The sequence below is a fragment of the Urtica dioica genome, chromosome 12 (genome assembly GCF_054948205.1).
Source record: "Urtica dioica subsp. dioica isolate 48M chromosome 12, U.dioica_male_clone48M_v1_H2, whole genome shotgun sequence".
Taxonomy (NCBI): Eukaryota; Viridiplantae; Streptophyta; class Magnoliopsida; order Rosales; family Urticaceae; genus Urtica; species Urtica dioica.
Genome location: NC_142767.1, coordinates 9854830 through 9926722, shown reverse-complemented (window position 1 = coordinate 9926722; position 71893 = coordinate 9854830). Strand labels below are relative to the sequence as shown.

The 71893-nt window shown below is 34.7% G+C and overlaps 6 protein-coding genes across 7 annotated transcripts in view; 4 read left to right on the top strand and 2 right to left on the bottom strand.

Moving 5' to 3' along the window:
* The window catches only part of LOC149379013 (bark storage protein A-like), a 17016-nt gene extending 15949 nt beyond the window's left edge, over positions 1 to 1067 (top strand). For both annotated transcript variants that reach the window (XM_089602284.1, XM_089602283.1), the window contains exon 6: positions 665 to 1067. In XM_089602284.1, the coding sequence (XP_089458410.1) occupies positions 665 to 841 (177 nt within the window). In that variant the 3' untranslated portion in view covers positions 842 to 1067. The remainder of the gene's footprint in view (positions 1 to 664) is intronic.
* Positions 1068 to 7469: 6402 nt separating this feature from the next.
* LOC149379012 (uncharacterized) lies at positions 7470 to 8638 on the top strand. Its single transcript, XM_089603821.1, has 2 exons — positions 7470 to 8145; positions 8377 to 8638. Exons 1-2 carry the CDS (start codon positions 7516 to 7518, stop codon positions 8440 to 8442), a joined length of 696 nt encoding a protein of 231 aa, XP_089459947.1. The 5' UTR covers positions 7470 to 7515; the 3' UTR covers positions 8443 to 8638.
* Positions 8639 to 37828: 29190 nt separating this feature from the next.
* LTA3 (Dihydrolipoamide acetyltransferase, long form protein) lies at positions 37829 to 45565 on the top strand. Its single transcript, XM_089603376.1, has 23 exons — positions 37829 to 38045; positions 39304 to 39351; positions 39871 to 39925; positions 40004 to 40037; positions 40218 to 40261; positions 40359 to 40403; positions 40530 to 40603; positions 40789 to 40858; positions 41027 to 41218; positions 41435 to 41479; positions 41581 to 41654; positions 41928 to 41997; positions 42287 to 42685; positions 42940 to 43000; positions 43186 to 43230; positions 43316 to 43399; positions 43690 to 43766; positions 43848 to 43910; positions 44134 to 44204; positions 44299 to 44359; positions 44482 to 44542; positions 44673 to 44753; positions 45202 to 45565. The coding sequence occupies exons 1-23, from the start codon at positions 37954 to 37956 to the stop codon at positions 45258 to 45260; spliced, it is 1905 nt and encodes a 634-aa protein (XP_089459502.1). The 5' UTR covers positions 37829 to 37953; the 3' UTR covers positions 45261 to 45565.
* A 2508-nt stretch (positions 45566 to 48073) lies between these two features.
* LOC149379010 (3-oxoacyl-acyl-carrier synthase-like protein (Protein of unknown function DUF455)) lies at positions 48074 to 49729 on the bottom strand. Its single transcript, XM_089602412.1, has 4 exons — positions 49416 to 49729; positions 49200 to 49319; positions 48731 to 48961; positions 48074 to 48645 (listed from the first exon to the last, which is right to left on the bottom strand). The coding sequence occupies exons 1-4, from the start codon at positions 49602 to 49604 to the stop codon at positions 48307 to 48309; spliced, it is 879 nt and encodes a 292-aa protein (XP_089458538.1). The 5' UTR covers positions 49605 to 49729; the 3' UTR covers positions 48074 to 48306.
* Positions 49730 to 54759: 5030 nt separating this feature from the next.
* Positions 54760 to 57702, top strand: LOC149379009 (S-adenosyl-L-methionine-dependent methyltransferases superfamily protein). Its single transcript, XM_089602457.1, has 11 exons — positions 54760 to 55008; positions 55091 to 55169; positions 55288 to 55382; positions 55738 to 55809; positions 55914 to 56023; positions 56303 to 56425; positions 56502 to 56594; positions 56885 to 56953; positions 57049 to 57137; positions 57220 to 57317; positions 57381 to 57702. Exons 1-11 carry the CDS (start codon positions 54904 to 54906, stop codon positions 57555 to 57557), a joined length of 1110 nt encoding a protein of 369 aa, XP_089458583.1. The 5' UTR covers positions 54760 to 54903; the 3' UTR covers positions 57558 to 57702.
* Positions 57703 to 57787: 85 nt separating this feature from the next.
* LOC149379008 (pyruvate kinase 1, cytosolic-like) lies at positions 57788 to 63613 on the bottom strand. The gene is made up of 16 exons (XM_089602455.1): positions 63370 to 63613; positions 62757 to 62853; positions 62405 to 62502; positions 62036 to 62191; positions 61346 to 61423; positions 60712 to 60843; positions 60375 to 60455; positions 60139 to 60210; positions 59868 to 59957; positions 59488 to 59632; positions 59313 to 59401; positions 58929 to 59024; positions 58722 to 58789; positions 58485 to 58584; positions 58248 to 58307; positions 57788 to 58165 (listed from the first exon to the last, which is right to left on the bottom strand). The coding sequence occupies exons 1-16, from the start codon at positions 63436 to 63438 to the stop codon at positions 58013 to 58015; spliced, it is 1584 nt and encodes a 527-aa protein (XP_089458581.1). The 5' UTR covers positions 63439 to 63613; the 3' UTR covers positions 57788 to 58012.
* Positions 63614 to 71893: the final 8280 nt, after the last annotated feature.

Below are 71893 nucleotides of genomic sequence, written 5' to 3'. Positions count from 1 at the left end.
GCTTGGTAGTTAACTCAAAAAGTTTTTTGTTTTCTGTTTTCTAATTTTTGTAGTTGTATTGAAAAACTGTTTTGTAGTTGTTTTCAAAAAGTTGTTGGGTACAGTTTTCATTTTTGTTTTTGAGAAAGTGAAAAAACTGAAAAAAGTGTTTGGTATAGTTTTCATTTTTGTTTTTGAAAGAATGAAAAGATAAGATGAGGAGAAAGAGGAGAGAAGAGAAGAAATTTTTTTTCAAAAACACATTTTATTTGTTTTCAGTTTTTTTTACTTTTTTCCAAAACAACTTCAAAAATTTTTGAAATTTTTTTCCGAAAACACTTTACCAAACATGTTTTCAATTTTTGTTTTCAATTTTTTCAACTCAAAAACTAAAAAACAGTTTTTGAGTTGCTTACCAAACATGCCTAAGCGAGTGACTATCTACAACAAATTCTTCAAATATTATTTGGGGCCGGCCTTTTCTAAGGTTTAACTCTTTAAGACTTTAGCCCGCAATACATTGTGTAGCACTTTCTTTAGTAAAATTAAATGACAATTTTAATTTTTTTTTTTGAAAAGTGAGTACATTATTTCAATTTATTTTTTCTTGAATAAGCTCCTTGTTATTTTATTCTTAATTAGACATATTATCTCATAACATTATTTATTATTTTTAATAAACCAGACATGCTTATCAAACGGGTACCCAGTTATAGTAATCAGAGGTTTATCAGATATCGCCGGAAAGCAAGACGGAGTTAACGTCATCGACATTTATGGAAGCCTCGCGGCCGCCAATACCGTTGATTCTGTTATTCGATTCTTGACGGAATTGCCAGATTTAAATAATCATTATTTGTAATGTTTAAATACAAAAAAAAAAAAAAAAAAAAAAAAAAAAAAAAAAAAGTAAGTTTGGCATTGCGCCCTATCAATTCCAATGTAATCTTTTAATAAAGGTTCATTGTTGAGCTCGGCTATTGTTTTCATTCCATGAAAATGAAATGTATTGAAGCTCTTATAATCTTCTTTATGAAAGAAGTATGTAATCAAGGGAATTACTATGAAATAATATTCTTTTATTATGAAATTAGCTTGTTTCTTTAATGAATCATTTATCACGATGATGAGATGACCCACTCCACACCAAAAAAAAAAAAAAAAAAAAAAAAAAAAAAAAAAAACTGATCTTAACAAGCAATAAACAAGCTAAATGCGAAAATGGAAAAGACGGTTCGCCAAATTTATCTTGGTTTCGTCTTGAATGATGATATACTATAGCCTCTTGAGTTCTCTTTCACTATCACTGACACAAGCTCCGATAAGACCATCTCCAACTTACACTACATTAATGTGGGAAGTGACATTTTTAGTGAAGGTGTGCTCCAACCCACACCAATTTTTACAACAAATTTGGTGTGACGAATAGTCTGACACGATAACTTGCTACTAAAGTTATCATAGATGATCCAACGGACTTATCTAGTTTTTGGCAGATTTCTGATTGAGGCCTTTGATGATTAGATCAAATTCCGACAAAATGAAGAATAAAAATGTTAGTCGTTTGGATGAGATATGATTTGATTATACGAAATTCCAGCAACCAACCGATGAGAAGGCCACCGTAATTTTAGAAGAAAAAAAAATTAAAATGTTAATTTGAATGTTTAATCGAAATTTTATCAGTCATTTATGTAAACTTTACTTTTGAAAAATAAAAAAATTAAATCCTCAGAATATTCTTGTTTAACCAAAGTTACTCAATATCTGTGACAAAACTTTAACGAAGAGAAATAAACCAATTTGATGCGTAGGAATTCCCGCCGACAAGCAAGCTAAATGAGAGCGTGTACGGTGACCAAAGCAGGAAGATCACGACCACATCGAGAAGGAACTAGAAGGGAAGAACTTTCCCGAGGCTCTGGACGGCAGCAAGCTGTTCATACTGGACCACTCACGACTCGCTGATGCCATATCTGAGCGGATCAACAACTTGACGGACTCGAAGATCTATGCTGTTAACCTGAAAAATTGGTTACACCTATCTCACGAAGTGATCTGAGTTTCGAGTACGTAGCCTCGGAGGTTCTCGGGTTCTAGGCGAGACTTTCTCTAAATAAAGACGAATCTAATACAAGAGAGCAATGTAAATGAGAGTGTTCTACGAAGATATAACTAGTTCCTCTTTTTCCCGTGTCGACCATCTGCCTCTTGGTCTTGTCGATGTCTCTATTTATAGAAGTCTGGGAGCCTTAGCATTTGTTAATGGATGCCGTGAGAGAGTGATATGGATCGTGGGGTAATCAGTCTCACGTCCTATGGCAGTTATTTGATCCCCACTCTCTTTTATGAAGAGCGGGTGGTTATATGTGCTATCCTCGGTGTTAACCATTGAGGTGAGCATTTTGATTATTTGTTACACGTGTTTTATTGTCCGACTAGTCTTTTAAACCTATTGTATTCTCTTCTCTTCGAAGTTCTGAGTAATAGGGTCCGTTCTTTGTTAATATGAACGTTCGCTCCTTAACATTCATGAGTTCTCGGACCTGTGGGTACGAACCCTATGCTGGATATCTCTATTCTCGGAATACCGACTAGATCGTTTGATCTTAGCGAATTCTATGAGTAACATATGCCACCAGAATAACCATAATGTTCCTTATAGACAATGGAGCTCTCAAGCCCATGGCCATCGAGCTTAGCCTCGCACATCTTGATGATGACCGACTCAGTGACGGGAGTGAAGTCTACACCCCGGCCGAGGAATACCCTGTGGCAACGATATGGCAGCTGGCAAAAGCCTACATGACGGTCAACGATTCTAAGGTCCACCAACTCGCAAGTCATTGGTTGAATACCCAGGCCGTTCTGGAGCCATTTCCAACAGGCAGCTGAGTGGCAGCGGAGGACTTGTCAGCCTGGTGATAGAGGACTACCCTTACGCTGTGGACATGCTCGAGATTTGGTTGGCCATCGAATCTTGTGTCTTAAACGACACTGAGCTCCAAGCATGGTGGAAGAGGGTTCGAGAAGGATACCCCATGGTGGCAGAAGATCTAGACCCACAAGATCACCACCATCATTTGGATCGCACCAGATTCGTCCCAAACCGATCCACTGTGAGCTGGAGGTTCAGGCCAAAGCAGGGAATGCCTGAGTAGGGCGGACCTAATACATTACGAGGCCTTAGGCGAAAATAAAAAAATTAGGCCCTTGAAAACTATCAAAGAAACGATGATATATTTTGAAAAAATAATATAATCAAAATTAAAAATTAACACAAAAAAATCCAACTAATCCAAGGTCTCTAAGAAAAATTTCTTGCAAAAATCAAACCATCTAACAAAAATAAGGAAAGAAAGAATCGGATTTTTTTTGTTTTCCCAAATTTGCGATGGTCCCAAAATCGTAGCTCTATTTTCTTTTACAAACAAAGTTTTTTCCAATTCGAACTTCGTACTCTTTCTTTCTTTTCCTCAGAATCAGAACTAAAACAACTATGACGCTGATCATGCAACTTTTTTTTGTTATATATTTACACACACACACGGCGCAACTCTTTTTTTCTTTTTATCATTTCCTAACGTTTCCACTTCAAAATTGGGCTTTGTATTTCTTGTAAAAAAAAAAAAAGCCCAATGTTATGTTTAAAAGTAGGGGTGTTCATGAGAACCGACACACCAAACAACCCGATCACCAAAACCAAACCGCACTCTTTTCTAACCCGTCCCATTGCAACCCGAAAATTTTTGGGTTGAAACCAACCCAACCCGCAAGTGTTTCGGGTTGGTTTGGTTTTTGATCGTCATGAGATTGGGTTGAACCAAACCAACCCGATCCCGTTAAAATAAAATAAAAATTTCTAAAAAAATGAAAAATGTTATCAAGGTAAAATAAAAAATACACCATATGCTTTATGGTTTCAAAATAAAAATATAAATGCATTTTTAAATTAATTAATTATTTTGTAGATGTATCTTTATGTTCACGACAGTTGACGAATAAATAATATAAGTAGACTCAATATGATCATGAAGACTTATTTATATTAGTTTCAACAACTCATTTTTTTTTTTTATTTTACAAATTTTTCACGAGGTCTAGATTTTTATGAAGTGTGAAATTTGAGATGAGACATAATTTAGTTATTCCTAGTATTTGCATGGTTTTTTTTATGAATTTGATTCAACGATTCTATTTTGTACCTTTGTTGTGACAAATTAACCTGAACAACCCGACTTAAACCACCCAAATAAATAAAACCAAACCAACCCGATTAATATCGGTTCGGGTTGGTTTGGTTTCAATACCATAAGCGGTTTGGGTTGGGTTATAAAAATGACAAACCGAAGATTTCGAGTCGGGTTCATGAAATATACAAACCCGAATAACCCAACCCGATGTACAGGGCTATTTAAAAGTAATCAATCATTAATAGAATCACCAAATTTGGGCCTTCAAAAGTTAACATTGATTTTGAATATTAATGTTTTTAGGCTTTTTAACCCTAAAAAATTTATGGGGCCCCTGGCAATTGCGTAAGTTGCGTTATGGTTGGCCCAGGCCTGCGCCCGAGTACGTGGAGCTCGAGTCTGACACCGAGCTCTATGCTCAGACCAACTAGTGACCCAGGCTTCACTGCCAAGGGCATCCCAAACAGCATCAACTTTCTCTTGATTTCTTCATGAAATGTGAATTTTTAATTAGAACGTGTTTGTGGAATAGAAATCCACTTCTCATTTTTTTTCTTATATAAATTTTTTAATTTCTTTTGCGCTATTCTTGTAATCTAAGCCTTTGAATTTTATCATTTATTATTTTGAGGAGCCTTTTATAAAAAAAAATAACATTTAAATGTTTATCTTTTGAAATTTGATCGCGGTGCTTTTTAATTTACCCCCGTTTTAATTCAAAATTCACTACAATTAGAAAAGAAAAAAAAACCTGCTCACACACTAAACAATTTCACCTATCTTACGAATCTCTCTATTGTAAACTAAATTTATTATTCTAATAATAATAATTTACATAGATTTTTTTTGGTAAATCCTAAAATAAACTACGAGAACGAGAAGACGAAATCATGAAAACGAAATCTTCAATGAAAAAAAACATGCAAAATAATTTTTTAAATTTCAATCATCGACCATATATATTAAATAGAGAAAAAAAAAACACTTTGAGTGGTAAATCAAAGTTATTATTCTAGTAATTATAATCTATAAAAAAAGGAATTTTTTAAAACTAAATGATGAGAATCGGAATGTCAATCCGTGAGAATCCATGACAAAATGATTTAAATTGATCATCATATGAAATTAGAAAAGGAAAATTTCATTTAAACAATGTAAATCAAAAGATTCAAAGATTATGATAATAAAACCTAAAAAAAAATAATTAACATTTCTAGATGAAAATTCAGGAACCAGAAGTCAAAGCAGAGAGAGAGAGAGAGAGAGAGAGAGAGAGAGAGAGAGAGAGAGAGAGAGAGAGAGAGGATATCTCAAAAGAAATTATGCAAAAAAAAAAAAAAATCTTATTTAAATACAATCCTCAACAATATAAATTAGAGGAAAAAAAATAAGAAATATTTGAACGATAAATTAAATTTACTATCTTGTAGTTTTAATTTGCAAAATTAGAATATATAATTGAATTGTTCGAATTGATGATGAAATAAAGTTCCAAAAGAATTATGTCATCAACAAATGTAAATAAACAAATCAAGGAGTTTGATACTAAAACCCAACAAATAAGGAAAACAAGAACAAAATCAAAAGGACAAGGAATTCAAAAATGAAAATATTAGAAAGCTTATCTTGAATCGCAGTGGGATAAGCTATTTATAAAGAAGCCAAGGAGGCATGAGGGTAAAATTGACATTTGATATGCCTCGAGGAAGTAATTGCTCACGTCTAAGAGTTTTTGGCCGAAGTCTAGATCTAGAGTTGGTCGAGGCTTAGCTGGCTTGGGACTATTTCATAATATTTAATATTATTATAAATTTAATTATTAAACTAATTTATTTGACATAATATTATGTGGTGTTATTTTAGAGTTTAATTGGGCAAACTATTTCAGCCTTTTACAGAACACTAATATTTTGTTTGGTAATCAATTCAAAAAGTGTTTTTTAGTTAAAAAAATAGGAAATTTTAGTTAAAAAAATAGGAAACAAAAAGTGAAAATTGTGTTTGGTAAAATTTTTGGAAAATTTTGTTAAAAAATTTTGAAGTTGTTTTGTAAAATAGTAAAGAAAACTGAAAATAAATAAAAAGTGTTTTTGGAAAAAAAAAAAAAAAAAAAAAAAAAAATTTCTTCTCTTCTCTCCTCCTTCTCCTCATCTTCTCTTTACATTTTTTCAAAAACAAAAATGAAAACTATACCAAACACTTTTTTCAGTTTTTTCAATTTTCCAAAAACAAAAATGAAAACTGTAGCAAACAGCTTTTTGAAAACAACTGCAAAATAATTTTTCAGTACAACTACAAAAATTAAAAAATAAAAAATAAAAATTTGTGAGTTAACTGGCAAACAACGAGTTTATGAAAACTGTAGCGTACATGGAGATGCAAATGCGTATATTATATTGAAAATAATTTGGCCCACAAAAATGTATAAGCTAATATATATATTCAGTCACGTCAACCCTGTAAGCGCATATCCGCTTACGAAAATCAATTCGCTTTTAAATGGTTGTTTGCAGAGTATGTGCTGCATCACATACCGGTCAGTGACCCTTGGGAAAAATATTAAAAGAAAACTCTTCCTCTTCTCCCATCAAATTCTTTAGGGCATGTTTGGTAAGCAACTCAAAAACTATTTTTTAGTTTTTGAGTTGAAAAAATTGAAAACAAAAATTGAAAACATGTTTGGTAAAGTGTTTTCGGAAAAAATTTTCAAAAAATTTTGAAGTTGTTTTGGAAAAAAGTAAAGAAAACTGAAAACAAATAAAAGGTGTTTTTGAAAAAAAATTTCTTCTCTTCTCTCCTCTTTCTCCTCATCTTCTCTTTTCATTCTTTCAAAAACAAAAATGAAAACTATACCAAACACTTTTTTCAGTTTTTTCACTTTCTCAAAAACAAAAATGAAAACTGTACCAAACAACTTTTTGAAAACAACTACAAAACAGTTTTTCAATACAACTACAAAAATTAAAAAACAGAAAACAAAAAACTTTTTGAGTTAACTACCAAACACAACCTTAGCTGTTCACACTTGTTTTCTATTTTCTTCAAATGAGACTGCAAAGAATTCAACGACTCTTCACTTCCCACCAGCTACGTCAGAAAAATCTTTGACATCAAGTGTCGGAAATCGCCTGACCAATTTTCGTGGCTCATGGAAGACGATACTTCCATCTGGCACACGTGATGTCTGACAAAAGCTATCAAAAGCTTAAAATTCGACTCTTAAAATTCCAACCAAAACTCGTCCACTTTGTAGCCAGTATAAATAACACTTCAATGTTTTATACGCAGGAACATTTTAACGACATACTAGCTAGTGTCCCTAAAAGAGAAAAAAAAAAAAAAAATGAGCCAACCAAGCGCTGAGAAAAAGATGATGAGTATCAAACTGATGATACACCCGAAGAGCAAGAGAGTAGTTTTCGCTGAAGTAGGCAAGGACTTCGCCGACTTCCTCTTCACTCTTTTGTCTCTTCCTGTCGGAACTGTCGTCAGGCTGTTGTCAAGCAACGGCATGGTGGGTACCATAGGAGCACTGTACGACAGCTTCAGAGACCTGAACGACACGTACATTCAGCCACAAGTGTGTAAGGACACTCTCTTGAGACCCGCGTCGTCGGTCACGGCATCGCCGACGATCTTGTCGCTCACAAACGCAGACGCGACGTCGGATGGTTCCAAGAAGCTTTATCTGTGTCAAAACTGTCGCAATTATGGGTCCGATGAGTATCCAGCGACATGCCCTAGATGCCTCTGTGTGATGAGCACGAAAGTGAACTATGTGGCGGTACCGAAAGCCAAAGTAGGGTGGTCCACAGAAGGCGGATTTGTGAAGGATGTGGTGACTTACATGGTGATGAATAATCTGGAAGTGAAACCACTGTCAACTTTGTCGGTCATAAATGTACTCGCTCAGTTTAATGTTAAGGATGTTGGCTGTCTTCTGGAGAAGACTGTTTCTGTTGGCATGGAAGAGGTACGAGACTGCTTCTGGAAACATTAAGATCGGGACTTCTTATTTTTATTTTTATTTTTTATTTTTTTGTATGCATGTTGATTGGTAGTTAGAGTTTCGTTTCACATTCCATCTTGCATTTAATAGTAATGAATGCTTCTCTGTTGATTTCACCTTAAAGTTTAGGATCAATTGACATTTCATCTTCACGGTTATTTTAGTAAATTTAAGCATTTTATTGTCTATATGCAGGGATTGAAGTTGTTGAAGTCGTCGTTGGAGACCGACTCGGTTCTTACAGACGTGTTCTTGGCGTAGCATTGATTTACGAATTTATAATATGTACTTATTTTGAGTGTTTGAATGTTTTGCTTTTGCCACTTTGATTAAAACTTTAGTAAGTATAAGTGCTGTCCTTGTATCGCAAACTGTGCTCGTATGTCATGGGGATATTACATATGTTTGCTCTATTTGCCCATCCGCTTTTTGTTCTGCATTATTTACTGTGTTATTTAGAGGAAGATGAACCAACAGCAAGACATAGCGTCTCTGTCTCCTCATATATAATACAAGTACTTGAAAACTCAGCTTGTCTATGTAATTATTAGCAGATATATGAGTCCGTAGCGTTGGCTGATTTTGCGTAAATTAACATTATCCCTGTATTCTCACCCGTTCGTTTTACAAATTCAGATCATTCTTTATAGAGGCGGAAAGGTCAATAAATAACCTAGGGTTACGTTTTCTTCAATATACTATATACAAATTGTTATTAGGAGAAAATCTAGATAACATCGAATATATTAAGATGTACATGGAGCTTCCATGCGAGATACCAACCAGAAAAAAACCTGTGAACCACACCAAACGAAAAACAACACGACCATACGTGTTTAACGATATACACCACCTCACACAATACACACACACACACACACACACACACACACATATATATATATATACAGGGCCCCAGCCCGAACTCATCCGAGGTCCTAGGCGAATAAACATTTTGGGGTCTTTTGATAACAATACAAAATTAAATATAAACCAAAAAATTATAATCAAGTTTTTCATTTATCAAAACATAACACCTCTAGCACTTTTAGATGCAAAAGTACTAATCAAATTCGTATAATCAAGTTTCTCGACCATATCTTTTTCAATAGACAGAGTAGCTAAACCGCTCATTAAATTAACTCCTAAAAACAATACATTTAAAAATAACTATATAAGACATTCAAAAGCATAAGGAAATACAAATTATAATTATAACTACAACATACTATAAGTACCCCAAAAGTATCCACAGTTAAAATTAAATACATTTTTTTCAAAAAAAATAAAATAAAATACCTTTAAATCTGCTCAATGAATTCTATAGCAACTCAAAAGTACAATCTGTGTAATTTTTAACCTATATAACACACCTAGAAAGCAAAAAAAAAAAAAAAAATTAAAATTGAAAAATACAATAGTCAATGTCGTTGGAAAATACAATATCCTATTGACACAATGATTATGTATTAAATTATATAGAAAAAAAATCAATGGCTACCAGGGATATGTCTTTATCAGTCAGTGAAGAAACCAATCACATATAAAGCAATCAGACTGACAGACTCCATAAAAAAAAATAGCAATCAGAGAAGCAGGAAAGCTAAATAATAAGAAAAAAGTGTACAAAAACAAACCTTCTCTTCTCCTTTCTATGGTCTCTTCCTCGGGATTAATTATTTGGCATTATTCTTATTTTTTAGAAGAAGTGAGGCGGAAGAATAGTCGAAGGTGATGAATCTTTTGGATTTTTTTTTATTAATAAAAAAGTCTGAATTATATTTAACTGGATTATTTCAAATTTGGGGCCCAATCCTATTGGGGCCCTAGGCACAGGCCTTATTCGCCTATACCAAAGGCCGGCCCTGTATATATATATATGTATATATATATATATATATATATATGTATATATATATATATATATATATATAAAAGAAGACGTAAGGTTTATTATTTATCTAAAAACAATTCACAACTCACCTTCGGGTATAATTATAAATTTGTCTTTTAGATTTTTAAATAATTATATTATACCATCGGGAAAATTAAACATATATATTAAAAATTAGAGTGTTGTCACTGGATTTATCTAAATCTTTCCAAAAATATTTTGTGTTGAATAACATATTTTTATAATTTATATATTTTTGAATTTTTTATTTATTTTATTGCATATCTAAACTTTCCCAAACAACAATAAAGTTCCCTTGTTATTTCGGAGCATAGTGCTTGTTAAACAATAAAGTTGCCATATTCACTTTGTATCAATTACTTCCTAAGATCCTGCTACAATTATTTCCTTTTATTATGTTATGTTATTATACAGTCACATTATACAGCCATGTACGCCTATATATAACAGGCATTGTCGATAGAATAAATCATCAATTTCCCAATTTATTATTTTATTACGGTATCAGAGTAGTAAAGTCACATCTCTCTCATATTGCGTTTTTTTTAAGTGACTTAGCGAAATAGTCAATTTAAAATTATGAATTTACAAATTAGCTAAAATTTATTTTAATTTAGTGAAATACGCAAAATGTGCAGTAATCTGGTTTTCATAATTTTTTTTATCCAAGATTAATTTTTTTGAAAATGATAAATTATTTATAATAATCGTCAAAAATTTTAATCTTAGTTGTCAAAAAAATTTTGAAACCGTAATTTTGGCTATTTTGCTGAAAAGTTGAAACTTTGACTATTTTGCTAATCAATAAATTTCAAATGATTAATTTGTACAACTTTTCCTTTTTTTTATGTGATATTTTGCAATGTTCTTCTCTCTTCCTGCATATATTGACTTGCGTTTTCTAATATTTTTTCCCCCTCTTCTTTTCTTAGATTTTCCTCATATTTTGTTTCCCATTTTTTTTTCGTCCCACAGTCTGGTCTCTCAATCTTTCAAGCGAAATCAAATCAATAGAAATCAATGTCTTGCAAAAACAAAGCCGCTCGACCATCTCAAGACCACTCTAATCCATACGCTACCGACCACTACAATCAACTCCGTCTATCACTCTTGGCAAAAGACTCATCCAACGATACTTCATTGCATTTAACAGGAACGGCTCTTTGTTGTCCATTCTCTAATTGGATTATTGACTTTGGAGCGTCTAATCACATCCGTACGTCTTTGTCATTATTTTTTTTTTCTCACTTTCCAATATATGTGCAATTCTCTTGGCGGTTCTTATGCATCGGTGACCCACTCTCGAGAATGTTTTCTATATCTCATCCTATCTATCTCACAGTTTAACAACGATTGGTCGGGGCAATCTTCAACGATGGCTCTTGGACTTGGACCTCGCGAATTTAAATTGTGTCTTTTTATTTTAACATTCCAATGATTTTTATCTTTGGCATTCACGTCTAGGTCATCATCGTAATTCTCGTCTTCATTTCATCGTTAATAATTTTCCTAATATTATTGCCAACAAAAATTTTGTTTGTAATATTTTCCCTCAAGCAAAACAATCACCCATTCATTTCCATTGAGTATCACTCGCTCTTCAAAATGTTTTTAATAGTCCATGTCAATATTTGGGGGCCATTTTTTGTCCCTTCCATATATGGATCATGATTCTTCCTTACCATTGTCAATGATTATTCACGTTATACATGGATTTACTTATAAAAAAATAAGTCACAAACTTTCGACATGTTCACTCACTTTGTAAATCAAATACAACGTCAATTTCAATCCTCTATTTCACAACTAAATACAGGCAATGAAGGCATTTTTATTCCACAAATCCAAACAATCCGGTCAGACAATGGTACCTAATTCCTCTCCAATAAATTTCAAACCTGGTTTCACAACCAAGGAACCAATCATCAACAAAGTTGTATCTCTACCCCTCAACAAAATGGGATGGTGGAGCCCAAACATCGTCACCTGCTCGAGGTCACACGAGCCTTACGATTCCAAGCACGCCTCCCTTTTACTTTTTGGGGAGAGTGTGTTCTCATACCGGCCTACCTCATAAAAAATTCCCACTCCACTGCTCGATTATAAAATTCCACATGAGCTTCTAATCGGGACAACCCCATCTTAATCATCGCTTTGTGTTTTTGGCTGCTTGCGCTTTGCCAAAAACATGCATATTCAGCATAAGTTTGATGCTCGTGCAAAGCCATATATCTTCATCGACTATCCCTACGGCCAAAAAGGGTATCTCACATACGACCATTCTAGTCATGGCATCCATGTCTCACAAGATGTCATCTTCCACGCATCCATGTCTCACGAGATGTCATCTTCCAAGAATCCACATTTCCACACCGAGACATCTCGAATATACCTCATTCTATTGATCTAACAATTGCACATATCGATGTAAACGATGATACACTACTATTTTCTAATTCCTCGGAGACCATTCACATCTTGTCCATCAGCACCAGTGCTGATCCACTAGTCGCCAACTCCCCGACTCGGATATCAATCTCTCATATCAATGAATCAATGATACACTACCGTTTTCTAATTCCTCGGAAACCACTCCCATCTCATCCATCAGCACCAAGGCTGATCAATCGATCACTAACTCCCCGACTCGGGATTCCCAATTACCACTTCAATCTGACCGTCCTCGGCATCCTCGTCAACCTCTACCGGACCTACGTGACTATGTATGTAACGTAACTAGCACATCGCCTACTCCATTATCTCTTCATCGTTATATGTCATTTGGTCACCCCACTCTTCTCATCGTGCTTTTCTCACGAATATTCTCGATCTCACTAAACCTCACACGTACTCTCAAATGGCCAAAACTATTGCATGGCGTGATGCCATGACCACTGAACTTCGCGTTCTCCATCTCAACAACACGTGGACACGCTGGATGTAAATGAGTTTTTAACTCAACCTCAAACCTGATGGATCCATCGAGCGCCACAAAGCATGTTTATGTGCTAAGGGATATTCTCAAATTGAAGGTGTCGACTATCACAACACTTTTTCTCCTGTCGCAGAATTAGTCACCGTTCATGTCCTCATTGGTATCGCCTATATCCGAAACTAGCCCATTCACTAGCTTCATGTGAATAAAGCATTTTACAAGGAGATTTGGATGAAGAAGTCTTCATGAAATTATCACCTGGCCTTTCCCATCTAGGTGGCACTCGAGTCTGTAAACTATACATATCTCCTTACGGCCTCAAATAAGCTCATCGCTAATGTCTCCAAACTATCATCTACCTTTACCTCTCGAGGATTTCACCAGTCTATCTCTGACCATTTAAAAATCAATGGCCTTGCAGCGTCATTTAGTACAATGCATAAACATAATGCCTCGAGCTTTGGGATGCACTAGTAGGCCTAAACTTGGAGCGGGTGTAAAAAGCTGAGGAGATTCACCTTCAACTTAAACGTCAATTTGCTCTTCGCTTTCATCACGAATGCAATTATACTCGCCATGAGTAATCCCACACAACATATTCCTAAGGAAAGTCGTGAAATGTGTCAGGGTCATCAACCATATTTATGTTCGACATAGTGATCATTTCCCTAGCCAGGAAATGGCGAAAGAAAGATTCCTTGAATAATTTTAATTGGCATGTCATCATTAAAACCTTCCACGTTACCGTGAAATTGAAATTATACTGACCGATTGACTCATCGGGAACAAACCGCCGACAACAGTACTAAACATATAAAAAAAACACTAATTTAGTTGCATGTTACTAGTTTGGAGTGACAAAGATGTAACTAATACTTCAAAGGTTTCAGTTTTAGTGACAATTTTGAGGAATATTACACACTGAAGATAATAAAATAAACATGAATGATTATTGAATTTAATAAGAAGTTTACTTTATGAGCATTATTGATTAATGAGTTGTTTTCTAGTTAAAATCAATAACAACTTGGTCGTATTAAACTTAATTAATGTTGGGCATCTAAGTTCGGGCGATGAACTAAAACTTGGTCGATGATTGATACATGCCTGGATATATAGCTGTATCTAAAATCATATATGTGGAACGCAAGTGAAGGTTGATCACTTGGTGGGAGCATTCTACACTTTTGGTAAGTGTATGACCTGGACAGACTTTGGTTGTTGATGTGTCATTTAAGTACCGTTAAGTCACACTAACCAGGGTCGTTATGATGGTCTCAGTGAGACTGCTGGTGATTATTGCACCTTAAATAACCAATTAAATGCTTAAAAGAATAATTACGCTAACAAAAGCTAATTATTAACATGGTTATTAAACAAGATCTAGATTACTTAATTAATTAATCATAAGAAACTTCATCAAGCACCATATCAGATAAAAGACGAGTTTAAGAAAACTTACAGTTTTTGGCTCACGAACCGAAAGCTTTCGCAATCCGTCTTCGTCTTGAACGTACAAGCCTCCACACGGTCAGATCTGGAACAACTCCTTCAAGGACTCGATGTGATGACACCAAAGTTTTCCGAAACGTAATCTTCGAGGAAGATAAGACAAAAGAGTGGGCTTCGTTATATCTCACTAGATCTGGAAACGGGGTTTCCGATCCTTCTCTCTTACTTCTAAGAATGGAATTGAAGCAATTCCAAGTGGAATGAGTAGATGAATTAGGTCGGCACACTCAAGGAAGAGGGGCCACAAAATTCCTTGGCAATTAGGTTAAATTTTGATTCACATCAGCCCTCTATTTATAGCAGTTTAAAAGGTATCTTTATAGAATATTCTAAAAGATATTATTTCCTTTTATTGTGTTCACACTAGTGGATTAAATCTCAGCCATTGGATCTCAACAAGTGAATCCTATTTTTTCTCTCATCCGTCAGATCAGTATCTAAGATTTTATTTTATACAACAGTATAAAATATTTACTGTTGAGAAAATCTAGGAAAATATATTCTCATAGATTTTCTCCTAAATATCCTCCTAATATTTAGCCTAAATATTAGGATAGAATATAGGAAAATATATCTCCTATTTATTCTCCTATATTTTAAGAACAGAAAAATACTGGTTACCACACCAGTGCAAAAAAGTCCAACACCATAGGGGGGTAGGCGAGTTTTTGCTTTTTCAAGGCCCAATAGATTTAAGCCTATTAAACACTTATTTACTTGTTCAACAATAAAAAAAAAAAGTTTATTTGCTTGATCTGTCAATAAATAAACAGTTTTACTATAAATATTTATTTAATTCCCAAAATACCATTTTTGGAATTAATGATGTCAATCACAATTACAGCAAATGATATTATAATAATAATGCATACTATTATATTAACGTTCTTATCCGTCTTTATCAAAACCGAATCGGGGACGATGGACCTAGTAGTAGAAGCTTAACAATCTCGATAAAAGACAATATATTCCCTTTTCTTTTCTAATCGAATTGTCTAGTCCCTTACAATACTCCACTGTGTAATCCAGGACTGAACCCAACTTTGATACTAGAATTATATTTACTCATCGTAACGAGTGTCCACTAATTTAGTCAGTACGTGATCATGACCCTCCAGGTTCTGCCCGTATCGAGATAAGTCAATTTGTTCGGTTATACCTTTCTCGTTACGTATAAGCTCTAAGCATCACTGCTTCCCCAGCGAAAGATTCAACCGAATGTAAGCCAACTTCGGAAGTGTGCACAATCAATCGGTTCTGGAATCAACCCTTAGGTGAGATAACATTAACGTTCTTTCAGGAAGGCTGGATTCCATATCTGTAAAACATTTTCTTCTACAATCATGTCCCGACTTCCTATGACACCTATTTCATCAGCGTATAACTAGCCTTTAACGTGGTGAGTCAAAGAAGCCGGTAACATGATCTAGAAATCCATGATTACTTTTGGATATTAGATCAAGCGTCATTGTGACCATCATAAGTGGTCTCGGCTAGTGCATCGTAACGGTTCTTATACGACGCATCTATCCAAACCAAAGCATGTCAAGGTTGTACACCTTCTGCAAGTGTATAATGCTCCCACTGAGTTATCAACCCTCACTCATGTTCCACATATATGACTTTAGATAAGACTTTCCAGGCGCATATCAGTCATCGACCAAGTTTTAGTTCACCGCCTGATCTCGGATGCCCAGCATGCGATTCCGTTTGATACAGAGACTATGGATGATAGTTGTTATTGACTCTGAATGTTATCAGACCTGAACCCACTAATCATATGATGCTAATAAAGTAACTTCTTATCTTATTTAGTAATCATCATCTTCTAGTGGGCAATATTCCTAACAGAGACTTAGTCTAAATCCTGAAGTGGTCATTGACTTATGGGTTGTATTACCTGTTTTTTTTACTCATTCGTTAATGGCTACTTGAAGATGCCAGAACACTTATGTCTTAGGAATTCGGGATACGATTTTAGCGGAAAGCAATTCATAGATATGGAATCCAACCTTCCGGAAAGAAGTCAATGTTCACTCATTTAAGGGTTGATTCTAGAACCGATTGATTGTGCACACTTTTGTACTATGTACATACGAAAGAATATTTCGTTGGGGAAGCTTGATGCTTAGGGATAATATGTATCAAGAAAGGTATAATAGAATAATTAACCTTTCTCGGTGCGAGTTGAACCTGGAGGATTAAGCTCGTGAACTAAATATATCAATGGACACTCTTACGATGAGTAAAATATAATTCTAGTAATAAGAATAGTGCGGTCTTGGCTCGTTTTATTGAGTTTCACCAACATTGACGAATCGATTAAATAAGAGAAATGACTTTTTCGTCTATTTTTAATCAGATTTGTAGGAGTTTCTGTTACTAAGTCCATAATCCCCGAGTCAGCTCTGATATAAATGAATAAGAACTCTCAAGTAATAATAAGGTTTATCATTTACAATCTCACAACTGTAAATTGTCTTAGCAGCATTCATTCATAAATTTGTCTATTTGCCGGATTAAATACTTATTGTGGAATTAATTATTTATTGTTGGGACAAGTATTTAATTAATTGAATTTTAAGTTGGGCCTCATGGACACTGTAATTCAAAAATTCCTAGGCCCAGTACACCTATGTTGGCCACCTACTATAGGGTTTAAATACCCAATATTCTTTCTCTGATTAGTTGCTAGATTTATGAAAAGAAATTAGGTAACTAAATAATTAACAGAGAGAATATCAATAGTTGAGGTATTTTCTCTCCATTAAATAAGGAAATAAGATATTGTCTTTAATTCCCTCTCATAATTAATTACATAATACCTAGGAGAGAATAATGGTTGAGATATTCTCTCTCCATCAAATAAGTGAATAAGATATTGTCTTTTATCTTCTCTCATGAATAAGTTCCTAATATTTAGGAGAATAATAATAGTTGAGATATTCTCTCAATTTAATAAGGAAATAAAATATTGTCTTTAACATCTCTCATAATTAATTTCCTAATATATATGAGAGAATAATGATTGAGATATTCTCTCTGTTTAATAAGGAAATATATTGCCATTTATTCTCTCTCATGGATAAGTTCCTAATATTTTGGAGAATAATAATGGTTGAGATATTATCTCCATTAAATAAGGAAATAAGATATTGTCATTATTATTCTCAAATTTCTAGATTCTTTAAGTATAGGAGAAAATATGGAAATATAATATCCTAGATTCTGATCTGATAGATGAGATAAAAATTAGGATTTGTAGTCAAGATCCAATGGTTCACGCTTAACTACAAAATAGGAAAGAATATATGAGAATAAGGAAACCCTAATGCCTTCCTAAAATATTTGCATCCTACCACTATAAATATGAGTCATGGAGAACACAAAAAAGACACACGTGTGTTACATGATAAGCAAGAGGAAAAATTCGACCACTCTCTCTCTGTGGTGGCCGAATTTTCTATCTCTCCCTCTCCCTTGGAATTCGTGATTCCAATCCCAAAAACACGACATGAAATCGGTAGTCGTTGTGAGATAACGAGAGAGTTCACACTTTATTCTTGTTCATTCGGAGATTATAGCTTGGAAGATTACGATATCATCCATTGGAGATCCAAACGACGAGAGTCCAATCGTCGTTCCCAAATATTCAAGACCGGAGACCAAAGCTTGAAGATCGAGTAACTGGAGCTCAGAATTGGATCTTGAAGAACTCGATTGAAAGTTTTTGTAACTAAACCCAAATCCGTAAGTGTTATGATATTCCCTTCATCTCTTATAAACTGATTGCTTGGATTGCTCTCTAATGTTTACTACTCATTTAAACAAATCTAGATCATATAATCGTATAATTAATTAGCTAGATAGCGTAATTATTTATATTTCGCATGGTTATAGGGATATGTATTCCCAATAAAGGTATTTCACTAACAATTTGGTGTCGGAGCGATTTTTCATGACCGATACCAACATGTTTAATCCCCAAGAACAATAGTGTTACTAAATATTCAAGTGTTTTCAGTTTTAGTGACAACATTGTCACTAAAGCTATGATAACAGTGTAACTAAATCTTTGAAAGTTGGATATTTAGTTACAGAAGTGTAACTAAAACATGCAAATATATGAAGATTTAGAGTTTAAAGTATTACTAAACTTTGCAAACCTATAAACATTTATAACCAGCCTATAACTAAATTTAAATACAATCGCAACATACGTTTTATCACATCAGAATCATCACAAACATTTCATTTATTCTAACCCAACACATCATAAATTCATAGCCAACACATCAAAATTACGAGTGAACATTTCCTGTCTTCTAAACCCAAACTAGAATTTCATAACCAAATCCAAAATGCAAACTACACAACACATAGGATACCAAACAATCATAACCCAAGTATTTCTGAAAGTAACAATCATAACCTAAGCATTTAAAAAACGAAAAGTATAATCTAAATAAATAATCATAAAGCCAAAAATACCTTATCGAGGCTGGAGCTTGATTCGTCTACGTTGGTGGGTTTAGAACGTTTCCCAGGGGACCCTTCAAGGCTGGAGCCTTCCGCTTGGATCTAGTCATTTTTAACTTTCCAACCTTCTTTGGCACAGAAGCCTTGTTCACAAGAGTAGGCGCGTCGCGCCATGTGATAGGCGAAGCGTGCCACGTCGATCGCACATCGTGTGCGCCTCTTCTTGTGAGGCGCATGCGGAGGTTCTCATGAGGCGCGCGCGAGAGGCAAGACTCATCGCGCCAGTGCGGCGCGCCCCTCGTTATGCGCGGCTATGACGCGTGTGAACGAGCGAGGGCTTGGTTTGGACCCGTTTTGGATGGGTTTTGACTCCTCTGAATCTTGATGAGCTTTTTTGCGACCCGGCCCATCAGGCTTTGTTGGTTCGGAATTCGTCGCAAATCATGACGAATTTAATTTTTCGGAGTAAATATTAAAATCAATTATATTTGCTTAAAATTTTTGAAAATTTCTTCTAATTTAATTTATAGAGAGATACAAAGTAAATATTATGACTTAAAAATAAACATATGTAAGGTATTACGACATTATTTAAAAACCATTAAATTAATTATATATACCACAATATTAAAATAAAAATGTAGTTAAAACTATATCACTACATTTTCAAAACGGACATTTTAGTAAAGTAGCCATATTGAAACTTCGTAATTCAATATGACCAACGTTTTTAAAGCAATAGTCAATGCGATGACGTGTCAATAGTTATTGCATATCGAAATTTTGTTTTCGTCTTTCATTTAAATACACATTTTTTTCAAAATTTGTAACCAATTATATACATTAAATTCAAAGAATCAGTCTTGTTTCTTGCAATTAGAACTAATGATTCACTTTGAATTTAATATGCAATTTTTATTTTCCGCATGAAAACCACTCTCTCTCTCTCTCTCTCTACATTTTCGCCACATTAGTAATCATGAAAAGAGGTCAAATAGTCGGTAATAATTGTTAATAATTAACGATAATTACTAATTATTAATTGTGCAGAACTCAAAAACCTTAAAATCCAGTAAGTTATTAACTTATTAATTGGGCCTAAAACTAGAAACCTGGAACCTCAGTAAATTATTAATAATTAGCAACTTAATACGATACATAAGAGAAAAACCAAAAAATATTAATATAAAGACAAATTTTGCACACCTTTCAGACAGTTACGTTCATAATTGAAAGTGGCTTGGCCCTGTGTAAAATCGTTCACATAAAATGTGGACATTATGTTATAAATGTCATTAATTTTGCCTGGAGAAAATTCATTTTTGTTGTAGTAACCAAGGTTTGAAATTCCGGGGAAATCGGACGGAAACCGGTCCGGAAACCGTTTTTTTCAAAGTCCCGGTATCGGAATGTACAAAACCGTTCACTTTCCGTTTTTTTCTTGGATTCCGGGAAAACCGTTCCGGTTTCAGGGAAACCGTTCACTTACCGACGGTCTTTAGGCAATTTTTACGCATACCGACGGAAACTTACCGGTAACCGGTCAAATACCGACAATTCTTAAAATCTGATGATATTTAGTGTTCTTCACGAAATTTATCGTTAGTTTTTGATGATTTAGTTCAAATTATTTATTTTATGTTGAATTTGAACTATGGTATTTAGTGGATTGTGTTGAACTTTATCATTTTGGTTTGTACTATTGAACTTTGTCATTTTGGTTTGTACTATTAAACTTTGTGTTTGTAATTTGGTAATGTATTGAAATATTGTACACTATTTTTAATTTTATGAATTTTATCTTACGTACTATGTATGTTTTTTTGTATATTTTTTCTGGATTCCTCTCGGTAAATACGGTATTTGACGGTATTCCTCAACGGTAACGGTAAGTTCAACGGTACCGGTTTCCTTTTTTTTCCTGCTTCCCCCGGTATTCCTTTACGGTACCAGCGGTTACCAGTAAATTTTAAACCTCGGAACGGTAACGGTAACGGTATTTAAATCCTTGGTAGTAACATAACACACATAATTTTTTTTATTACAGAAACAATTCTTGAATAGCATGTCCAAACAATGTTTTCTTCTCTAGGATGGAAAATGCAGTTATTTTTTGGGCAGTGTAGATTTATAGCCAAAATGAAACTATAGATTTTATTTTTAGCCTATGTTTCATATTTTTTTAGGGAAATAGTCAATAGACTTAGGTCATCTCCAACCGATCACTCTATTTCTCACTCTATTTTTCAGTAAACAGTGATTTCTCTCCAACTGAACTCTGTTTCTCACTCTATTTTTCACTTTATTTTTATCCCCCTTAATCTCTTATTTATACTTATATCCCTATATTTTTTTTTATTATTACTAATTAAATAACTTAGAAGAATTATGATAATGAGTAAAATATTATTCTATAAATTAATTATAATTATAAATATAAATACACATTAAATAAAATATCATTGTTGTATTTTAAAATATTGTTGTCTTTTAAGTTATGCAAAATAATAAATTTTATATAAATAAAATAATTTTAGGGGTAAATATTAAATAATTATATAAAATCTGGGCATTTGAGTAAATTATAAAACTTATAAAGCAATGAACAGTGCAGCGCTACAAATAACGCTGCACTGTTCAAAATTTGCATCTCACGCTATAATAGCGTGGGATATAGAGATCCACTGGAGCATCCCACGCTATATAGCTGGGATATAGCGCTCCAGTGGAGATGCTCTTAGGTGACAATATTTATTAGACTAATTTACCCTTTTATTTATACAAACGGAAATAATGAAATATAAGGAAATTATAAAAAATTGCATATTTTATTTAATTAATTAATTTTCATAAATTCAAAAATGAAACATGATAATTAGAATTTGTCAATTTTGGAAACTTCCTCCCTAATACATGTATATTAATTTTCGAAAAAAATGATATTGAAAATATACGAGTTTAAAAAAAAAATCTAAAGAACAGGATGAAGATGGCCATGTACAGAAAAATGCAGAAAACAAAATCTTGTCGAAGAAGATGAAGACGTCTCTCTGAAATATTTACGAAGAAGAAATCTATACTTCTCTCTGAAATCAATTCGAGAAGACCTGTTTTTTATAAAATTACTCGGACATCGAACCACGAAGAGCTCCTGGGTCGAATTAGGGTCTCCAAGCTCCGATCGTCTCTCCCGCCAACCACCTCCGTGAGGCTCGTTGCGATCACCGACCTCCTTACGGACTCCGAGAACACCGACTCCCTCCCCTACGCTATCGTCGACCGCCTGTGGGCATTGATCTGGCTACGACGAGCCTTCGTCGACCTCCTCTGCCGCCTCCGGCCGATCTGCATCTTCGGCGACAACTTCTTCGGCTGGACGGCCCCCGTGGCCCGCGACCTCGGCGTCTTCCTCGTCATCTTGGCACGTTGAAGGTATAAAAAAAACCCAAATCTGGTTTTGTGGGGTGGCTGGAGAGAGAGAGAGACCGTAATGTGTCACTATTTTTTTCCACTTCATTTCCTCTACTGGGTCTAACAAATGCAAAGCATTTCTTTTCATCTCATCCATTGTTTGTGTGCATAATGCGTACACATTTTGCGTTGAGAGAGAGAGAGAGAGAGAGAGAGAGAGAGAGAGAGGATACTAGGAATTCAAAATCTGGTAACTACCTTCTACAAAATAGGAATTTAACACGCACAAAAAAAGGAAAAAAAAAATATGCTAATTAAAAAACTGCCTTAATTATTGAATGACAAAAAAGTAAAATATATTTTGTCACCTAATACGTTTGGTTATTTCCCTAAAAATTTCCAATCATAAGCTAGATCCCAAACATAACGTTTTAAGTGGGTAATTAGTTACAAATCTCTTATTTTTTTTTACCTTTTATTTATGTTTGTTTTAATGGAGATTCACCGAATAAAGTTCAAAGTACATGTACATGAAAATCAGGGATGATCACTCTCTATCATTTATTCGATCACAACTGGAAACTCAATATATTAGAGTATAGCTCGGTTCAGTTTTTGAGCACTTACATTCATAAACTATTTCTAGCATGATATATTAATTACAAATATATTTTCTGTCGATAATATAATAATGTTTTTTTTTTCTAAGATAATGCTTGGTCACGACGCGCTTATTGAGGATGACCAAGAAGAAGACCTCCCTCTCTCAGTAACAAAGAAGACCTTCGTTTGCTTATGTTCTCTCCATAATAAATTTATGACTTGAAATTTTCCACAGATACACAAGTCAAGCGTGACAAACAAGGCGTAATTGTATGTTGTACTACTGAGACGCACAAATAATCACTCTTCCTTTATATAAAAAAAGGTAAAATGGCAGTGTACAATGAAACACAAAATTGATAATATATATCCCACACACACACATAGCACCAAATCATCACCAGACACACTTTGCATTTATATATCAATGGCCACAAGTATTTCTTCGTATTTCCTTGCGTTCATTTTCATTTCCTTCTTTCTAACGCTCTTAGGCGGGACTGAATCGGAGCAATTCGATGGCGATCGGCACAGGTGTTCGGCGGAAGATCAACTGTTGATAAAGGCTCTGAGAGAAGCTCGGGAATATAGAAATGACGAGTACAAGGTCAAGCTACGCTTGAAGAACATCTGTTGGTGTCGTAATGCAGAAAACGACATGATTGATCGGCACGACCTAGATCTCAAAAACGACGATTATATCAGTGTCCTTCTTCGGAGATTTAGATGGCTCATTCTGTACTTATCGTGGGTATTATAGGTTTTACCTTCTATTCGTATAAAAAAAAATTGTATCTCAAGAAAGCTGATGTGTATTTGCTTCGATGGTGATCTCGAATCTGGTTGTATCGTGCATTTTTTTTCCTATGCCACTTGTATGGCAAGAAGCTCAATGTAAATAAAATAAAATAAATATACATTTCGTTATGTTCGGATCATTTCCACTTAGGCGTGATGCCCCCACCTCTTGTGGTTAGGGTAGGGACGGAGCTTGAGGACTAGGATTTTATTTCAAGAGTATAAATGATGAATAATCTTTTAATGGGGTAGTATTGAAAAAAAATATATAATTTTAGGCTAAAATTTAGAATAAATTTATAATTTTAAAAAGCTGAGAATATATGCCTCAGGGTAGGGGTGGCAATTCGGGTTACGTGTCGTGTCTTATTCGTTTTCATGTAGTTTTTGACAGACCCATACCCGACCTATTTATTAATCGTGTCTAGGAGCAAAACTCAAACACGACCCACTATTTTTTTGTCAAACCCAGACCCAACCCACTAAGACCCATTTATTAATCCTGTCTCAATGGACCATGTAACCCACGAACCCTCTTAGACCCACAAACCCATTTAGACCGCTAAACCCATTTGAACACGCGAATCGGTTTAGGCTCTTAGACATGTTTACTTCAAAATATTGAAATTCCCTAAATCAAATTAAATAACAAATTAGTCAGAATAAGTAATTAATAAAAATACTCCATATAATCAACTAAGCCACCAACATAATATTTTTACTACAAAAGAGAAGTTCAAACACAATCCATTGGGTCATTATGGGTCTTTATCGTATTTACCTATTAACAACCCATTTAATATTCGTGTCTAATTGGGTCACAATGGGTTGTCGTGTTCGTGTCGTGTTCACCCGTTATTTAATCGTGTTAATCGTGTTCGACACGGATGGCTTGGCCCTGTGTAAAATCGTTCACATAAAATGTGGACATTATGTTATAAATAATGTCATTAATTTTGCCTGGAGAAAATTCATTTTTGTTGTAGTAACCAAGGTTTGAAATTCCGGGGAAATCGGACGGAAACCGGTCCGGAAACCGTTTTTTTCAAAGTCCCGGTATCGGAATGTACAAAACCGTTCACTTTCCGTTTTTTTCTTGGATTCCGGGAAAACCGTTCCGGTTTCAGGGAAACCGTTCACTTACCGACGGTCTTTAGGCAATTTTTATGCATACCGACGGAAACTTACCGGTAACCGGTCAAATACCGACAATTCTTAAAATCTGATGATATTTAGTGTTCTTCACGAAATTTATCGTTAGTTTTTGATGATTTAGTTCAAATTATTTATTTTATGTTGAATTTGAACTATGGTATTTAGTGGATTGTGTTGAACTTTATCATTTTGGTTTGTACTATTGAACTTTGTCATTTTGGTTTGTACTATTAAACTTTGTGTTTGTAATTTGGTAATGTATTGAAATATTGTACACTATTTTTAATTTTATGAATTTTATCTTACGTACTATGTATGTTTTTTTGTATATTTTTTCTGGATTCCTCTCGGTAAATACGGTATTTGACGGTATTCCTCAACGGTAACGGTAAGTTCAACGGTACCGGTTTCCTTTTTTTTCCTGCTTCCCCCGGTATTCCTTTACGGTACCAGCGGTTACCAGTAAATTTTAAACCTCGGAACGGTAACGGTAACGGTATTTAAATCCTTGGTAGTAACATAACACACATAATTTTTTTTATTACAGAAACAATTCTTGAATAGCATGTCCAAACAATGTTTTCTTCTCTAGGATGGAAAATGCAGTTATTTTTTGGGCAGTGTAGATTTATAGCCAAAATGAAACTATAGATTTTATTTTTAGCCTATGTTTCATATTTTTTTAGGGAAATAGTCAATAGACTTAGGTCATCTCCAACCGATCACTCTATTTCTCACTCTATTTTTCAGTAAACAGTGATTTCTCTCCAACTGAACTCTGTTTCTCACTCTATTTTTCACTTTATTTTTATCCCCCTTAATCTCTTATTTATACTTATATCCCTATATTTTTTTTATTATTACTAATTAAATAACTTAGAAGAATTATGATAATGAGTAAAATATTATTCTATAAATTAATTATAATTATAAATATAAATACACATTAAATAAAATATCATTGTTGTATTTTAAAATATTGTTGTCTTTTAAGTTATGCAAAATAATAAATTTTATATAAATAAAATAATTTTAGGGGTAAATATTAAATAATTATATAAAATCTGGGCATTTGAGTAAATTATAAAACTTATAAAGCAATGAACAGTGCAGCGCTACAAATAACGCTGCACTGTTCAAAATTTGCATCTCACGCTATAATAGCGTGGGATATAGAGATCCACTGGAGCATCCCACGCTATATAGCTGGGATATAGCGCTCCAGTGGAGATGCTCTTAGGTGACAATATTTATTAGACTAATTTACCCTTTTATTTATACAAACGGAAATAATGAAATATAAGGAAATTATAAAAAATTGCATATTTTATTTAATTAATTAATTTTCATAAATTCAAAAATGAAACATGATAATTAGAATTTGTCAATTTTGGAAACTTCCTCCCTAATACATGTATATTAATTTTCGAAAAAAATGATATTGAAAATATACGAGTTTAAAAAAAAAATCTAAAGAACAGGATGAAGATGGCCATGTACAGAAAAATGCAGAAAACAAAATCTTGTCGAAGAAGATGAAGACGTCTCTCTGAAATATTTACGAAGAAGAAATCTATACTTCTCTCTGAAATCAATTCGAGAAGACCTGTTTTTTATAAAATTACTCGGACATCGAACCACGAAGAGCTCCTGGGTCGAATTAGGGTCTCCAAGCTCCGATCGTCTCTCCCGCCAACCACCTCCGTGAGGCTCGTTGCGATCACCGACCTCCTTACGGACTCCGAGAACACCGACTCCCTCCCCTACGCTATCGTCGACCGCCTGTGGGCATTGATCTGGCTACGACGAGCCTTCGTCGACCTCCTCTGCCGCCTCCGGCCGATCTGCATCTTCGGCGACAACTTCTTCGGCTGGACGGCCCCCGTGGCCCGCGACCTCGGCGTCTTCCTCGTCATCTTGGCACGTTGAAGGTATAAAAAAAACCCAAATCTGGTTTTGTGGGGTGGCTGGAGAGAGAGAGAGACCGTAATGTGTCACTATTTTTTTCCACTTCATTTCCTCTACTGGGTCTAACAAATGCAAAGCATTTCTTTTCATCTCATCCATTGTTTGTGTGCATAATGCGTACACATTTTGCGTTGAGAGAGAGAGAGAGAGAGAGAGAGAGAGAGAGGATACTAGGAATTCAAAATCTGGTAACTACCTTCTACAAAATAGGAATTTAACACGCACAAAAAAAGGAAAAAAAAAATATGCTAATTAAAAAACTGCCTTAATTATTGAATGACAAAAAAGTAAAATATATTTTGTCACCTAATACGTTTGGTTATTTCCCTAAAAATTTCCAATCATAAGCTAGATCCCAAACATAACGTTTTAAGTGGGTAATTAGTTACAAATCTCTTATTTTTTTTTACCTTTTATTTATGTTTGTTTTAATGGAGATTCACCGAATAAAGTTCAAAGTACATGTACATGAAAATCAGGGATGATCACTCTCTATCATTTATTCGATCACAACTGGAAACTCAATATATTAGAGTATAGCTCGGTTCAGTTTTTGAGCACTTACATTCATAAACTATTTCTAGCATGATATATTAATTACAAATATATTTTCTGTCGATAATATAATAATGTTTTTTTTTTCTAAGATAATGCTTGGTCACGACGCGCTTATTGAGGATGACCAAGAAGAAGACCTCCCTCTCTCAGTAACAAAGAAGACCTTCGTTTGCTTATGTTCTCTCCATAATAAATTTATGACTTGAAATTTTCCACAGATACACAAGTCAAGCGTGACAAACAAGGCGTAATTGTATGTTGTACTACTGAGACGCACAAATAATCACTCTTCCTTTATATAAAAAAAGGTAAAATGGCAGTGTACAATGAAACACAAAATTGATAATATATATCCCACACACACACATAGCACCAAATCATCACCAGACACACTTTGCATTTATATATCAATGGCCACAAGTATTTCTTCGTATTTCCTTGCGTTCATTTTCATTTCCTTCTTTCTAACGCTCTTAGGCGGGACTGAATCGGAGCAATTCGATGGCGATCGGCACAGGTGTTCGGCGGAAGATCAACTGTTGATAAAGGCTCTGAGAGAAGCTCGGGAATATAGAAATGACGAGTACAAGGTCAAGCTACGCTTGAAGAACATCTGTTGGTGTCGTAATGCAGAAAACGACATGATTGATCGGCACGACCTAGATCTCAAAAACGACGATTATATCAGTGTCCTTCTTCGGAGATTTAGATGGCTCATTCTGTACTTATCGTGGGTATTATAGGTTTTACCTTCTATTCGTATAAAAAAAAATTGTATCTCAAGAAAGCTGATGTGTATTTGCTTCGATGGTGATCTCGAATCTGGTTGTATCGTGCATTTTTTTTCCTATGCCACTTGTATGGCAAGAAGCTCAATGTAAATAAAATAAAATAAATATACATTTCGTTATGTTCGGATCATTTCCACTTAGGCGTGATGCCCCCACCTCTTGTGGTTAGGGTAGGGACGGAGCTTGAGGACTAGGATTTTATTTCAAGAGTATAAATGATGAATAATCTTTTAATGGGGTAGTATTGAAAAAAAATATATAATTTTAGGCTAAAATTTAGAATAAATTTATAATTTTAAAAAGCTGAGAATATATGCCTCAGGGTAGGGGTGGCAATTCGGGTTACGTGTCGTGTCTTATTCGTTTTCATGTAGTTTTTGACAGACCCATACCCGACCTATTTATTAATCGTGTCTAGGAGCAAAACTCAAACACGACCCACTATTTTTTTGTCAAACCCAGACCCAACCCACTAAGACCCATTTATTAATCCTGTCTCAATGGACCATGTAACCCACGAACCCTCTTAGACCCACAAACCCATTTAGACCGCTAAACCCATTTGAACACGCGAATCGGTTTAGGCTCTTAGACATGTTTACTTCAAAATATTGAAATTCCCTAAATCAAATTAAATAACAAATTAGTCAGAATAAGTAATTAATAAAAATACTCCATATAATCAACTAAGCCACCAACATAATATTTTTACTACAAAAGAGAAGTTCAAACACAATCCATTGGGTCATTATGGGTCTTTATCGTATTTACCTATTAACAACCCATTTAATATTCGTGTCTAATTGGGTCCCAATGGGTTGTCGTGTTCGTGTCGTGTTCACCCGTTATTTAATCGTGTTAATCGTGTTCGACACGGATGGACCCAGATCCATTTTAGGTCGACCCAAACTCATTTACACCGTGTCTCGTGTACGCCCCAAATTGCCACCCCTACCTCAGGGTCTAATTTTTAAAAAAAATATATTATTAGAGGGCCATAAGTGATTTTGCTAGTTTCTCACTTCTTTTTGTCACTCGACTTTTGTTATTTGATGACGGTTAAATAAAATTGTAATAGATTAGACATGTCCATTTAAACTCTTAAGCAATTTTAGTCGAAGTATTTTAAAACCTTGAAAATAGTTCAAATTAAAATAAAACGCATGCGTTATACTATAGAGACGTAGATATAATCAGAGTGTTAGGGTAGCAACTCAAGTCCCACATCGGAAGAGTAGACAAGAATTGTCTTGGATATAAGAGTCTCCCCAACTCCGTTAGTATGAGGCATTTTGAGAACGAGCCCAAAAACAAAACTGTGCGGGTTCGAGCATAAAGCCGATAATATCATACTAATGTGGAGTTATGGTGGGTTGGCAACCCAACGCAGTGGAGAACGGGGGCTCTACAAATGGTATCAGAGCCAAAGGTTCAAGAAACCTGAGAGTTTGGGATGCGCGTTTGCAATGTGGAAGGAGAAGCTTTCAATGTGATGACCTCGCGATGTGAGTGCCTTGTGTTGAAAGTCTTCCTGACAATGACGATGGTCAAGCGGCGTGTCCCGTTGTTGCCAAACAGCGGTACAAGATGATTTCGCTGAATGAGAGACCACGTATATGTGGTTATTGGTTTGAGGGGAAGATTGTTGCGGTAGCAACCCAAGTCCCACATCGAAAGAGTAGGCAAGAATCGTCTTGGATATAAGAGTCTCACCAACTCCATTAGTGTGAGACCTTTTAGGAAGGAGCCCGAAAACAAAATCGTGCGAACTTGGGTACAAAACGGACAATATCATACTAATGTGGAGTTATGGTGGAGTGACAACCCAACGCAGTGGAGAGCGAGACCCCTACATAAGATCGGCCCAATATACTTTGGAGCCTTAAGCGGCAAACAAATAAATATACCTTAAAAAAAGTAACGAATAAATATCTATATAAAAAATAGTTTATTATAACTATCGTTTATAATCATACTCTAAAAAACATTAAAGTCTCCAGCCAAAACATGAAGATAAAATCTGTAGTTTTATTATGGTTTTGAAACTGTGGTGATAACTTCATTAAAAAAAATAAAATAAAAAAAAAATAAAAATAAAGAAGCTCAAATTAAGGCCCGAGTTTGAAAATACTTGTATACGTATTACGTTCTTATTTTGTGTACGATCTTATAAAAAAGTCAACATACAAAACAAACAATGTACTCACTTTTACACATCTTACATCTAAGAAATGAGGCCTTATATATTTAAAAAAAAAAAAAAGAAAAAAAAAAGAAGAAGAAAGAAAGAAAGATAAATGATATCAAAAATACTCAAAATTTGCTCTAACTGATAATTATATACTCTTTTTTTTTTTTTTGCAAAAATACCTCATATTACAAATTTAATTACACGTAAATATTTTCACCGTTAAAATTTTTGTTTGAACTTAACGGTGCAAGTAGTTACGACGCTACTAAATAATAATATATGATATTTTTGTAAAAAAAAAATGAGTATATTAGTATTTTGACTAAACATTAAGCATTTTTATCACTATTTTTCAAAAAAAAAAAATATGGGGCCTTATAACATTTCAAACATGGGTCTTTTTTCAAAAAATATAAGGCCTTAAGTAATTGTTTAAGTAGCCTAAAAGTTGAGTCGGGCCTTCATATGAGTTAGATTTTTTTTTTTTTTAATATTTGAATCTACAATTTCAATTTCAATTTGACTACTATAAGTTTACAAAATACCCAAAGTTTAGTTAATTATGATTAATTAACCATTGATTAATAAAATATCCAAAATATCTTGCCAATTTATGACCGTATTGCCCGTGTATATTCCCGGCCATGTAACACGATATTTTTCATTTAATTAATAAAAAAAACAGTTATTAATTGAGAATTGCACAAATCGAGGAAGTAGAATACACTAAACTCCAACCATAACACTATATTTAGTGTTAATTCAACACAATTTTTGTGTTGATTTAGCATCAAATTTTTTTCCAACTCCAATCACAACACCAAATTTCACACTAAAAATACTATTCATCATTATTATATTATTAAAATTATACAATCTTTTTATTAATAAATATTTTAATAAATAATTATAATGTTTATATTTTTAATTAAGTGATTAAAATTATTTATTACTTACCAATATTTAACAAAAACTAAAATAAATAAAATTATGTTATTGTTTTAGTTTTTATTTTATTTTGTGTGTTTAATTTAAACTTTGTAATCTATGTTTAAATTTTTATGTATTGTTATTTTGTTTTAATGTATTTTTGTAGTCAATTTATGAATTTTGGTGTTTTATAAATATTTGTAAGCTTATATATATATATATATATATGTATAAATAAGTAAAAAAAAAAAAAAATTTGCCGTGTGAACAGTGCCACGCCAAATTTGGTGCGGCACTGTATAACACTGCAAATTTGGTGTTGGTTTTGCAGTGTGGTTGGAGGAAAAAAACGGCATATTTGGTGTTTTAGAGTGTGGTTGGAGATGGTCAAACACGCAAGGCAAGTTTTCTCTCTCATTAATTTCATTAAAAAAAATTCAATCGAGAGAACCCAAAAGATTCGCTCCAAATCTCGAAGAAAAAAATCAGGATTTGAATCAACATTAGCCCACGCCGTCCCTGCCTCTTGATTCCAATCTGGCTGGATCGGCCACCTTTTCCACCGACCTCTGCTTCCGTGAACGCTGTCGCCGTCTCCGAGACCATCCATCTCCACCTCTTGGATCTAATCTGGCTGGATCGACCACCTCTTCTGCTTTTTCACTAACCTTTATCTCCGAGAATACACAATCGTCGCTTCTGAAACCACGACACCATTGCCGCAGGTTTAGGCTTTGAATTGGGTGAAAATCAAATCCAATGTTTTTTTGTTATTTGTGTTATTTACAGAAGAAAAAAAAGTGACTAATAATCATTTACTCCCCCGATACATTTGAAGAAATCAAATCCAAGGATTGAAATGCCGACGGCCGATTTCGTGCCGATGATCTCAAAAAACGGAAATTGCGGTGGCCGATGGAAATTGCGACGGAAAAAATGCGGAAATTTGCTTAAAAAATGCCGACGGAAATTGCGATGTCGACGGAAATTTCGATAAAACACGGAAATTGCGGTGGAAATAATGTTGCAGGATAGTTTATAAAAATAACGCATATGTTTTTAAATATGTGTGTTTGCTTAGAATAAAAAAAAATTAGCTACATATAAATATATCTAAGATTTAATTTTTCTTTGTATTATTGCGCTTTTTTTATTGTATATAATAATTACATTTATATGATAATTATCATATGCTATTTATTACGGACACTTATTTTTGCTTTCTTGTTTTTTTTTTTCTCTAACAATTAACGTATGTATATACTATAGGTATAGGGTCATTATATAGTGTTAACAAATAACGTATTTAATTGGATATTCATTGGGCTTTTATTATTATTATTATTGGACATTTTCATTTGGGCTTTTACTTAAGCCCTTTATGCTTTATTAGATTGTAGGGTTTGTATATCTTCTTCTTCTTCTTCTTTGATCTAGAGTTGCCACCATTTCAAATAACGCAGGTCGACACCAAGGGATGGACGAACTTCGGACATGCCGGCAAAGTGGCGCTGAAATCGCCGAAATTTTGTTGAATCTTCACTGCGATGGTCGACAAATGGACGGCGTGACGGGAAAATCGTCGATGTTGCACGAGTCGCCTCTTCGGTCCACGTCGAGTTTTTTAGAGTTTCTGTTCTGAATATGTTGCCGAAATGACGAGACGCAATTTATACGACATGCCCACGCAATTTCGACGACAAAATTACCCGAAACGACAAAACGTAATTTTTTTGCCGGACTCCTCCAAATCTCGCGATGCCGACGTCATTTCGCCGTCATTTCCCGGCAATTTAAACTATTGCTCAAAAATTGAGTTTGATTCTGTTTGCACGTTCATAAGCAATTTATGATATTATTAATGTTAATTATTAATAATACCTAATAATAAAACTTTAATACAGTGGGTTGTTGAAAATATGAGAATTATCGATATATGTTACTTACGTCAAAAAAATTTTTGACACAAAGATTAATATTGTTAACAATTATTATAAATAATTTATCACTTTAAAAAATATTAATCTTAAGATTAATTTTGTTTTTGAAACTTTATTACTATACACTTTGACTAATTTCTTATCTTAGGCAAACTTTGGCTATTTTGCAAATCATTAAATTTAAATCGACTATTTAGTCAAATCACCCTAGATAATATTGTCCGAGAGCGGTTCAGATGATCACGTCGAGACAATTTCTGGGTCATGTGAATGCAACTCTGTTGCTGATTTTATTGCTAAAAGGGGGTTGTCCCTCTCTCTTTCTGTTTTATTGGTAAAAGCAAGGATCACCTTTCCGGTGGTTCCGGCGAACAGGAGGGGACCGGGACGGGACAAACAAAACCGTTTCTGTGAACTGAACCTGGTCAAATCCCGGTCAAACCGGACCGAAACCCTCTGGACCGGGTCCCGTTTTCCCTTTAAATATTTTGCTCCTCATTTTGCGAAACCCTACTGTCCCGAGGCTAAAATCAACGGATCCCTTCCCGACCGAATTTCGTTTCTTTTCTTCTTCATTTGCTCAAATCCCGGCCAGATCCCGCGAATTCCGGTGTTTCTGGTGTGCGTCCCGCCGGATCCCTCTCAGCGGAATCCATTTTTGTCCAGATCTCGAGGAACCCGAGAGGTATCATCCGAGTTTTTCATTTTTTAGGATTTTTTTTTCAATTTTTTCTTATGAATTGATGATTATTGTGATGGTATTGTAGAATTTTAATTAATTTCGAGATTATTTTATTATTGCCATGATGAAGTTGAATTAAAATGTTGATTACAATCAATTTGATGGTTATTGTGATGGTTATGTTGATTTTTGTTATATGAATTGATGATTATTGTGATGATATTGTAGAATTTTAATTAATTTCGAGATTATTTGATTATTGTCATGATGATGGTCTTGAAATGTTGAATTAATCTTCATTAGATTATGAATTGATGATTATTGTCATGATTAAGTTGAATTACTTGAAATGTTGATTAAAATGAATTTGATAATTATTGTGATGGTTATATTGAATTGAAATTAATTTGATGATTGTTATGGTGATTTGCGAATATGTGGAATTGAAATGATTATGATTATGAAGTATGACGTCCGACTCGGCATACAAGTATTGCGAGCCCGTCGAAGGACGACCGAATGCAAGCAAATGCAAATTTTGCGGGTAGATCATTGGCGGTGGTGGAATCACTCGTGTGAAAAATCACTTGGCGAACATAGAGAAGACAAAAAGTGTGAAGATGTGCAATAAGGTTCCTCATGAAGTACAGGAGGAAATGCGGAAGTTGCTCTATGTACGCTCTCAAAAGAAGAAGGAAGTGAGAGTTTGTGTGAGTCGATGCGAGCTGACCTCTGAAAAAGTCTAGGGGACTCTGACAAAGAAATATACGAAGGTCCCGGTGGATATTCGGGGTCCTCTGATCCAAGAAGATCGCACTCCGGGGTCAAAAGGTTGGCCAAAGCCGTCGACCGATTTTTCATTCACGAGTGACGAGACACTCAAGACACTCCACGTATAATTTATTACTAATTAGTGTGCTTTATATTTTGTCGTACGTGTTGTAATAAAGGTTTGACTTTATGGTACTTTATGTTGAATTTTATCTGGGTTTGAATTTTGTGTTTTATATTTTGTCGTACGTGTTGTAATCAAAGTAATTTAGTTTTGCAAAATATGAAAACTTTGAAAAAAAATATGTTTATTTTTGCAAAATATTTGTCTGAATACCCCTCGGGTTCCTACATTTTTTCCGGTTTCCTCTACGGTAAACGGTTTCCTACCGATATCGGTTTCCTTTTTTTTGTCTGAATACCCCTCGGTTTCCTCTCTGGTACGCGGTTTCTCCTCAAAATTTGGGTCCCGGTACGGTAACGGTAACGGTAAGACGATCCTTGGGTAAAAGAGATTTGTCCCTCTCTCTTTTCTGTTCAATGGGTTCTTTCTTGCCCTGCGCCGTGGCTTGGACCTGTCCCTTGAATGTTTATCTTCCTCGTTGGAATGAAAGATGTTTTTTCTTTAAAAAAAGAAACTATTTGTAATAGTCAATTTTTTTGTAAATTTTAAGTAGTGTCCTTTTAAGTAAGTAATCATAATTGCTAAGTAATATCTTCTGTATAGTTTCTAATTTTCATATTTGCTTTTGTGTTTCACGTTACTTTTTTAATAGGATACTTATGTTAATTTTGACTTATAAATAATATTTCATGACCATTTACTAAAAAATCACCATTTAGTGATTAATAATACTATTACTAAATCACACAAAATTGCAAAAAGTCTGAAACATACACTAGAAACAAAAGACTTTTTTTTTTAGTCGAGGGAAACGCAAAAACTCGTATCAGTAATTAAGACTCGAACTTTCGACAAAGGTTTCTGCTATATTATTCAACCATTCCACTAAAAATTCTACAAAACAATTCTTTTGAATTACTACAATCAATGATGACAATAATAACATCAAACAATAAGAAAACTAACCATAATTCATCTCAAGTTCAAACATAATCATCATTATTAATTAAAAAATAATAATATGTCGCTGGAAAAGTAAGAAATTCCGAGAAAAATTTAGATTTTAAACTGTAAAATAGAATTCCGGCGAAAATCTGTAAATTTTCACAAAATACAACATGTACATAAGCATATCAAATATCAATCATCAAACACATTATTGAATATATTTAAAACAAAACAAACAGGTTTAAAAAATATCTAAAATATGGGAATGTCACCCTTGTATTATATAGATATAAAACAACATCTACTTTAGCTCTGGAATTGTTATAAATCATCGGCAACTAAAAATGGCTTTCAAAAACATAAAGAGCAAATTTTGGGAGTTCGGAAATGCTAGTTTTTTTTTTTTTTTTTTTTAATTTACATTTCAAGGGCCTCGTTAAAATCTCTCCAAGCATTCTTTTTTGGGAAGTTTGGTAGAGGAAAGAATTCCCTAATACTTTGATCACTGGCTTCCATGTCAGTAAAATTTCACACATTGGGCGGAACATCCCTTTCATTACAAAACCTGTGATGAGTGTCAACTAAAGGCCATTTACACAACCCATGAGTAACCCTATTTTCACCTCTCGGGATCCATTCAAAAGCCACAAAAGAAAAGACCCTTATCGCATCTAAAACATTTTCGTATAGGGGCAATAATTGCCAAATAAGATAACTCTTAGCCGCGGCTAGACTATCCATAATACATTTATTGTCGCCCTTAAACATTACTCTTGACAAATTCCTGAATTTCGCAAACAAAATCCCCACATACACAGCCTGTAACTCCGCTTTCGTCGCAAACTACGCACAGCTTTTCCAAAATATTGGTTTTTCTAATTTGTTCAAAATGTACGTTGATTTTTCTATATTATGTATCAACAATAGTGGTTTTATAAATTTCCCATTGAAAATACCCAAACGACGTCTTATTACTCCACTATTTATTCATGACTTTTTTTTTCCGTCAACTATTTTCATGAATTGACCTGCGTCTTCTTGACATTTTTAGAGAAAGTCAAAGAAAATTTTATTTTTTGGGCCTCAAAAGTGGAAAAATATCAATGCTAGATCTCATAGTTGCAATATATCTATAACTTGACATTTGACCAAAAAACGGACAAAAATATATTTTTAGCCTATTTATCATCGTACACCATTGTATACCATTATACACCATCGTACGCCATCGTATGCTATTGCAATTCAAAAAAAATTTGAAAAAAATCTCAACATTTAAATGTCATCTTACACTATCGTATACCATCGTACAACATCATATAACATCGTATACCATCTTACACCATCATAATTAAAAAAAAATTAAAAAAATCTTAGCCTTTGAATATCATCATACTCTACCGTATACCATCGTAAATTGTATGAATTTTATCGTACATTATCATATTTTCTTCAATCTCATCGTAATTTTTCCAAAATTCAAAACCCCGATTTTATCAAATTCAGTCCAAATCATCTATAATCAATGGAATATGAAATGAACAAGAAATTCATAACGTTTTGGAATTTTACGAGCGACGAGATCAAATCCACGCGAAACGTTAAACTCACGTCAAATCCGTCAAAAATCTTCATGAAATTGGGTGAGTGAGAAGAAAGGAGATTGAAAATGAGAGAAAAAAAAACTAATGATTATTTAGTCCGAATGGTATATTTGTTCACTTATGAGATAAAAATCTAATTTTAGATATTTTTAAACTGATGAGTCATGATATTTTGTTAAGTATTAAGCTTAGTTTCAGAAATTTCTAAAGTCAAACCTGGCAAGCCCAAGTATTACAATTCACAAGACAAAAAAGGCAAAAAAATAAAAAATAAAAAATAAAATAAAATAAGAAGAAGAGAAAAAGAACACACTAAAACAAACATTAACCGAATAGAAAATAGTGTAAGTGAAAGTTTCAGAGACTTGATATAAGCTCGTCGCTCTCAGACTGTTTTTTCTCTTTCCCTGCCGAGAAAATAAAATAAGATATAAAAGAAAAAGTTTGAGAGAGAAGAATGGCTCTTTCGCGGCTTCGACAGCCAGTACTCTCTCGCGCTCCTTCGCTGTTTAGAGCTCGTCTTTTCTCGTCATACAGATCCTTCTCTCGGTATGTTTGCCACTTCTTCGTTTTTTTTTTTTTTTTTTTGTGAATTTCAATTACATGGTTATTTTTCCTTGATGTGTTGTTTAGGGATAATCATTGTTCAGTTCTATTGGGTTGCACCGCAATGAATTTGGGTTTTTAAAAAAACCAAAGTGAATTAAAGTTTTGATTTGATCGAGTTCGCTTTGCTTAGGAATATTGGGCGCTTTTAAATCAGATTATAGGCTTTTGAAATTTATGGTCCCTTATTTTTATTAGAAAGCACTGTGTTTGTGATCGAATTCGTGAATAATAGCTGAGTAACGGGTTAAATTGATATGCGACGGTATTGTGTTGTTTCATTCTCGCCTCCCGTTTTGCTTAAAAAAAAAAAAGATTATCTGAGTTTCATTAGGTTAATTAAGAGCTTAGAGCTGAAATGTGATAAAATAAAAAACAAGCATTAAATTAACTTCACATCTTCAACTGAGATCATTCCCAAATGACATTTCAATTTAAAATATACATAATTGAATTTTGGTGTCTCAAAAGATCATCTTTCCTATAAAACAATGAGGTTGGGTGTATTGATTGGTTCCCGCAACAGTCATTTTGTTTGCATTTGGGGCATGTAAATATTTCAGATCTCTTTGTTTGCCATAAATAGGTGTGCGATTACTGATTCTAGGGGCTTCGAATCGATACCGATATAGCCAATTTGAGCATCTATATACATTAACTAACGTGGTCGGTATGGAGAAGTGAATAAAAAGTTCTGACGTATTTGACCATTTATGTAGGTTGGCTTTGTAGTTCTTTTTCATTTTTCTTTTTAAGTATAGCTGAATCTTATAATTCCAAGGAAATAAAATGCAAGCTGAATCGCTGGTTTCGCATAAGAAATCTGGATAGTCAAGCAACTGCATTGATGGCTAGCATTCACGGTAGCATATTTACATATAATCATCACATGACTGATTTTGGATTAGACACAAGAACAAAAAATCTGCTAGCTATATAGTTGCACTTCTGTACTCTCAGTTGTCATTTTCAGCATTGTAACAGCGGATATACTTTTAATAGATCACAAACACAACTTTGCTGCGTCAATAATTCCTCAATCTTTTTTTTTTTTTTTTTTTTTTTGGTATTATTGAGGATGAGTCATCACCTTCATACTTGCTATTACCGAGAACGGTTTCATGCTTTTTCTGATATAAAAAAAATGGTTTATTTTCATCACTTGCTACTACAATAACCTTTTGTTTTTATTTTGTATCAGCTTTAATGCAGCATGTCTAACTGTGCGTGACCTGGACGCAGTGACGAGGTTTGTGTATTAAATTTCTAGTGCTTTGAATTCAGATTGACTATTTGTAATCATCGATGCCATAAACAAGTTCACCATCAAAGAAAGTAATAAATTTTATATAATTAAAAAAAAAAACCTCTAGTGCACTTGAATCTTGAACCGAAAAAAAAACCCCCCTTTTAGAGTTGTTATTCTCTTTATTAACTCACACTTTGTTATAATGGATCCAGTTATCAGAGATGTAAAAGCATGAAATCATCTTTGCTTCAGGATCATCTTATGGTGTGAAAGTTACATTTATTTATTTTTATATATTATTTAGTATTTATAATTATTGATGATCTCTTGCCATCTTGATTTTACTTTCCAGAATTTTTTTATGCACACATAGGTGCCGGTGAAAACATATACGATGGAACCCATATAAGCTCCCAGTAGTGTAGCCCAACATCTTTACTAATACAGCTTGTGTACTTTATTTTTTTCCTTCTCATTGTCTCGCATCTTTTAGAAGTTTATTAATGGATATATTTTCAGGCCCTCATCTTTGCCTATACTTGGTAGAGTTCATGATAAAATTCCAGATTACAAGGTTAGTATGTTAAATCATATATAGTTTCAAGATCATTCATGCGCAAATTTTGTTCTCTGACCTTGTCTTAATTTTCAGCCATGGATTGGTGTCAAGTCCTACTCAACTTCAGGTATCGCTAATCTGATCAGTAATAATATTATCTTATTCCTATCAACTCAGTTTTTAAACAGCCGCAGATATAAGGGTCTCATTTTCTCAGAGTAGATATAAGTATTAGCCTTTTCCAATTAAGTTGTAGGCAATATTTTCTCCAATAATAAAAGATTTAGGAAGTTGATTGCTAGTGCAGATTCACATCAAGTCATTGGGATGCCAGCTTTATCACCTACAATGGTAAGGACACGGTGCCTAGATACCATAATGGACATTTTGAGCTTTATTTTCTTTTGATTCAAATAAGCAAACGTGTCTATCGATATATGTTATGCAGAATCAAGGAAATATTGCAAAGTGGAAAAAGAAAGAAGGAGATAAGGTTAGCTGTTAAGTCTTTAGATCACCAAGAGTTGTTGACTCGATTGAACTTTAGATACTTTGGACTGACGGGCAAAGATTGCAATGTTGTGTAACCAGCTCTCCTGATTATTGTCTTTGGTCTCAGATTGAAGTGGGTGATATATTATGCGAAATCGAAACCGACAAAGCTACTCTCGAATTTGAATGTCTAGAAGAGGGGTAATTAGCCTTTTTAACTATTTATTTTAAATTCGTGATTCAAAGTTGCTAAATGATCTCACATCAGCTAGTTTCTGCATCAATTTTTCTCGCAAGGATTAATTAGTTTTAAAAAACTACAGTTCATAACTCAAGCTTTGTATCTTGTGAAATTTTAGCATTTTAACTTTCGTGGACTGTCATAGGTTTCTGGCGAAGATACTGGCACCTGACGGTTCAAAAGATGTGCCCGTAGGACAACCTATTGCCATAATGGTATTCTGTTATAAACCTTCCATCTCTTATGTACATTATGTTATGACTTCCTGTTTGCATTTTGCTCATCTATGGGCTAAAATTTTCTATTAGGAATGTCTCTTCTGATAATTCTGGTTTTTCATCTTCTACGAGTTACTAAAATACTAGTGTCTGCTTGCTCACAAGGTTGAGGACGAAGATGATATAAAAAATGTCCCTGCTTCTATATCAAAAGAATCTGAGGTCTCAGGAAAGACATCAACAAACCAGGATGTCAAAACTGGAGAGAGTGTACAAGAAACAAGCTCAGCTAATAAAAACACTGCTGATCTTCCTCCGCATATTTTCATTGACATGCCAGCTTTGTCTCCGACGATGGTAACAATGAAACTTTTTGAATTCTTTTCATCTTATAAGATTTCCCTCCTAATTTCGGTCCTATTTTTGAGCCCCATGCTTTCCTTTTCTTCTTTTTCTATGTAATTTGGTTTACTGCCTCTGTTAATACAAAGATTATTGTTTAAAAAAAAAGATTTCCCTCCTCTGATTGAAGCTTGGTTGTTTATATTTCATTTTTCTTACTTTGTGATGCAGAATCAAGGGAATATTGCTAAATGGATGAAGAAAGAAGGAGATAAGGTTAGGATTTCAATTAACTGCTGGAATAGTTTCTCACGTGGACATTTTAAAGCCATCGTAGCTTAAGTGTAACTTTGCTTCTTGAATCTTCAACCTAACAGATTGAAGTTGGTGATGTGATTTGTGAGATAGAGACTGATAAGGCAACCCTTGAATTCGAATGCCTTGAGGAAGGGTAATTTTCTATCCTTCTGCTCTATAATCTTGTATGAAGTTGTGTTTCTATATAATATTCTGTAATCAGATAAAACTTAAACTTAGATCAATTTTACATATTCTTAACCTCTCTGTGTATTGCAAACCTTATCATTGCTACTTCGATCATGCAAGTCTTAATTCTGGCAACAAACATCTTAGAGCTTTTCAGATCCAACTGGATGAAAAGTTCATTAGCTGTCAATCAATCATATATAATTGTCTGCAAACATAAAACATTTTCCTCTTTCAGGTACTTGGCAAAGATATTGGCCCCTGAAGGTTCAAGAGATGTGCTTGTTGGACAACCAATTGCTGTAACAGTAAGAAAATAACACTAACAGTTGACTTGGTTTCTTTTATTAGGATCAGTGTGCCTTCTCGAGCTATTAAAATAATAGTGTTTAAGAGCAGATAGAGTCACAAAATTGGATAACAAAACCAAACAAACAATTATGGTGGTAAAGATAGTAGCCCCTGGAAGAATTCTTACAATTAAGTACTCTTTTTTTACAGAGGCATTTTCATTGCTTGTTGTATTTTCTCTTCGAATTAACTATTGAGTTTCAAGTCTCTTGAACATGAAATTTTCATTGCTGGCTGTATGTTTAGGTCGAGGATCCGGCGGATTTGGAAACTGTAAAAAATGGAGTGAGCGGTGGCTCATCATCTGCTAAGGAGCCCATCCGAAATGATGTTAAAAAGGAAACGGTTCTTCAGAAGAACCCAGTCAAAAGGATCAGCCCATCAGCAAAGATACTTATTGCAGAACATGGATTAGACTCATCGTCTTTGAATGCATCAGGCTTTCATGGTACGTTATTGAAAGGGGATGTTTTAGCTGCAATCAAATCGGGAATCGGATCTTCAAAAGCTTCTTCGTCTAAAGAAAAGACAACGCCCTCTCATCAATCTCACCCAAAACCAGCCCCCACAGCAACGACTGACACAAAATCTCAGTCGAAGATGTCGGGTTCGTTTGAAGATTTTCCCAATACGCAAATACGGAAGGTAATTTTCTTTTTCTTTTCCCAATAGTCAATATACCATATGTCAGATCCTTAATTATTACAAAAGCTAACTTTTGCATAGTTCCCTGTAATGCTGAATAATCCTTGAGACCCGAGCAAAATATATCTATTATATGACTCTGGCTGCGTTATTAGAAAGGAATCTGCAGGGAACTATTGAGAAAAGAAAGGGAAATATTGCATTTTGTTGTAAACGCTATATAATTTTTTTTTTCTTGTTTCCTTTGCTGACAGGTGATTGCTAAAAGGTTGTTGGATTCAAAACAGAATACACCACACTTATATCTCTCATCAGGTTAAATTACTTTACACTCATCAAACATCTTCTGTCGCTAAGTAACACAGTTTGTGTAACCGACTTGAAGGATTTTATATTTCCATCTTCACTTCATTTTTACAAATGCATAATAAATTAATTTGTTTCCCTTTTTATTTAAAGGTAAATCTTATATAATATTTTTTTATTATCATCTGTTTTAGATGTTGTACTTGATCCACTTCTTTCACTCAGGAAGACTCTTATGGGTACGTCACACAATACTACTTGGGTAGTTTTTGAGATTCATTGACCCTTGCACATAATAAATTTTTGCTGTTATCTCAACTACAGATCAGCATAATGTTAAGGTTTCAGTGAACGATATTGTGATTAAAGCCGTAGCTGTCGCTTTGCGAAATGTACCAGAAGCAAATGGTAATAACTCACCAGTTTCTTCTTCGTCTTTCACTTCAAAAAGCACGCTGTTTTGGTTTGTTTCTGAATTTTTTCATTCTTCCAACTAAATTTAATAATGTGAAATATTCTGATCCCATTGCCGATCTATGTGTGTTCTTCCAACTAAATTTTTTCATTCTGTTCAAAATATTTTGGTTTGTCTCTTGCATCCATTGCCTTTGTCTCTTGCATCCAGTTTCATGTCATTGTCAGAAATTAGGTTCGCTTAAAATTCTAATATTGAAGTAATGTGGTTTTGTGCATTAAAGCTTACTGGGATGCTGAGAAAGGAGAGATTGTTCCATGTGAGTCTGTTGACATATCAATTGCAGTGGCCACCGAGAAGGTAATCTGTCAGAAACATAAGCTGAGAATTGAAATCATAAACCACATCCAATTTTAAATCACAGAAATTATAACTTTGCAGGGTTTGATGACTCCGATCGTGAGGAATGCTGACCAGAAAACCATTTCAGCTATCTCCTCAGAGGTACATTACTAACTATTTTAGTTTTCTGAAATGAAATTCCATGGCCATGTTTATTCTTCTTTCACTCATTCCTGTGACTACTTGCCGTGGGATCTTTCAGTGGGAAACAAATGACCATTTGATTCAACATAGTTATTAGACTATCAAGGATAATTTGTTTATTCAATGACTTAGATTAGGTTCTCATATATATACATATATTTGTTACATTTGATCGTTTTAGGTCAAAGAACTAGCTGAGAAGGCTCGGGCAGGAAAGCTCAAGCCACATGAATTCCAAGGAGGGACTTTCAGGTGATGATTTTTTCTTAGTTTGTTTATGTTATCACCCAATACTTTTCTGCTCATTGAACACCACTAAGAGGGGGATTTTTCAATGTTTGTTCAGCATTTCAAATTTGGGAATGTTTCCAGTGGACAAATTTTGCGCAATCATAAACCCGCCACAGGTTTGTTGTCTTGCTTAATTTTGTGTCATAAAACATTCTTTTAGGCCTTTGAAATCTCTCGTTCAGCCGACAAAAAATTATATCTGTACTTTTAGTTTGCCGTAATCTTTCAATCATTGCAGGCTGGTATCCTAGCAGTAGGACGAGGCAACAAAGTTGTTGAACCAGTTATTGGTAGTGATGGTAAAGTTTAAGCTCTTAGTGTGTATATATACATTTTTTTTTCATTCTTGTAAGTTCTTGAAATAAAATCTGTGCCAAGGATTCATTATTCAGCCACAAGAAGTGAGTACTGAGATCATGTTTCTTGTAGGAGTCGAGAAAGCTGCGGTTCTCACGAAAATGAACTTAACATTGTCAGCTGATCATCGTGTTTTTGATGGGAAAGTTGGAGGTATATTATACAAAATCGTCTAGTGTTGATTTAGAGCGCTTCTACGTTACTAATTTAGTAGTAAACTTGCAGATTGAGACTTAGAAAAACGGGTTTCTTAAAATTTTCTTTAAAAACAAATTATTTTCCCTACGGTAAAGCCTTTTCAACTGAATATACATGCTAATTATTTAAGAGAAATGGTGATGTCAAACCACCTTCAAGTAGCAAATTGAGACATTTCATATCTATTCTAAATGTGGTACTTTTTATCTGTCCCCCCAAAAAAATCACTACTGATGATAATACCTTGTTCGTTTGCTAAAACTGTGACACTGATTTATTTACTGCATGATTTTATCTGAACTTGATTGTTTTAGCCTATATTATATATCTGACTGCACACAGTTGATTCGTATTAACCTTTCGGTCTACTTTGCTAATAAATATATTCCAATGAATTCCACAGGTGCGTTCCTTTCGGCTTTAACTTCGAACTTCAGCGACATCCGAAGACTTCTTCTGTAATTAAATCACGAAGAGCAGCAAATAAATTTGACGCTGCCAAAAGAGCAATAACTGGAGTCTGCATCGCTCCGTATTTTTTTTTCCGGCGAGTTGATACTTTCTTGCTTTCATATGACAATTTTGATTTATTTGATGTTTGATTTTGTTGTGCCATCTTTTTTTTTTCTCTGTCTCTGTTGGCGCATCAAACTCAAACATTCCCAGTTACAAATAATTGAAATGCCAATTGGTTCAAAGTTTTGTACAACTTATCCAAAGAACAAAGGAGACCGAAATTCAAATAAATTACTTTCCATTCACATTTTTATGTGGCTCGATCTGTCTCCCAATCTTATAAAATTGGTAAATTAACAGGGCTTATAGTTTAAAGAGATTCAACGGCACTCATACTATTTGTCAAGAAGACAATTGAGACTTTTTTCTTTCTTTGAACTCCAGTATTTGTCGTTCTCTTAATTATATAAGTTGTCAGTAAAAAAATTGAATACAAAATATTTTGGCTACTCTCTTTATTAAAGAGGACCTGATCTAATTATTCAAAAGACAATAATAACCTTTTCAAGTTCACGAGCAAAAATGAAATATATATATATATATATGTATATATATATATATATATATACACACACACACACAAATGCAAATGGCAGTTATATATTTAGCACGAAATGTTATTTGTCATGATATAGTTACACTTCAATGGATATTGTGATTTGATATATTAAAATCATTTTTTTTCCTCTACTAACGAGCTTTGAATTTATAAATATAATAATTTAATTTTTATACAACTGAAAAAAAAAAAAATTGTTGCAACTAGCCAATTCATTAGGTTTTTTTTTTTTTTTTTTTTTTATTTTTATTTTTAAGGCTCGATCTGTCTCCCAATCTTATAAAATTGGTAAATTAACAGGGCTTATAGTTTAAAGAGATTCAACGGCATTCATACTATTTGTCAAGAAGACAATTGAGACTTTTTTCTTTCTTTAAACTCCAGTATTTGTCGTTCTCTTAATTATATAAGTTGTCAGTCAAAAAATTGAATACAAAATATTTTGGCTACTCTCTTTATTAAAGAGGACCTGATCTAATTATTCAAAAGACAATAATAACATTTTCAAGTTCACGAGCAAAAATGAAATATATATATATATATATATATATATATACACACACAAACACACACAAATGCAAATGGCAGTTATATATTTAGCACGAAATGTTATTTGTCATGATATAGTTACACTTCAATGGATATTGTGATTTGATATATTAAAATCATTTTTTTTCCTCTACTAACGAGCTTTGAATTTATAAATATAATAATTTAATTTTTATACAACTGAAAAAAAAAAAAATTTGTTGCAACTAGCCAATTCATTAGTTTTTTTTTTTTTTTTTTTTAAATTCTAGCAAAAGTTTTATTTTATTAAAAAAATAGTCCATCATGTCAAAATAAATTAAATTAACTAAAACAATCAATTTAATTTATTACTGTCTGGTGGACTATTTTTTTTTAATAAAATGTAAAAAGAGCATGGATTATTGGGCTATTGGCCTAATTGCCCCTAAAAAAAGTGTTATCGTGATTAGATCAACTAATAGATGTAAAATTTAAAATTTAATTAAATAGCTAATTTAAACTAATGAATTTGTAAAAAAAAAAAAAAAAAAAATTTCATGAAATAGTTAAAAATTATAAAAATGTGTATATTAAAGATATCAATAATTTTTTTACAATGAAAAATTACTTATATACATTTGTTAAAAAAATATTGAGTGTAAAAAAAATTTAGACGATATAACTTAAAACTTAAACGTTAACTATTTTACTAATTAATTAGTTTGGTATAATGTAGAAAAAAATCACCACCAAGTATGATAGCGCATGATTATTTAGCACCAAACAAGGTTTTAAATGCAGGAGAAATAAATCGATGAAAATCAACGGCGAAGTCGCTGCCGGTGGCTTAGCGGCTGACGATGCTTATATTTTTCGTTTGATCTCGTCGATTTTCGTCGAAACGATACGTCTTTCATCGAATGTCGTTTCGAAAGTTGTGGATTTGGCTCTTCTCCGGCAATAGTTTTGCTAGTTCACCAGATTGTATTTTTTCCTTTCTGTATTTAAAAAGAAGAAGACAATTGGAGAGAGAGAGAGAAAGAGTAGTATTGTGGGTTCACATATCACGCGCATTTATTTAGTCATGCATGTGTAGTTGTGAACAAAATACCATTATTCATCACTTCTGAGACAATTAATAGAATTTCTATTAATAAGGGTTCTATTAATTGATCACTCATGCACGGCTCAATAAATTGTTTTTTTAGTTGTATTGGTTGTTTTTTTTTCCTTCTATTTTTTAAATGGTTGAATAATTATTTTGAGAGACAAATGATCTTCTCATTAAACACATCTACAGCCTAATAAATATACATCATGGCTGAACAAATGAGTCCACAAACCGTCCAACTAAATTCCTCAAAAATAGTAAGGATAAAAACTTGATGCAAGTATATAAAACATCAATACGATAAGATAAAATATATGTATGTAAGATTTGTATAAATATATTTATTGGGTTTAAATAAATTAACGAATTGTGAGTATCTGATATTATATTAGTGTAAAATCAATTACGTATCGAAGATTATAAATTATAATTGACATAAATCTCGAGCTTTAAAATTAAATATATATATATATATATATATATATATATAACATATTATGCAACATTTTCCGTTCAATTTTTCATCGCATGTCGGTTTTTCATGAAAAACGACATTTGAAAATGGCATATCAATTGTCCTTTTCCACAATTTTTTTCATTCGGTTTTCAATCAGCGTATCGATTTTCAATAAATCAGAAAGCTCGAAACGGCGTCGAAAACGACATTTCAAACCTCGGCACCAAGTAAAAAAAAAAAAAAAAAAAAAAATCAAACTAATAAAATAAACTCGTATGCAGTTATGCTTTGAATACCTCTTAATCAAACGAAAATAATAATATAAAATGGCCGTGACAGGGGCACTCTAAAATGGTTATTTGAGGGTGGTAGTGGAAGTATCTTTGGTGATGAGAGGCTGATACCATTGTGTGCCAAACCCGGCTGCTTTTCTGGCCTCTTCGTTGAACGGAGGCTTCAACGGTCCCCTGAAGTTTTCCCTGACCACATCGTGGAATTTCTTTATCACCTCTTCTTCTTCTTCGTTCTCGGCTTCGGAGGACCTGAGGCAGAGATACTTGAACCACTTCACTCCGGCGGCGCAGTGCGTTATCTCTTCCGGGTACACCACGCTCTCGAGCAGCTCCGCTGTTTTCTCATCTCCCCCTTTGCGAAACCGACCGATGGTCGTCGGCAATACATCCAATCCTCTCGCCTACACACAGATTCGAAACAAAATCACCATCCGACACAACTCGCCATAAATGGCGAGACTTGTAATGCAAGGAAGTCGACAACACCTCGTGAACACAGTGCTCGACGGCCAGGCGGGCGAGCAGGTCGTGGGAAGTGGCGGTGGCTGAGTCCCACAGGCCGTCGTGAGCCGGCAAAGCTCCATAGAAAGAGCCGAGTTCCTCGAGCCGAGAGGCCAGAAGGGTAAAGTGCCGACCTTCGTCCTGAGCCACCTTCACAAAATCAGTGAAGAACTCTCTCGGCATTGCTTCTCGCTTTCCGAAACGGGCAATTATGTCCTTTGATTCAAATAGGAACAGAATTAAAGCACACACTTATCCAGACAAAAGAGCAGAGCGTAATTAAAGAAGATACCGAGCACGCTCTTCGAGCCTAACCATTTAGCGCAATACCATATAAAGATGAGACATTGTTTCATTGAAACAATTTCTAGCATCTTCTGCGGATTATAGAACCAAAACTGATAGTAATATCTAAACCACAAAAAGCTTGAAGAGATATGAGCTGGAAAAGTACCCAAGACAAGTCGATAGCCCAGCTCTCAATGTGAGCGAGGCTGTGAACAATGGCCTGTCTGCTCTGCAAGCTTCCACCTTTCCCAAGCTTCGGCATCAAGCTCGGCGACACCAGCTTCACCTACACAAACAAACCAACCAACTAAGGACTACTCGTTGAGTCATTTCATCAAACACCTTGTGGGTGGGCGAGCGAGCGCAAGAGGAAACGGGCTACATTGGACAGCCTGGCGGGGCGATCGGGTACGGGGAGGTCCAGAGTAGGGTCGTAAGGGAGAGAAATGGCTCCTCGGAGCCACAGAGAAGCGACGGAATCGCCGAGCTTGGCCTTGTCGAAAGGGTCGGCGGTGTTCAGGACTCGCAGCGCCGCCTCAACTAACGTCTCTTCATTTTCCGATGAGCTCATGGTCTCTCCACCACTTAACCCAATCGCCGTCTAAACTGCTTCTTCTCTTCTCCGTTTTTCGGTTTTCTCAGTCCGGATGTCAGGTCTAAAAACGGAAAACCGGTTGTACTCGTTTTATTATTCACTTATCTATTTTTTTTTTCTTGTTTTATATTATACATATTTGTTTAGATTAATTTGGATCAACGATTGAAATTTCGAGGTATTATGGGGAATTTTTTTTTATCAAAATTGCGCTATTTTTGAGATTTTGGCATGACATTTTGGAATATGTGTATTTACGTTGTGTGGTTTCACATATGTTTTTCTCAATTGTTTTTTTAATAGAATTCAAATTTATTTGATATTTGAGACTTAGATTTCAAAGTTAGAATTTATTGTTGTTTTTTTATAGAACCCGAATTTATTTCATGTTTAAGATTTAGATTTCAAAGTTAGAATTTCTTGTTGTTTTGATAGAGTCCAAATTTATTTTAATGGGTTGACTATTGTGATCTCCAAGCACGAACTGGGGGATACTATCAACCCCACCGCCACTCAATCTACGATTGAGTCTTTTTATCTATGTTAAACTTAGTATGTGTTTTGAACTTATCTTTGTTTTTGAACCTATTAAGTGTTTTAGACATTTTGTTTATGTTTTTTGTATGATGTGTGAACTTATTATGTGTGTTGGAGACTTGAATTTGGAGTTTAAACTTATTATGTGTGTTTCAAACTAATTTTGTTACATGTGTGAAGTATGAATTTTATTTATTATATTAAGAATTATGCAACATTATTTTCGTCGGCATTTCCGTGTTTTATCAAAATTTCCATCGGCACAATTTTTTCAAATTTCCACATTTTTCCGTCGCAATTCCCATCAGTCACCGCAATTTCTGTTTTTTTAGACCATCGACACGAAATCGACTGTCGGCATTTCAATCCTTGATTTGGATTATGGTATTGAGATTGATTTGTAGTTAGATTTCTGAATTCTGTGTAAAAAAAAAAAAATTGGATATCAGACATTTGTAATTTCTTGTTGCTAATAAGTGGAAGTTTTATCTCCTAAATATTGTGTTTAAAGGGTTTTATTTTTAAAATAGTTCATTTTTATTAATGCCCACGAGAAAAAAATTATTATTTACACTTTTAAACTATATTAAATTTATTTAATATTAAAAATTTCATCTGTGAAAAAAAAATTGTTTAAAATTTAAAAATATACTATGCTTGAAAGAATTAAAAACTTCTTACTTGATAAAATGTTAAATTATATTCATGTAGCTTTCCTAACAAGAGCCGGCAATTTTACGCGGTTTAGTTGAGACTTGGTAGACCATGCAAGAATTGTTTGTAAGGATGTAGTCAAATCACATTTTCCGTTAAGAGCAATAAGAAAAATTTCAAAACTTAAAGGAAAAGAATGTCTCTCATGTGAATTTGTTGAACTAGAATCACTCGAGTCTGAGAACCTTAGTGGGAGACCCTATTTATTAGACGAGGGCGACCTCATGGTAGAATAATCCCTTGGATTCGATCCTTGCGTTATGCCTTTGCTGTATTTCTCGTTGGCATTTTGCATTTAAGAGTAGTCATATATCTTATATATTATGCACTTAAACCTTTGACATTCAACGAATCACAAGATTCTTCAAGAACCGTATGCGAAGTTTTCTCCTAAGATCCGGGATAGGTCAGTATACAACTTCTCCTAGGAAGGGAGAGTTCCCTTTTTTTTCTTTCCATATTCCAAATGCTAGGGCTTGCGTGTTGAAACCCTTAGGCTGAGATGAGTCACCCTACAACATTACCCTCCAGCTTCGGGTTCGGACTTGATCTCTTCCTTAAGAGTTCATGTCATGTGGACTAAGCCCAATTTTGACCACCCGTGTGGGTATTCTCCCTCGGGGCCATCCCCTCGGAGTTGATATTAGCTTTGAACTGGCTCATGCACAGAATACTTGAGATATAAAAAAAAAAAATTCTATTCTCTCTCCTTTTTTCTCTTTTATCTTTCTTCTTTTTTTCTTTTCCTCTCTTTTTTCATCCTAATATATAACCATGATTTCTGATCATCGTTGTTTTAAGGGATAATGTTTTTGTGGATAATTGCGTGATAAAAGACAAGCGATTATCAGTGTCTCTCGGTAAAGACAGTGGAATCGTTCGTCTTTTGAAGGTTATTAGGAACTCTTCTTTTAGCTTATTCCTAAGCATGGTGGTTGCTATTTGGCTGGTCGGTATCATGAAAGAATGTCAGGCTCACGTATCGTAGACTAGGTTTTGGATGAGGTACGTTGGAAATGGCTTCTCGATCATTGTGGACATTCTATATAACAAGAGAAACTCTATGATAAACTTTAAAGTGTCTCAAGGAAAATGCGGGATGATTCTTATTCCGGAGGGTTCAAGAAGAAATGGCTGAAGAGGATTCTCAAGTATTTTGAGCTTGGTCCTTAAACGATGGTTGGCACAACGTTAGAAGGTTTGAGGTCAAAAAAGGACATCAATTATGCAGAGGCGGTGCAAGGCCATAAAAGCTCTAGGAAGGAAGCGCAGTTCGGTCAAGCTCTGTATGTCTCTTATTCTAGAGGCCCGGTCTTTAATAAGAAAAGATGAACTTGGCTTTAGTGATCAGGAGACTAAATGGTTTCAACTCATGGAGGAGATAATTAACACTATCTCTAAAGGGGAAGTCTCGTTTTCTCCATTCTCAAGGAACAAAGATTTATTATGGTGCAAAGACGAGAAATCGAAATAGGCTATTTGAAGAAGGGAGTGGTGTTTATTAACAAGAAGAATGTTGCTAGAGTGTCATAACGGATCGTTAATGAATAGTGGGAAAGAAACCTTTTGAAGGTAAAAAAAACGTTTAGATTGGATTGGAAGGCCTTCCTTATGATCTTTGAATGTCCACACGCTAAGAACGATTGGAGGAATGTACGGTGGCATCATTCAGCTGGCTAAGGAGACTCTCAACTTCTCAGACACCAGGATCGTCAAAATCTAGGTTAAAGGCCACAAAAGTGAACTTATGTCTCCAATTCTGGAAATCTGTTACGTACGGTGCCAATCCGATTCTCCTCAACCTCTTCAATCTTGAAGACTTACCTAAGGGTCAGTTTTTTTCGACGCCAAAAAGAGGTAGCACCGACCAGACCGTCTCTTCCGGCGGGGCTTTCCTACCATCACAAGGTTTTAACGATAAACTGAAAAGAAGTGCAAGACAAAGAAGAAAGGATTGCGGCAAATTTCTAGGAAAAGAAGTAAGGCTAGTTGTTGCAGGCGTAGGCTTCGAGGAATAACTCATTACCTCTAATGCACTGGTTAGTCGCGTTTTTCCAGGAGCTTGAGAGTTGGAGAATACCCGTTGTGAGAGAGATGAAGGATTCTCAAACATCTCAGTCGTTCCTGACACTTCGCGCGGCTTGAGGATGACAGAAGACATAGTCGGTGAAGAAAATCCGTTGGAAAAGTCGAATGAGGAACCTCATGTGATTTTTAATTTGCATAATGCAAATAAGAAGTCTGTTGAAAATTTGCACGTGAGCAGTCATGTGCCTTTTAATTCACAAGCAGCAATGGGTTGTGAAAAGCCCGATCAGTCTCTAAACATATTAGCTATAATTTCGGCCTGAATCACTTGGATTTTCACTCCAAACTTGCTGAGCAAATTGTACTCATTCACCTAAATGACTGTAGCTCTAGGGAAATATATATATATATATATATATATATAGGGACCATGCAAATTTTATTAAGAGCCCTCACTTATGGGCGGAGGAAAATCGTGTTTACATGATAATTAAAAAAAAAAAAAGCAAAAAAGAGAAGACAGCATGATAGATAGATTATACAAAAATTTTGTGATATCTATACCCATTGCTATCTTTTACAATACTATTACGCAAACTACAAAAAAAAAAAAAAAATCATCAAATAGTGCAAAGTCAACTTGAATTAAAGAATAATCAAATTTACTTAAAGCATCCGCAGCCATATATCTCTCTCGATAAACATGAAAACGTGTACTAAGCCCTATATTTTTTTCATTTTTTCCATTCATTTTTTTTTTCCAGATTAATATCCATTCCAAAAATTTATTATACAACTTATTCTTACTCTAGTATATTAATTATATCAAATCAAATAGTGTTTAATCTCAACTTCCAAAGTCCTCATCGGTGATGAACTAAAAAAACCAGATCTAGATTTACCTAAAAAAAAAGTTTTACAGATCTAGATCTAAATCTCTCCCCTGGGGCCAGCTCGAACGGAGACTTCGGTCACCGTTTGGGTGTCGGCTTCGGGGGAGGAGGTACAACGGATTGAGACCGGTAAAAAGATTCGATTGAAGAGAATGGTGTTGGAGGCGTTGTGTTGCAGCGCGGTTCCTCGGAGGCAGAGGCATGGCGGCTCGGGTCCTCGACGACGGAGGCTCGTCCCCTCGGCGACAGCGGTGCGGCTCGTCTTCTTTGCGTCGATGGTGCGCCTCGGAGCCTCGGTGGCGAAGTGGCTCCGCTCCCCATCGACGGTGGTGCGGCTCGTCCCACGGCGACGGCAGAGCGACTATGTGCTTCGACGACAGCGGAGGGGCTCGGCTCCTCGGCGACAGTGGTGCAACGTGGTTCATCGGCAACAACACCGTGACGTGGCTCCTCGTGGCCATCATCCTCCCATCGTATCGGTGTTGGCTCTCGTGTGTCGGACTCTGGTTCCGATTTTAGATTTTCTTTTTAGTTTTAGTTTGTGTGTGAAACTTTTAATTTATTATTATGATTTGCTTGATTTTGGTTTATTATGGAGGCGGATTAGCCGTTGTCCCCTTTTCCGTTATGGATTTCATGTTAGAGTTTTCTCTATGCAGGCAGAAGAATCATCTTCTTCTTGGTCATCGGATCAAGGTTGATTGGATTTCTCCATCATCCGTTATGGATATTTTGAAAGAGCCATGTGTCTGCTCGATTTCTCTTGTGCTCGTTGTTCTTCCTTTTGTCGGAAGTATGCACAAAGTTGCACGATTATCTGAACCTAGTGTTAGATTCACTTCGACTTAGATATGTTGTGTTCCTTGTACTAAAATGTAATTCTCCTGTATTTATGGTATTTTACCCATTTCTAAATGAAAATCCGTTTATATTAAAATATATATATAGTGTTTAATCTCGACCCAAAACTCTATTTCTAACACTAAAACAAATATTGAAGTAATGCTGCTAGCCCAAAACTGCGTGAGATGTCCCTGAATTTTCCCTCAGACTTCTAACTAGTGCTGGTGAGGACATAAATCCACAGGCTCGCCGAGTGGACTATGAGTCACTCGTCGGTCACTCACCGGGCCGAGTCGACTCACCATCGTCTCTACGAGTTCGCTAAATCTGCCCTCGTCAAGATCTTCGTCCATCCCTATGCCACTGTACGTCTCTCTCTCTCTCTCTCTCTCTCTCTCTCTCTCTCGGCTCTAACAATGGCTTCTCTTTTGTGTGAAATTAATGAAGGTATGTGATTTGTACTGTGGAGGAGGAGTTGAAGCAGAGAAATGGGACGTAGCTCAAATTGGCCATTACATTGGAATCGGTAACCATAGAATTTACTTCAATTTAACAGTCACAGTTGTTTTTGCTGTACATAATAATAAATAAAAAGGAAATGGATTGTTCTGGGTTTGATCGTTCATTTTTTTTCGTTTACTTAGATGTTTCTTCGTCTGGGATTAGCCAAAGAAGAGAAGCGTGGGAGAGTGTGAGAAAAGTATACACTTTTGAGTTTTTCGAGGTCGACCCTTGCATGGTGAGAACTCATATAACTCTCATGCTTCTCATTGATCACTAAACTCTCCATATATCACCAAAACAGAACTGCCATATAGACTCTCGCATCTTACCAGCTTGCTATGAGACCGTATTGTTTACATGGGTTTGTGAGATTATGTGATCATTCATCAAGTCTAGGCAAAGTTGTTTGTTTGCGTAGCCTTTTAGTTTGATTATGATTATGGAGTTTATAAATGTATCCAGCTTTGTAAGCTCAGAGATCACTGTTTGGCATTGACGAGGATCGAGTTCTTACTTTTGTGTTTCGCGACTCATAATCATATCAGTCTTCCTATGGGTTGGCCTTTTAATCCATGATTAATCTTTTGCAGGAAAACATAGAAAAGCATTTGCAGGAAAAGAGCAATTCAGCTGATTTTGTTTGCTGCTTGCAACACTTGCAGGTTTATGGAATGAATCAACCTAAAATTCAATTGTACATTCATCAAAATATGCAGTGTTATCCTCTAAAATCTGAAATAATTTTTTTTTTCCTTCTCCGTTGCAGCTCTGTTTTCAAACTGAGGAGAGAGCACGTAGACTTTTACATAACGTATCGTCTTTGTTGAAACCGGGTGGTTACTTTTTCGGTATAACTCCTGACTCATCTACAATATGGTACGAAGTTAGGCTAGCCAAAATTGATTTCATAACTCTATACAATAACCCAATAATCTGGTTGTAGTCACTTCCATCTTGGATTTGCTTACTTCATTACTTTATCAGAATTCCATATATTTTTGTGTGCTTTAACCAAAACTGCTTAGATTTTTTTACTGACCTGATTAAGTACAATATGGTTTAGCTTTTGTGCTTTAATAATTATAATTGACCAACGGGCAAGCAAGAATCATTTACATGAGCTCATACTTATAATCGCGATCTTTGTGATGACAGGGCAAAGTACCAAAAGAATGTTGAAGCATATCACAATAGAAGCAACAGCATGAAACCCAACATTGTTCCCAATTGCATTCGCTCAGAAAGTTATATGATTACGTTTGAGATCGAAGAGGAAAAGTATGTAAATTTACATTCGTGACACTTACATTAGAATTATTGTTATAGTTTATCTGGCTTTACATCTTCTTTTCAGGTTCCCATTGTTCGGCAAGAAGTACCAGCTGAAATTCGCCAATGACAGTTCTGCAGAAACCCATTGCTTGGTACACTTTCCGAGTTTCATCAGGTTTGGCTTCTCTTGGGTAAACTATTTAGGAGTTAATTGGAGACCAACCAAATAGCAATGCTTACTGATTCAATAGATTATTTGAAATTTATCAAAATTTGTGTAAAGTATTTATGAGTTATTAAATTTGATTATAAAGTCGAGCATCCTGTTCATAATAATAAAAATCCACCCCTTTAGATATATCATTTAGAATAACATTCATAAATGATATGTTTTCGCTCAATCAACCAAATAGTAGATTGTGTACACAGCTTCTCAGATCCTATGATATGTTTTCACTCACCCAGGTTGGCAAGAGAAGCTGGTCTTGACTACATTGAGATTCAAAACCTGACCGAATTCTACGATGATAACAGGTTTGTCAACACTTCTGTTCCTAATACTCGATACCTCCATCATCTTATTTTGAAACTTATTATTCTTTTTTTTTTTTCCTTTGTGACGAATTAAGACAACAATTAGCGAGCATGGTTATGGGTTACTGCCCAAACCTGGTAGACCCGAGAGCCAGACTTCTTCCACGGTCGTATGACGTGCTAGGTGATTAGCTTTCTTTGGATTCTCTTCTTTACTAGGTTTGTCACTTGTCACATCGATTCCTCATTTTTAGTATCTTTTGCAGGTCTGTATACGACATTTATATTTCAGAAACACGATCCAGATGTTGCACCACCTATCCCGACCCCATCGATTCAAGAACCAGCTTACACTCATGAGGAGGCAAGTGTGTTTTTTCCCTCTTTAAAAACGTAAGAAAAAAAAAATTAAAAGTTGGTGTTGCAGAGAGAGTGGCAAGGAAGTGGATGGACGGACGATGAGGTGGCGGGACTCGGGGATATTCCGATGATAGGGGTCCCGCCGCCACCCGCTGGGCTTGGGAACATCAGCGAGCAAAAGGGAATTTTGGGTCCCGGACCCGCCGAGCTTCGTTTCGCCGAAACAAAATTAGGCTTTTCTTAATCACACCTTTTTTTTTTCTTTCTTTTTTTTTTGTAGTATGTGGATTTGTTGTGTTGTTAATTTAGGAAGTCAGAGACATGTAATCTTTCCCAAATGGAATGCATAGATCACTGGATGGTTAATTGATTGGTCATATTTGTTGGTGCGAAGTTCAAAGATTGCAAAAGAATACTCTCTCACTCTCTTACAAGGCTAAAATATGCGTATTAGAGTAAAAGAAAAAAAACAAATTGAGGAAAATGTTGACCTTATTTTTCTTCATTGGCCAGTCAGATACACAATCGTTTCTGTTTCACATGTTTTGCCCAAGACAAGAACCAACAGTGTATTAGAACGGGTGTTATTTCAAAGTGTGTGGAGCGAGTGAATTAGAATTCGTCAAGTGAGATTGCACTGAGCATCTCTGCTTATTTGCAAAATTAAACACATAAAAAGGACATATTGCAAAACTGCTGCTAATTTTCGAGCTCAATGATTTTGATCACCGATGCATCACTGACTTTCTGACAAACGACGACTCGATCGTGTGGCTTTAAAAGACCTAAAGCCCTGCCGTGATCCAAGGCAATCTTAAGAATGGACTCATTCGTCGCACTCCTAGTCTTGGCCTGCAAATCACAATTCCAATTTTAAGATTTAAATTCGAGACAAGTAATTGATAACGCAATATAATATGAGAGCATGTCTTACAGGATGCCTAGGGTCTGCGAGCATAGGGAAGAGGCCTCTGACTATTAGTGATTGCCTCGCCTGCAATAAAATCACCGAAATCAGCATCAAGTATAAATCATGATGAGTTTAACTTTTTTCTTTCAATAGTGGAAAACTTGTTTTTAATGAAACACAAACTGAGGGTTGCGATAATAAAATTAAATTAAAAATAAAAACACCACAAACTGGGTCAGCTTCTTTCGAGGGATGACAAACCTCAAAGGCGCCAGTAAATGTCCAACGTAGTTGGTTACTCTTTACAAGAGGGATGACGACTGAAATCACAGGCATCATAGGCCGATATTTGGCAATCAACCTACAAAGAATACCAGAAAAAGAATGAAAACAATCTCCATAAATATCTAGAGAACAACCATTGAATGAAATTAAATTTTAAAAAAAAAAAAAAAAAAAAAAAAAAAAAACAAACAAACGAGGGAGGGGAGAAAATACCTTGCAGCTCTTCCAGAAGAAGTGAAGCAAATTATTATTGACGCCTTCACCTTAATTGCTGCGCCTACCTGCAATTTACAAAAATGTAAGTCAACGAGAGCACTCATATGAGAGGATACCCTTCGGAAAATATAATCAAGCCAACTAATGAACCCACTAACATACATTAATGAAAGTATAAAATAAACGAGTGGGTGTGAAACATACTGCTGAAGATGCAATGGATTCCAAATGGGACATTGGCTCGCCAACATATTTCGAAGCCCTCTTGAAATACAGATCCTGATTGAAGACCTTTTCTGCCTGCAAACAGGATTCAAACAAAATAACACCATTTTGTTATTATTTCCACAAGTCCATAAATTAATCTAGCTCTTTTCTATTGTCAACCACATAGTTTCCCTAACACTCAGTAATTGCATTACATGAAGGAATGTTTTGGTCTCTATGGTGTGGAAAGAATATACGAATATTTTAAGAAGACAATAGAATACTCACTATTAGATTTATCAACTTTGATATAACATGGAGACAAACATTATCTCAAGGAAACGCATCTCAGTGAGTGTCTGCGTGAAAAGATCTTTTTACCTCGGCACAAATCTTTCCAACAATGGAAATAGTTTCAATAGGGTAAAGCCCCCGCAGAGTCTCAGCACCTAGAAGAATGGCATCACTTCCTGAACCAAAACAATAAATATAAATACACTAATTTATGTGAATCTTATCAGAATATTATTTGGCAATACCAGAAAATCAATATTACCATCTAATACTGCATTTGCAACATCGGTGGCTTCAGCACGAGTGGGCCTTAGATTTTCAGTCATACTGTCCACAACACGAGTCACCACTGCCGGCTTCCCAGCCATGTTGCATTTGTGAACAGCTGCCTTTTGGAATAGAAACACCTGTAACATCACCCACAAAATCATTGCTATAATTCTCATCATATATTCCAGCCATGTCCTAATTATAAACGTGTGTGATCTGGTTGTACTCTTTGAGATCATGCCTGTCTTCTTGTAATTTTAAATAACTTATTCATCTGTTCAGTATCGAGACTTTTAAGAAAGCAAGATAAACAATGTTCTTTATGATATATGAGTATTACTTTAGTATCAGAGTTTTAATGTAATATCTGACCTTCTCTGGTGGAAGATCGATTCCCAAATTTCCACGAGAGAGAATAATTCCATCTGCTTCTTGCAGAATCTCGTCAAAATGAGTTAAACCCTTGAAAGGTAGAGAAACGTTAAAGTGAGGCACACACAAAGTCAATGTAACACAATATTTTTGGCACCATCAATCCAGTGTACACAGAAAGGGCATGCATAATGCAACCACTCATCGCAGACTCAGTTCGATGAAAGATAGAAACTGATGTCTCAATTGAGGAATTCTGTCTGTGACTCACCTCAATGTTTTCGATCTTGGCATAAATTTGAGTTTGGTTGAGGTCACCCAACTTAGAAATAAATTGACGAGCCTACATAACAAAAAGGAAAGCCAAAAATTGTAGTTGAAGAGCAATATGTAAGAGATATATAACTGGCGACAGAATAAAGCAAGAAATTAATATAAATTTAATGTCTTTCTTCCAAATTATTCACATATTATAAGGAAAAATGATCCAGTAGAAATAGCCCTCACCTGACGAACATCTTCAGCATGCCTAGTATATGACAATGAGAGGAAGTCAATATTGTTTTGAACACCCCATGTGCGGATAACCTGCATAATTCAATCCAAGCGAATATATATGTTCAGTCTCATTCTCTATATCCTAGAAAATTTACAGTTAAAATTGATTCGGCATGCATCAGCAAGTAGCATTCTACGTTTAGGATTATGCAAGCACTATTTTATCCCTTGGAGTTCTCCTTTTCTATGTTGTGATTTCGTAAGATTTATGTTGGTTATGAATAAAATCAATCAATAAATAATTCACAACTGGCTAAGTGTGTGCGATGTGATTTACAGGACTGACCTTCTTATCATTATCAGTAAGCGTAGGAAGATCAATATGAATTTGAGAAACATGCAATGTATACAATGATCCAGCCAGGGTAGCAGAGTTCTTTATAAGACAAACCACATCATTGCCAGTCACCTCAGTTACCTGTGTTATAGAAAGAAGGAATAAAAAATAAAAAATAAAAAATAAAAAATAAAAGAGAAACCTTGGGGTCATCTTTCAATCCTCACTTCTCTTGTAAAATGATGAGCTTTCCATTATCATTACCACGTTCCTGTGTTAACTTTAATTTTCTTTACATTTGGAAAACTAAAGGAATTCTTTCCGAGTGTCTGATGCAAGGTATCCGATATCAGAAAAAAGAAGGTTTTTCCTCCTAAATTGTAGGTGTGATAAAGTACTGATTAGCATTTACAATTTTATTTTATTTTATTTTATTGTGATAACCGTGAGAATCCAGGCTGAGCCAACTAGGCCTTAGCAGTTCGACAATGAGATCATCCCAGTGGTCCCAAGGCTTTTAGTTTATGGGGAATCGAACCTGGGACGTGTGCCTATCCACACATCCATGCATTCATCCTTACCACTAGACCAACTCCTCCTCATCAGCCTTCACAATAGAACTCGTTTTAGTACTTTTTCTTACCTCCAACCATACTGAAGTCGTTTCACTTCCTGTGAAAAGGTATTGACCAATAAATATCGTGTCTCCCTTTTTCACTGCCTGAAAAAGGATCAGAACAGAAGCCACATCAACACCAAACAGATATGTAGCATAAGGAAAGAAAAAGCTTATGATTATGATGAGAGCCATATGAAACTACAAACAACTATCACAGAAAAAAATAAGGAAAGAAACGATGAAGTGATATAGACAATATGAAACAAAATTTCCCAGTCTATTGCTCTAGAACATCTGAAATTTCCCATTTTTCATAATCAAATTATGTTCACTCCAAATAACTACAGACAATTGAAAAATCATTATTTCCAGAATTTGACTCGGTATCTGATGAAACAAGTGTGTAAGGATTCGTAAATGAGTGCAATGAAGAGATCAAAACAGATAGTACACATGTACACACACACAAACTAGATTTTGGATCTTCTGTGATCCAAAAAGACAACAAAACTAGGACACTAAGTTTCTCTGCATAAAAAGACTCGAAACCGAGAAATCCAAATCACTCTCATCTTACTAATTTGGTAACTGACTAGCATTTCCTTAGTTTTCTTTTGGGATTGAAAAGAAAGGGCTAAATGTTCGGAGGTCTTATAATAATAGAACATCAATAAGTAAAGGAGTCTATAAGAAGTAAAGCAGCATAAGCCAAACCTTGGCCAGCCCCATAAAATTTATGGGCAAGAGATTTGAAGTAGCCTCTTTCTCGTGGTCAGGTGTTAGGACAACCAAGGTATCTTCCAGAAGGGAAATGGGTTGCTCCGTTTTATTGAACACTTGCAACTCGGGGCCCACTGTATCCAGCATAATCTGAAAATGATAAAATAAAATAGAAAGAAAAGAGCTCAAGAGAATCAAACTACACCATGTTGGATGCAAGCCAAAAATAATTGCGCAAATTAAAATCCAATGTAGAAGTAATCTTCCATTCAATCTAAACAAGAACAAAAGATTCTCCAGCTAGAGTCCGAGTAGAAAAGAAAACAACAAAACTATACAGAACACAAGAACAAAAAACCATACCGCGCACAGCTTCTGCGTCTTCTTGATTGCCTTTTTCAGATTATCCAATGTCTCTTGGTGATATTTATTATCACCCCATGAGAAATCAAACCTTGCCACTAGATTCCGGAAAAGCCGAGCAAGTTAGAAGAGTCGGATAATTAAACTCAATGACTTATGAAGAAATACCAACCCATTTCTTATAACCAGTAGAAAATTAATGAGAGTTCGAAACTAAATTAAGGCTACCCAACATCACAAGGTGACACATTAATTGCTTTGATAGCTAAAAAAGTCAAACAACTATTAAGCACATTTCCTTAGCTACTAAACAGACATGAAGAACATAGACAAAATATTCGGGGGTAAATACCAGACATTCCTGCGATGAGGCAGTCAGAAATTGTCTCAACTGATCGCGAGTTCGGACCAAGTGTCCCCACTATCTTCGTCATTGCAGGAAATACGGTCTGCAGAATTAACAGTCACCAATGAGTTCATCGAATTCATAAATCTTGTTACGAGTCACCTCAAACAAATATCAGGAAAATTAAAGACTATGTACTCATAATGTTTCCGTTTAAGGATCTGAAATACTTTAATTCCCCGGAAATTCACGAGAATAAACCAGCTTAGTTTTTTTTTTCCGTTTAAGTGAAAGTGGACTTTGTAATTTCAACAAGGATCGCAGACACATGAGCCAATATTAGTAACTCAAAACCAGATCACACTCTAATCTAAACAATTTATTAGTACAGCTCAATTCAGTATTTCAGTCAACCGAGTTCTCCTCGAATTTTACTTTCTTTTTTCCCACGTTTTACGTCACCAACAAAGCAACAAAATCAAGATCGCATAAATTGTGAGAAAAATGATGTAATAAAAAAAAAATCTGTGCACATCTTCTTTTTTTTTTTTTTTTTTTTTTTTTATCAAATCAAACAACAAGAAACGCGAGAGCAAGAAAGAAAGATAAAATTACGCACGGGCTTAGCATGCTCGAGAATTGAAGCCATTCTTATAGGCTCCTCGAGAAGCAAGTTATTGGCTTGCATTTTGTTTTTTTGAGGTTCAGAGAGGGAGAGAGAAATGAAGAAGATATGGCTTTTTTTGAAGGGGAAAAAGAGTTGTGAGACTGGATTTTTGTTTTGAGTGAGAAAGAAGAAGTGGAGAGAGAGAGAGAGAGAGCAAACGAGCACTGGTTTTGGTGGTATACTTAGTATACTGTTCTTTTTTCGACACGTGTCTTTATGCCACCGATTAATTGGTGACTTTCCTCTATGGTTTGGACTTTGGTGGTTCGGTATTACAGACACAGTGGTATTGTCATTGGCTCCTTCAAAAAATCACAAGGAATTAATGATGACTAAGTTTTCACACTTTTTAATTAGAGAAATGCTTTACAGCTCACTACTTTGAACTACCCACTCAATTGTTGACACGTGGACAGATTCAATTGTTGACACGTGGACAGATTTGTCCACGTATCAACAGTTGAGTGGATAGTTCAAAGTAGTGAGTAGTGCCAAATAGCATTGCTCAATTAATTATCATAATTAATATACACAGTGGTTTTTTATAGAGATTTGTAAACAACTAGCCACTTGAGGAGAGAAGTTTTAAAATAATAGCCCAACTATTAGTTTATTAGGGAAATAGCCCAAATTATTTTGAGTTTCCAAAATTGTCCTTTACCCCCAATTTCGTACGTTTTATTCCTCCAGACCCACCTCTTCTTCTTCTTCTTCTTCTTCGTCTTCGTCTTCTGTGGAGCGAGTTCTACAAGCCTAGCACACCATTCCCGGACCGTGAAGCTCGAAAATATAATCTCTGCCATGAAGAATCACACTCCGACCAGCGATTTCCTTTTGGACTCTCTCCCCGTCGCCGAGCCTCCGGCGATCAAAGATCCGACGGCGAGTCGACGGGATCGCCCACGCGCCGCCGCTTCGGAGAAGGGGAAATGGCTTCTCCAGGCGTTTGTCGTCGTTCCCGGTGCCGGAGTCGAGCTCCGCGACGGCGATTGCGTCAAGATCGGCGAGGCGACCTCGATCTTGGCCAAATCTGAGACATGTATGTTGTTTTTCAAATGGTAAATATTATTTACTATCGAACGGCGATTTGTAAATATTATTTACTATCAAGGTTATGATTTGGACAAATTGGAACGAGCCGACGAGTATGTGTAACATTACTGCAGCTATTTTTCATTTTGCACGTTTTACTATGAAAGATGAAGAGAAGAGATCACACTATAAACGACGTTGACTTTCTCGCTTCAAGATGTTGGTTTTTTCAAATGGTAAATATTATTTACTATCGAACGGCGATTTGTAAATATTATTTACTATCGAACGGCGATTTGTAAATAATATTTACTATCGAACGGCGATTTGTAAATAATATTTACTTATCATTTTTATGAATAATCTAACCCAAAATCGTTCGGAGATGACGTCTAGGGTTCAGTTAATAATATTTACTTACAATTTAATGGTTAATCTAACACAAAATTGAGCGGGGATGAGGTCTAGGGTTTCAGTTTGGGTGTTTTATGAGATCGCAAAGAATTGTTAATAATATTAACTAACCAATTTACTTCGTCGGCGCCGGAAGTGGAGAGATTGAAGGATTTGAAATTACCAGAGATTGAAGGTTGAGATACTCACCATTTTTTCTTCGTCGGCTTCGGAAGTGGAGAGACCGTCGGTTTCGTGTTCGTGAATGAGGGTAAAAGAAATTCGTTTGGCGGAGAGGTTTGTTTCGAATGAGGGAATTGTGTTTTGCGCTCTATTATTTGAACTAAGGGTAATATAGGAATATTAAATTGTTTGGTAGTGGATTGAGCTACTTACTTAAATTTTGTGATAGTTGGGCTATAATTTTAATAGAGGGGGTCAATTTGGGCTAGATACCTAGCCGCCCCTTTTTTATATTGTACCCTTTTTATAATAAATTATCATAAATTTTTATGTTGTTCCTATTCAATCCTCTCTCTTTTTATCTTCTCCCATTTCACTTTATTTAGAAGAATTATATAATCTAAAACACTTTATATCTCATTTCCTTTTAGGCCATCTCTAACTCATAAGATCAAATTGGTGTAACTTTTACACCAAATTAATGCAACTACCGTGTTTACATCTCCAATTTATAACACCAAATCTCACACACAAAAATATTTTCTTTTTATACTTTTTTAATATTATTTCCTATCAATAACATATCAACCCAATCTATTAAAAGCATCTACAACCCAAAACTCCATAAATGCATTTTTTGCACTTCAAAATGCAGTTTATATCACTTCAAACAGTATTTTATCTTCAAACTTATACTCCCTTTTTAGCACTAAAAAAGCATATTCCATATGTTTTTATAATATTTTAATAATTTTAACTTCCTAATCATTACATTATGGTGTATATATATATATATATATATATATATATATTTAACTTGTACTTTTTGTATCCAATCATACTATATAATTTTTTACATATTATATAAATTTAAAATGATAATTTGACTCTCCAATAAATATGAAGTAATATATTTTTTATAATATAAACACACGTTACATATAATATATAAATATTCGACAAACAATTACAAAGTGTAGTGCATTAGACGAATATATTGATTAGAACTTTACATATATAAAAAAAAACCATAAACTATAGATAACAAAAATAAATAAATAAACATAAATAATTTATTATTTAGTCTTATTCATTAATATACTTTTCTCATACATGATCTATCAATGCGTTTACGTTTAACTTTGTTATGTCTTATGCTTATCATATTGTTTGCACTTGACTTTGTAATGTATTATTTTGACAATTTATTTATTAGGGTATTAATTTTTATATATGTCACGTAATTTAATGACTACTTTTGATTGATATTCATACCAAATTAGTATAACATAAAAATATTTTGTGATAAATTAATATAATTACATAATAAATATTAAAATATAATAAATGATTTAAATATTGTTAAAATTCCACTCCAAAATGGAGTGGAATGAATAGTGAAACTCTATATTTGGAGTTTCCCTATTCACTCACTCAATTGACCGGAAAATAAGGTTGGATTGGAGCAAATCCAACTTTATTTTGTCACATTCGACTTCATTATATAGTGAGTTGGAGATGGTCTAATTTATTATGTCAATAGTAATATTATAAATAGTATATTATTATTCTATATCAATAATATTAAATTAATTTACAATAATACAAAATATTATATAAATATTCCGAAATGAACATTTTTATTTAATAAAAAAACAATGAATTAAAAAAAATTAATTTAATTTTGTATTTTTATTTATTTTATGCATGCACTTGTATTTTTTTTTATTATGTCGTGTGTTTAGTTTTATTTTTATTGAGGTTGAATATGTATTTGTATTAGTATAATTGTCGTGGTACTTTATTTATTATGTATTGCGTTTAATTAATGTTATGTAATTTATTAATTTTATCTCATTTACTCTCTTTTTTAATTGAGAATATGTATTTTTATATAAGTTATTTGAATTGGGGTCAAAATAATAAATTAATTGTTAGAGTGAATTTACAATTAATAATTGTGGTATATCAATTTTTGTGTAGTGAATAGTCTCACACTAAATTTAGTGTGGAACTATTTATCTACACAAAATTTGGTGTGAGTTTGAGCAAACTCACACCAAATGTGTCACTTTCCACACCAAATTTAGGATGGGTTGGAGTTGATCTTAGGGCAAGTTGGACAATTAGGAATTCTGAATTTTGTTAGTTCATTGTTTATGGAGGTTTCATGACTAAGAAAATAAGATTATGTTCTCGATAAAAAAAAATGAGAAAATTCTTTTTGTTTCTTGAAAAACTTTAAAAGTGATCCAACTTGTTATAATTTTTTAATGAATTTTGGATTGTAATAATGTTTAACAAAGCGCATATGAGTTATGTAATAATGGTTGATTTAACTTCACTTTTTTTGTCTATCACAATATGAAATATTTGCTTATTCTAATAAATGTTTAGATGGTCCCAAAAAATATTATAATCATAATAATAATAATAAACAATTTTATGGATGCCGGATCTATGACATTGCTTCTTCAAATAAATGTTTAAATAACTTTTTAGTTTTTATAAATTAAAAAACAAGTCTTTATGGACAATAGTCAAAGTTATGACCTTAACTTTAAATTGTGGGCCCAAATATGCATTCTCTCTCTCTCTCTCTCTCTCTCTCTCTCTCTCTCTCTCTCTCTCTCTCTCTCTCTCCCTCCCTCCCTCCCTCTCTCTCTCTCTCAAAAAATTCTTTAATATTTAAACTACATTGTTTCCATGTTGAAAGTTAAGTTTTTCAAAATTTGTCCGAGCCTTCCATTTCTCTCGACTTTCTTCGAATTTTCACAAATTAATTACAATTTTGTTCTTTAAAAGAAACGACAACGTCAAGCCATTTTGCAGCTGAACGATATGTCATTTCGCCGGATTTCGAACGACATCCAATGACGAAACGACAAATTGTGTCACAAATTTTGCTCCGGCAGCTATCTCACCGGCGAAAGTCATCAATTTTCGCCGGCATTTAAAACCTTCTTAAAACTTCTACGGCCCGAACTGGTGCTGGAAATATTTGTTTGGTTTGATAAGACTACATTTACATTCATAATTCCATTCTAAATTCATATAATATATATATATATATATATATATATATATATATATTTGTTTAGGTTGAGAGAAAAAACTACATTTCTATTCTAATGAAATTTATTTGACACACAATCTGATTGGTATGTTTGGTCCATGATTACCTTAAATGGCACAACAATCGTGTATAAAAAGCATCGCAAAGCCTGAAATCTTTCTGTCCTAAACCCTTGCTGATTTTACTCTCTTCTGCGGCGCGATGTTTATTCGTTTGGTAATGTTTCTAGATTCTTCTTATTCCTTTGTTTTCTTCAATTGGTGTTCAGCCACACGCCTTTGATTCTCTGCAGTGCCATTGTCTAATCTGAATCGCAAATGAATTTCTAATTTTTTAATACAAATTTTTTTAGGTGTCTTGTTGTCTTTGTTCATAAATATTATCTAATTGGTTATAGAGAAGGTCGGTCTTTGTTGCTTCTTATTTGTCCAAGAGACGATTCGATTGATGCGTTGTACTTTTGTTGCGTTAATCATGAACGGAATTTTGAATAATAATGTAATCTTGATTTGTACCAAGAGGGAAACAATTTTTTTAAAGTCATGATATGCTCTACAGATTTGATTAAAACTATTGGATTGTGTATTTTCATTCATGAAAGAAATGTGAGACTCTTTGTTTATTTTGTTACAATTGTTTTCCACGCTCAGATTCACGCTATGGAGACTTTGATGGTTGATGAAGGCAAAGATTCCGAGGACGAAGATGGTATTTTTAAAGGCGTGATAATGGAACGGACTAGCGACATACCAAAGGTATATCCATTAATAACTAGCTTGTTATAGATATAATTTATTCGATTTTTGTTTTAACGACATTACTCGTTCGAACAAGTTTATTTCAGCTCGCTATAAATTATTATAATTTTTTTTGTACAGTTTTGGTAAATATAATATTTTTGGCAGGACTTATCATTTTCTAATTTTGTCGAGAATTTCGGTTATTGTTCAAGGATAATATATACATATATATTTTGAAACGAGGATAATATTGAAAACACGAGTTAACAGTTTGTTTGTGTGGCACCCAAAAATAAATGCCGAATATTATGGTTGAGGAATTCGGAGTATTTTACAACAATGCAACTTCCATAACGATGTTTCAAAGATGTCAGGAGTTTCAGAGCTGCGAAACCTGTGTTGGATTTTAGATGAGACTCTGTTTGTAATGCAACACAACACTATTATGTTCTTACAAGGTAGTAGCGATTTCCCATTCCGATTTGCAGGCTGAGGTTGATGAGATGGAGTCTCTGATGAGACGAGAGTTCGATAGAGCCGCACGAGACAAGAACGAAGAGGCATGTTTGGTGGCAATAGCCTCTGTCTAGAGTTCGAACCACCTTTGTTCTGCAAACGCAACTGTCGAGAACGGTGTTCACGGACTTGAGGCTCGAACTCTTGATTCACTTCCTGTGATTGTTGGCGAGTGATGGTGCACACAAATCGCATCTTGATGATTTTGGGAACAGTTAATATATTGTCATCGTCTCTGATCTCTCTTGTGATTGGCAGACGTATCATTCGACACCGCAAGAAGGCGTCCCGGTCGCCGGTGCAAATGCACGCTCTCAGGTAACATATAGCTATCGATCGGTGACTTGTGTCTTAAGTTCTATGATAGTTAATGATGTATACTCATGGATCAAAATATGAATCTTAATCATTGTGATCATTTGGAAGCTAATTACACTTTGGAACGGTATTCTAGTCGTACTAAATTTATTGCTCTCGATTTGATCACCGTGGTTATGGATGCGTAGTACCGGATCTGTTTACCTTTGATGTCCTACTACATCTATTAAATTCAACTGTTTTTTAATTGGTGTTAGACAACTAGTAACTCTTTTTCGACTGGTTTCGTGCTTAGATACGCGCTATGGAGACATTGTGGCTGTTGAAAAAGACTCCGAGAGCGACGATTATAGTTTGAAGGCATTTTAATGGAGGGGAGTAGCGACATACCATAAGACAAAACCCATTAACCACTTGCTTGTTATGTACACGACATTTATTCATGTTTTTAGATGTTTGTAATGGAAACAGTTTTTTCATGTTTCTAAAATAAAAGGCAAAAAGTTTATTGCTCTCAATTTTTTCATGGTTAGGTTTACATCGGTTTTTTTCATATGCTATCTTTTGTTACATTAATTGGCGATTTAATGTTGGCAAAATATTTAAAGAATCGTGATATATTATTTCGGATAGAATTGTGTCTTGTTACGATTATTCTGGAAGCGTTACAGTTTCTGTTGTAACAGTTTGCGCAACAATTACGGCCCATTCGCTTTTGGGCTTTTCTATTCCGAACTGAAGTATGATTCCAGCGTGAATTGATGATATAATAGGCTGGTGATCATAATCCGAATTCAAGATTCGTTTTGACCTGATTTTCTCTATAAATAGGTCATAACCACACCATCTTCACTCACGCCTTTGGAGAGATTTATTCGAGTGTTTTAGCTGAGCTTAGAACGACATGTGTTCAAGCTTTTAAGGTGTATTTTACCTCTGCTTTGTTGCCTATATACGGGTGATTGTATTAGAAGCTAGAGGTTAGGTTTTTCAATTGTTTTTTATTGGGAAACACGTTTAGAAGTCTCGGGAGAGATTTTCTGTGGGAATCGAGGGGATCTCATACTTAGGGGAGCCTAAGTTGCTGTTGAAGAGGATAGACGTAGGTTGGGTAGCTAGCGAGGGAGTCGTTGAGTGTAAATCCTTATTGTACCACGTTATCATAGTAAATTGCTTTCCACCGGGCAAAGGCCCTCCAGACGTAGGCACGAATTGCCGAACTGGGTTACCAACTCTGGTGTCTATTTATTATTTCCGCACTCATATCGCTAATCTTTTGTTTCTTTAAATTTCAGCAACTGTCGCACTTTCTGTTACAAACACTTTCTGAAACAGTTGCGCAGATTCAGTAATTTCAATTGGTATCAGAGCGGTTAACTCAGTCATGTTGAGTGTGATCCGTAGTGTTACTGATCTGTTTATTTGGAGATGGAGTTCATGAGAGAAGGTGCATCTATTGGCCGTCCGCCCCTCCTCGACGGTGGAAACTACTCGTATTGGAAAACTCGGATGAAGGCCTTCTTAAAAGCACTAGACGAGAAAGCTTGGAGAGCCGTCCTCACTGGCTGGAAGCACCCCACCACCACCGATGATGCCGGAGAGACTGTTTTGAAACCTGAAGTGATTGGTCTGTGAATGAAGATAAATTGGCAAGCGGTAACTCTAAAGCTCTTAATGCGATCATGGCTGCCGTCGACCCCAACACATTCAAGTTGATTTCTACATGTGAAGTGGCCAAAGACGCATGGAATATCCTTCAAGTCACTCATGAAGGAACTGATACGATACGAATATCTCGTCTCCAGCTTTTGACTACTAAATTTGGGAACTTAAGAATGACAGAAGATGAAACGATTAGTGAATTCAATTCTAGACTTTGTGACTTGTCTAATGAATCGTTTGCCCTTGGTGAAAAAATGTCTGAGGAAAAACTTGTCAGAAAAGTTCTACTGTCGCTTCCGAAGCGGTTCATCTACAAAGTCACTGCCATTGAAGAGGCTAAAGACATATCCACAATGAAGCTGGAAGAGTTAATGGGTTCCCTCAGAACCTTTGAGATGAACGATGAGCACCACAATCCCGAGCCGAAGACTCATGGAAATGCATTGAAAGCTGACCTCGACAACAACCACAGTCTTACTGAAGATGAAGACTTGGCTAGGACTATCTCTCTTCTGGCTAAGAACTTTGGCAAATTCATGAAGAGGATGAACAACAA

Bases quoted from the DNA above. Each gene is read 5' to 3' on its own strand.
- LOC149379008 (XM_089602455.1), bottom strand. From the start codon at position 63,438: ATGCAAGCCAATAACTTGCTTCTCGAGGAGCCTATAAGAATGGCTTCA. The intron at 62,192-62,404 runs GTATGGTTTTTT...TATCATTTTCAG, and splicing joins AGACGCAGAAGCTGTGCGCG to ATTATGCTGGATACAGTGGG. The intron at 61,424-62,035 runs GTTTGGCTTATG...ATCCTTTTTCAG, and splicing joins ATTTTATGGGGCTGGCCAAG to GCAGTGAAAAAGGGAGACAC.
- LOC149379012 (XM_089603821.1), top strand. From the start codon at position 7,516: ATGAGCCAACCAAGCGCTGAGAAAAAGATGATGAGTATCAAACTGATG. The intron at 8,146-8,376 runs GTACGAGACTGC...GTCTATATGCAG, and splicing joins TTTCTGTTGGCATGGAAGAG to GGATTGAAGTTGTTGAAGTC.
- LOC149379009 (XM_089602457.1), top strand. From the start codon at position 54,904: ATGAGTCACTCGTCGGTCACTCACCGGGCCGAGTCGACTCACCATCGT. The intron at 55,009-55,090 runs GTACGTCTCTCT...AAATTAATGAAG, and splicing joins TCGTCCATCCCTATGCCACT to GTATGTGATTTGTACTGTGG. The intron at 55,810-55,913 runs GTTTATGGAATG...TCTCCGTTGCAG, and splicing joins GCTGCTTGCAACACTTGCAG to CTCTGTTTTCAAACTGAGGA.
- LOC149379010 (XM_089602412.1), bottom strand. From the start codon at position 49,604: ATGAGCTCATCGGAAAATGAAGAGACGTTAGTTGAGGCGGCGCTGCGA. The intron at 48,962-49,199 runs GTACTTTTCCAG...TTTGAATCAAAG, and splicing joins GGGCTATCGACTTGTCTTGG to GACATAATTGCCCGTTTCGG. The intron at 48,646-48,730 runs GTGTTGTCGACT...ATCTGTGTGTAG, and splicing joins TCGAGCACTGTGTTCACGAG to GCGAGAGGATTGGATGTATT.
- LTA3 (XM_089603376.1), top strand. From the start codon at position 37,954: ATGGCTCTTTCGCGGCTTCGACAGCCAGTACTCTCTCGCGCTCCTTCG. The intron at 41,998-42,286 runs GTAAGAAAATAA...CTGTATGTTTAG, and splicing joins GACAACCAATTGCTGTAACA to GTCGAGGATCCGGCGGATTT. The intron at 44,543-44,672 runs GTAAAGTTTAAG...TGTTTCTTGTAG, and splicing joins ACCAGTTATTGGTAGTGATG to GAGTCGAGAAAGCTGCGGTT.